Source organism: Rutidosis leptorrhynchoides, chromosome 8, assembly GCF_046630445.1.
Source record: "Rutidosis leptorrhynchoides isolate AG116_Rl617_1_P2 chromosome 8, CSIRO_AGI_Rlap_v1, whole genome shotgun sequence".
Taxonomy (NCBI): domain Eukaryota; kingdom Viridiplantae; phylum Streptophyta; class Magnoliopsida; order Asterales; family Asteraceae; genus Rutidosis; species Rutidosis leptorrhynchoides.
The window spans coordinates 5304066-5375170 of NC_092340.1; the positions used below are offsets into that span (position 1 = coordinate 5304066).

Here is a 71105-nt window from a genome sequence, read left to right on the forward strand (position 1 = left end):
GCACTTCTGTGATGCCCCGTTCAAAACCATCGTGTACGAATCATCAACAACAGGATCATTACAAGGTCAAATACTATATGCGGTTTCAAAATAAGTTTGCATTCATGAATATAGGTGAGTCTTAACCAACGTCATATGTTTAATATACGAAAGTGTGCTTCTACGAATAGAAGGCATTAATAATAGTACGTGACCCAAAGGTCGTTACAATTTATTGTTTCAAAAGTAATAAAGTTTATGAATGCAAGATAAACGTTTCATGCGAAGACATCTCTAATAAGCGCAGCGGGAGTCTACAAAGCATGGCAACTACAGCGGAAGCAATCAAACCTTAAGCACCTGAGAAAAACATACTTAAAAACGTCAACACAAAGATTGGTGAGCTATAGTTTAAGTATAACAGTAATGTAAGGTAGGCCACGAGATTTCGTATTTTAAAACAGTATGAAAAGTATATGTATAACCGTGGGCACTTGGTAACTAACTTAACGTAAATAACACCCCCTAAAAGTACACTTGGTGAGTGCGTAAGTTTACAAAGTATTAAACACCCGTTAAATGCTAGCGCTACTAGCCCGAGTGGGGATGTCAAACCCTACGGATCCATATCTAAGATTCGCGTTCACCGGTTCAAAGACCAATGACTAAACGTTACCGAGCTAAGGGGAAAGTTTATGCCGTTGTATAACCCACACATATAATAAGTTTAAGTACTCGTGCCTAGTATGTAAAACGTAAAATGCGCATGTATTCTCAGTTCCCAAAATAGTTAAAGTAAAAAAGGAATGCTATAACTCACAGTGAAAAATAGTAAAAGTCGATACGCGGGAATAGTAAGCAAGTGGTTGGTCCGGAAGGTCCTCAACCTAAGTCAAAAGTTACTAAGTCAGTAATTCGTTCCTAAAGGTTTAAAAGTATGTAAATTAGGTCTTAAGTATCATCATCATTCATCATTTATCAAAAAGGGTAAAGTAAGTTTTATTCAAGAATAGAGTTTAAAATAAAGGCTGACTTCGTTCAGTCGCCACGACCTCTATACAAACTGAAATGAGGTGATACCAGTTGCCATGGCTCCGTATATGAGTCCTCTAGGTACTGACCAATTTCCAGAACCAAACTCATCTTCGTTTGACCGTGGTGACGGTTTAAGTGCGAGTAGGTCATAAATTTCATCACAACGTTAATAGGGTGTAGTGACTTTCGGGATGCCATAGATCCTAAACCATAACCCGGATTAAGACGAGGTCTAAACAGAAAATCATCTACTCAAACCGAAATAACTGAAAATCAACTTTTCATTAGCCCAGGTGTTCCAATCAGTTCCAGAAAATAGTAAGAAATGTGTTCCGGTGGGTTCTTGGTGCTTGATGCTCATCACGGTTCTCATCCTTGATGCGTATAGCTTCAAGGTTTGACCATCATAACACTAGTGTAATTCTAAGATATGTAGCATAATTCACTTAAGAGTTGTATGTAGTTTGATGAACCAAAGTTACATCAAGATCTTAGATCCGGCACATACATGAGTTGTACTAGTAATATTAAGCTACAAACTTGAAAATAAACTAAATAAACAAGATCTTAAGTTGTAGAACTTAGATCTTAGCTAGATCTTAAAGATCCTAGACTAGAAAGTCTAGATCTAGTGTTCTTAAGTTAGATCCTAAGTTATAAGACTTGGATCTTTACTTTAATGAAACCATAAGTTATGAAACTTAGATTTTCATCTTGTAAAATGTATATAAGCTTATAAGCATTTATTTACAACAAAATTAGAAGACCATAAGCTATAGAAACTTAGATCCAACACAAGTGTATGAAGTTGTAACTAGAAAGTTAAACCTCCATGTTCTTGAACTTACAAAGTTAACTTTTAGTTTCAAAAAATATGAGATCAAGATTAACTAGTAATACTTGACCAAATTAACCACATCATAACTTTAAAGTACTTACAAAAGAAAGAATTAAACTAAAGTACAAGTATTATGTTCATGTTTGTTTCATACTTAGGAAGATTCAAATCAAAGTTTGGATCTTAGGATTTAAGTCTACAAAACATGAACACAAGTATGATTATGAAACTTATGAACTTTAAATCTTGAAAACATTTAAATGTAGAACCATAAACTAACAAGTTTAGGTTCTTGTTCTTGGTTCTTCATCAAACAAAAGATTGAAGAAAGCAAGATTCATGGGGATGCAAACTAGGAAGTTTGATCTTTAACAACAACAAACAACAAGTGACTACAAACTAGTAATTGATGATGATGAAGATTTCGGTTTTAATGGAAGAAAAGAAGAAGAACTAAAGCTTGTTACTTACAAGTTTGAGAGAGAATATTGAGATAAAAGAAGTGTAAAGTGAAGTGTGTGTAAATGTGAAAGAATACAAGTAAATAAGTAACCAAAAAAAAAAGTTTGAACTCTCCTCCATTCCCTCTTGGCCGACGGTTTAGGTAGCAAAAGAGGAAGGTCAATGGCTCACTTTCAAGCATGGGGAGATGGTGTGAGCTAGAAGTAGTAATAAAGCTAAATGGCATGGGAAAAAGGAGTGTAAGTATACTTGTAACTAGTCTCCTCATATGACTAACTAATCTAGTTTAAGCCTTAATGAAATACTTGCATAATAATGGGCTAACTAGTCCATTAAGAAAGTAGGGTGGGCTTCCAAGTTTAAGTCCATTAATAAAAGGCCCAAGTCCATGTAAGTAACAAATTAAATAAGTATAGCCCAAGTAATTAACTAGTAACATTAGTTAATTAAAAATGAGTAATAATAATTAATCATGAATGTAAATAATATTCGAAATATTATTTGTGTAAAGTACGTGTGTCACAAAGACAAATCGAGCCATGAAAAGTTAAATACGGTAACAAGTAACACGTATAAGAACACGTTTATTAAAACACAAGCATTAATAATAAATTATTAAAAATTAAACGTTGGAAAATCCAGGGTCGTTACAACTTCAGATGATGGGACTGCTTTGGTTAGTGAGGCAGTGGTAGCAAAAGAAGGCAGAAAGACATATGTTGATGTCTGGTTATTTGACTCAGGAGCTACTTTTCACATGACCCCTAGAAGAGAATGGTTCAAACAATATGAACGTATCTCAAGAGGATCTGTATACAGTTGTAATGATCATGAACTAAAGATCATTGGAATTGGAGATATCGTTTTGAAGATGCATGATGGTACAGTTCATACTTTTCAAGGTGTGCGACACGTGGAGGGTTTGAAGAAGAACTTATTATCTTTAGGACAATTGGATGATCTTGGTTGTAAGATGGTGATACATGAGAAGATCATGATAATTAAGAAAGGCGCGGTTGTACTTATGAAAGGAGAAAAAATGGGTGCTAATTTATACATTCTGAAAGGCGAGACGGTACAGGAATCGGAAGCATCTGTTGCTTTGAATAGTTCAAGTGATAAAGTTGCTATGACATGGCATCAAAAGCTTAGACACATGTCTGAGCAAGGTATGAAGATTCTTGTTGAAAGAAATCTTATTCCTGGTCTTACAAAGGTATCGCTACCTTTCTGTGAGCATTATGTAATCAGCAAGCAGCATCGCCTGAAGTTTAACACATCAAATTCTAGAAGTAAATTGATTCTAGAATTGGTTCACTCTGATGTGTGGCAAGCACCAGTTCAATCCCTAGGAGGAGCAAAGTATTTTGTATCATTTATTGATGATTACACTTGGAGATGTTGGGTGTACCCAATCAAGAGGAAGACATATGTGTTTGAAGTTTTCAAAGTTTATAAATCGCGGGTATAACTTGAATCTGGTAAAAAGATCAAGTGTTTAAGGACTGATAATGGAGGAGAATACACTGGTGATGAATTTGATAAGTTCTGCAAACAAGAGGGTATCAAAAGGCAGTTCACGACGGCATACACTCCTCAACAAAACGGAGTGGCAGAGCGGATGAACAGAACCTTGTTAGATAGAACAATGGCGATGTTGGCAACTGCAAGCTTGGGGAAATCATTCTGGAAAGAAGCAGTAAGTACTGCCTGTTATGTGATAAATCGGTCACCATCAACTGCAATTGAGTTGAAATCACCAATGGAGACGTGGACTGAAAAACCAGTTGATTATTCTGACCTTCATGTATTTGGAAGTCCTGTGTACGCAATGTACAATTCTCAAGAAATGACAAAGTTGGATCCAAAGTCCAGAAAGTGTTTGTTCTTGGGATATGCTGATGGAGTTAAGGGGTATCATTTGTAGGACCCCACTGCCCACAAAGTAGTCATCAGCAGAGATGTTGTCTTTACGGAAGACAAAGATCTTAAAGATGTTAGCACTTCAATAGAAACTACACCGATACAGGTTGGAAATGAATTTCATAAAGATTCTTCTGAAGCAGTACCAGAGCACGATGAAAATCAAGTAGTCGTTGATGAAGCTCCAGCGATTCGTATTTCTAATCGGGAACGAAAACGTCCAGGGTGGCACTCGGATTATATTAAGGAAAGCAATGTTGCATATTGTCTTCTAACAGAGAAAGGAGAGCCAACAACTCTTTGCAAGGCACTGAATCATTCAGATGCATCTCAGTGAATGACGGCTATGCAGGAAGAAATTGAAGCTCTTCATAAAAATAAAACATGGGAACTTGTGCCATTGCCAAAAGGTAGAAAACCTATTGGAAATAAATGGGTGTATAAGATCAAGCGAAATGGCGATGATCAAGTGGAGCGGTATCGTGCAAGACTGGTGGTTAAAGGATATGCTCAGAAAGAAGGTACGGACTTTAATGAAATATTTTCTCCTATGGTTCGACTTACAATAATTCGAGTAGTTCTAGCGATGTGTGCTATATTTAATTTGCATCTAGAGCAGCTAGATGTGAAAACTGCATTTCTTCATGGAAATCTTGAAGAAGAAATTTATATGCTTCAACCAGAAGGTTTTGAACTACAAGGAAAAAAGAACTTGGTTTGCAGGTTAAAAAAATCTCTGTATGGTCTCAAACAGGCACCGAGATGTTGGTACAAGAGATTTGATTCTTTCATAATGAGCCTTGAATATAACATACTTTATGCAGACCCTTGTGCATATTTCAAGAGGTTTGGGGACAATGATTTTGTCATTTTGCTATTATATGTAGATGACATGTTGGTTGCAGGCCCCAACAAAGATCGTATTAATAAGCTGAAGGCTCAATTGGCTAGGGAGTTTGAAATGAAAGACTTGGGTGCCGCAAACAAGATTCTAGGGATGCAAATTCACCGAGACATAGATAATAGGAAGATTTGGTTTTCTCAAAAGAATTATTTGAGGAAAATCTTAGAGCGTTTCAATATGCAAGATAGTAAGCCAATCTCAACCCCACTTCCTATTAATCTCAAGTTATCCTCCGTTATGTGTCCTAGCAGTGAAGACGAGAGGAAAGAGATGTCTCGAGTACCGTATGCATCAGCAGTGGGAAGTTTAATGTTCGCAATGATATGTACAAGACCAGACATTGCACATGCAGTGGGAGTAGTTAGTCGGTACACGGCGAATTCTGGTAAAGAGCATTGGAATGAAGTAAAGAGGATCCTTAAATACATTAAGGGAACCTTAGATGTTGCATTATGTTATGGGGAACCGGAATTTATTGTCAAAGGGTATGTTGATTCAGATTATGCAGGCAATATCGATAAAAGTAAATCTACCACTGCATATGTTTTCACACTTTGTGGTGGAATAGTAAGTTGGATTTCAAAACTGCAGTCAGTTGTAACCACGTCAACAACAGAGGCAGAATATGTAGCAGCTACTCAAGCTACTAAAGAGGCAGTATGGTTGAAGATGTTGTTGGAGGAACTCGGGCACAAACAAAAGAATATCACTCTATTTTGTGACAACCAGAGTGCCTTGCATCTTGCAAGGAATTCGGCATTTCATTCAAAGACAAAGCATATACGAGTTCAGTATCACTTCGTTCGTGAGAAAGTGGAAGAAGGAACCGTGGATATGCAGAAAATTCATACTGACGACAATGTAGCTGATTTTCTAACAAATTCAATCAACCGTGACAAGTTTGTTTGGTGCCGTTCTTCATGCGGCCTAGCAGAAACATAAGCAACATCATTGGCAAGGAAGGATTATCGTGTGAAGATTGTTTGAGCTTCAATCAAATCTTCAAGTGGGAGATTGTTGAAATAAATTGGAGTTGGTCAATGTTGCATTTGGTAAACTAGAATTCACAAATGGAGTTGGTTTCATGGTGGCTAACTTACACCATTATCTTCTAAACCAATTCACTTCTACATCTAGTATAAATAGAGATCATTAGAAACACATTCAAATCATCTCAACACACTCTTCCTTCTTATGTTCTAGTAGTCTAATAGAGAATTAGTAAGTGATAAATCTCCTAATTACAAGAGATATATAACTTGGTACTTATCCTTGTAATTAGAAGAGAAGTGTAATTCCTATTATTCATATTAGTGAAACGTTTCTTTCCTTGCCCGTGGTTTTTACCCTATTGGGATTTTCCACGTTAAATCTTGATGTTCCTTTATTGTCATTATTTCAAGTATTACTAGCGGTTTGCTATAATTCGGTGTCACTTTTCTCAACAAAATCACCATTTTAAGTGACATATGCTAAAAGAACTTCAAGATAATATAGCTATGCACGAATTATTTGAAGATATATTCCAAATATACAAAAAGGGTAGAGTTGCTTTGGTGGTTTCAACTTCTTTATCTTGAACAAATGATCAAGGGTTCAAACATCTCCCTCCCACTCCTTTTAATTTTTTGTTTTACACGCTTTCAAATTTTCACTTTTCGTTTTCTCTCCATACAACTATTTTTCTTTATATTTCTTCCAAAATTCATAATTGTAATTTTTATTCTTTCTCTTTATTTACTCCGTATCTCTTTCTTTCTCTTTTTTCCTTCCCTCAACTTTTACTCTTTAATTTTACTATTTTAATTTAACTGTTTAATATTTTTCCTACTTTATACATATTGTAATTATTGTGATTACAAGTTAACCGAACATTATAAAAGCACATATCAAAATCTAAGATCAATTTGAACTTCCAAACTAGTTGAAACCAAATATACATAAAGAAACAATTCGTAATAAGAAACAATTCGTAATAAGAAACAATTACTAGCGATCAACAACAAGCATTGAAAACGCAAAAAATTAAAAAAAAATAATAGATAGAAGTAGCGGCAACGCGCGGTTGCCAACACATCTTACTATCAAATATGATTTTAAATAAATTACAAGTTTATTAGATGTAGCGTATGCCACAGAGAATACGTTAGTAAAACCTTTTACTGTATATGTACTATACATTTTGTTCGTTAAAATTAGCCTGTGACTGGATTCCCTTCTCTAATTTTGCCCCAAAATCAAAAAAAAATAATAATTCGGATACACGGTTTTGTTCTCATAGATACAAAAATTAGTAGCATAGTATCAACTAGGTCATGAGTTTGCTTTAACGAGTGCACGAGCAGAAGCAGAGACAGAGTTGTTCTCCGAAAAGGACACGAGGTTGATCCGTCCGAATTCTATCTATATCAACTAAATCAATGATCATACGCGCGCTTATGTAAATTTCGCACAATATATGCTCAATAACTTTGCGCTTATTAAAATCGAGATAACAACATAAATATAAGGCGCAATATGTCAACTTGGGAATACCATAAATATAATTGTATGAACCTTATTTAGAGGTTAGATTTTGTTACGAGTTAAAGACTTCATACATTAATGGTATTGTTGGAGTGTAATCGGTTATAAAAGGATAAAGTCATCCCACATCGGAAGTATGAAAGAAATAATGTTAGTATATAAACCTATAAGAACCTCCCTCTATCATCAATTGGTTTTACAGTACTAAATGACTCATGAGCTTATATGTTGTACATGTTGGTGAACCAGAAACGATCTTTCACGTGATATCATATGTTAGTATATAAGTAGGGATGGCATCAGGTCGGGTTTAGGTAATCCCGAATCCGGACCCGATTAAGAAACCTCGCCCCAAACCCGGCCCGAAACCCGTCGGGTCCCCATTTACTTACATACTATCGGGTTTCGGGTTTCCCCACGGGTAAACGAGTATACCCGATTAGTCATTCTGTATTTATTTTTCAACAAGTTACCAAATTAAAATATCGAAAAATAACTTAACTACTTCATGTTTAAAGTATTATAAAATATCACATACAAAAAGTTAATTGAAAAGTTTCTAAAATAATCAAATACACAAAGTATATAAAATATCACATCTCGAAAACTTGTTGTATATGATTATATTGAATAAAATTATACTCGTTTTCAGAACAAATAAGAGAAATCTTTCATACATTAACAATATTTCACAAATACTAAGATTATACATAAAAATTATTATTAAAATTCCTCGGGCCGGGTATACGGGTATGCGTGTCGGGTATACGGGTTTATATCCAAAACCATACCCGAACCCGAACCCGGAATTTTTTTTGTAACCATCCCCATACCCGGTCCATGACCCGACGGACTCGTGTCAGACCCGGCCCAATTATAACGGGTTTCGGATTTTTCCATCGGGTACGGGTCATTTTGCCATCCCTAATATAAGCCTATAAGAAATTATCTTTATCACCAATTGGTTTTAAAGTAATAAGAGACTCATGAGCTTATATGTTGTACATGTTTGTAAACTTGAAATGAAAAAAACATTCAATGTTTGCCAATATGTATATATTTTGTTTTTTTAATAATAATATTTCTTGACAGAGTGTATTACATATACACTTCTTTACTCATAACTTCCATCCATACTAGTGTTACAAATTGGTAGAGGAGGGTAATAAATGGTCACAACTACACACATAAAGTTCATAAATGCAAATGCAACCGCACGCAAATGTATTATAAGTATCTCATTCAAACCCATTTTCTACACACAACTTTTTTAATAAAAATAAAAACCTTGTCCTGTTTTCCATACTATTTGCCAACCAATTAACCTTATGGCAACCCAAGTCACTACAAAAGAAAAACATTTGAAGGTAGAAATCATAAACAAAACCTATGTGAAACCTCAAAAACCACTAGGAAGAAAAGAGTATCAATTGGTCACATTTGATCTTCCTTATATAGCCTTTTATTACAACCAAAAGTTGATCATTTATAAAGGCGGTGTCGAAGAGTTTGAGGAAACCGTGGAGAAATTGATTGATGGGTTGAAGGTAGTTTTGGTTGAGTTTCATCAATTGGCTGGAAAGTTAGACAAAGATGATGACGGGGTGTTTAAGGTTGTGTACGATGATGACATGGATGGGGTGGAGGTGTTTTCAGCGGTCGCAGTTGATACTGCGAGTGCAGATTTAATGGACGAGGAAGGAACAATTAAACTCAAAGAATTGGTCCCTTATAATGGTGTTTTGAACATGGAGGGACTTCATCGTCCACTTTTATCGATTCAGGTATTATTTCTTATCTATCGATGTTTTTAAGATTTATTGTGTAATTGCGTGATTTTAAAATTGATGATTTAATTATGAAATAAAATAACTTTGTTTCTTAACTTGGGGTATCAATTTTTTGCCATTAGTTATTGATACTCATTTTGACACCCGTTACACAAAAATTCAGTAATTTTTGTGGATGTTAGGTGCGACGGTAATTGCATATTAAATGCATATCAGATTATCATCAAATATCAATTGGTTCATAACGACTAGACGTACTTATATGGACATAATAATATTGTTGTAAAATTTATATTTATTATTTTATTACTCACATATTTAAATTATGTTGCAAGAACTATAAAAGCGGATTAGTAACCTGGACTTTAATCTATTTTTTTTAAAGCAAAAACATATTAATTCAAATAGGAATATGAGTTCGGAGTTTATATATGAATGTACTTTATGGACATAATAATATTTGCATAATTACGCAAGTAGAAATGTCAGAAAACATTCTACTGACATGTAATTTAGAATTATACAAGCTAAGAAACAAGTAGTCCATTATAATGTTTTTTTCTCATTGATGCATTCGTAAAACAGCCATATAAAATGTAAAATAATGTGTTTGAAGACTTTAGACTAACCGAAAATGCATTGATTTTATAATGTGTTATTCACATTAAATTCCTGCTTTTCTAATTTTTTGTTTTCATAAAATCCATCAAAAAAGACTCAATTTCATTTCTAATAATACTTTTATTTGTGAATTTGCTCAAAAGACCATAATTCATGTCTCATAAAGTAAATATCGAGATATATACGAGTAATTTCAACTCTATTTTATATTAATTGCAGTAAATTTTGTTCCTACTTGTATAGAACAACAGCGATGAAATATAATTATTTAATTTAATTTGTTATTATTACTACAATAAAATAATAAATAAATAATACCTCTCAAAGAAAACATTGATTGCAAATTGCAATAAGTAAAAATAATTCTCATAGAAAACATTGATTGCTTTAAGTTATCTATTATACCAGCAACTTAAAATGCTGAGTAGGTTAATTAATAAATTATTAATGACCTTCTTATTTTTTTTTTTTAAAAGGTGGCAATTTATTTCCCAATGCATTACCACGCCTTTTACATAAAAAAAAATCTCAAAATACACAATTTTAACTTGTAATGTTATTGTGTTATTGTTCTAGAACCTGAAGACAAATGGATATTTATATTTTATATTTAAATTGTGATAATTTAATATATTTTGAATATATTAATAAAAGAAGGTAAAATGGATAAACATGAAAGAGACAATTAATTTGTTTGCAAACACTCGGCATTCGTCAAACTATGCACATGATATGTTTTAAACTTTTATCATGTTGAGCTTTTGTACAGATAACAAAACTAAAAGATGGGCTTGTACTGGGCTGCGCGTTCAACCATGCCATTTTGGATGGTACATCCACCTGGCACTTCATGAGCTCGTGGGCCCAAACTTGCTCCGGATCCAAGTCCATCTCAGCAGTGCCTTTCCTTGACCGTACCCAAGCGCGTAACACGCGCGTGAAACTCGATCTCACACCTCCCGCCCAAACTAACGGTCATTCAAACGGCGACACTAACGGTGATGCAAACGCCACGCAGCCACCAGCACCGGCTCCGTTAAGAGAAAAAATCTTCAAATTCTCAGAGTCGGCAATCGACAAAGTTAAAGAAAAAGTCAACGCGAATCCACCTGAAGGATCAACCAAGCCATTTTCCACATTTCAATCCCTCTCAACGCACATATGGCACGCAGTCACACGCGCTCGCAATCTCAAACCGGAAGACTACACCGTCTTCACTGTTTTCGCCGATTGCCGGAAACGTGTCGATCCTCCGATGCCTGATAGATATTTCGGAAACCTAATCCAAGCGATTTTCACCGTTACCGCTGCAGGATTGTTGCAAGCGAATCGGCCGGAATTCGCAGCGTCGATGATTCAAAAAGCGATTGATATGCACGATGCAAAAGCAATTGAAGCGCGTAACAAAGAATGGGAAAGTAATCCGATTATATTCCAATACAAAGACGCCGGAGTTAATTGCGTCGCGGTTGGGAGTTCGCCTAGATTTAAAGTTTATGATGTGGATTTCGGGTTCGGTAAACCCGAAAGTGTTCGGAGCGGGGCAAATAACCGGTTTGATGGTATGGTTTATTTGTATCAGGGAAAAAGTGGCGGAAAGAGTATTGACGTTGAGATTAGTTTGGATGCAAGTGCAATGGAAAACCTTGAAAAGGATAAGGAATTTGTTATCCAGGAATAAACCAATTCCAGGTTTAGAATCGCAATCGAGTATGATTTCAGGAATAAATTCTGAAGGTGAGATTGAAATCGTAACTAGTTTGGTTAACTTGTTGAATGGAAGTGGTTTGGATGTGGTATTTATGTAGTGTGAACATGTTAAGTGGGTATGTTGAATATTTTAGTTTCCAGATGTGGTTAAATTTGTAATGATAGTTGTATTTTCTATTGTCTCAATGTTAAGCTCTTTTGTTCGTGTTGTTTGAAGTGAAATATTCGTTGTGGTTTTTGATTTTAAATGAATGTTGTAGCTTTTTTTAGTTTGTTATAAGATTCATCTATTCATCTACTACGGAGTACTAGTATGTTACAGTACAAAATGAGCTACAATTTTCATAACCATAATACCCAAAACAATCTAAAACAAAACAATTTACTTGTTTTTGGGCAAAATCTTTATCAAAAAGATGAGACAGAAGACCCAGCTTTAAATCAGGTACCCTGACTTATAACAATGTGAAGAAATAAAAAACAGTCTTGGTTGGGGTATGTAATAAAAATGAACCTAAAAACTACTATTCGGATTCGTTCAACTGCTACCTCCTAGTTAACGTCCCTTTGTTTTCGAATGTACTTTGTCTTGATGCTCTTCTCGGGCTTTGTTCTGTACTTTGTCCCTGCCCTTGAACCACCATCACATACAACTACGTGTTGTTGAGCCGACTCAGTTGCTGCTTGATGGTCAGCTTGGACGTCTGGTGGTTCCGGTGCGGATGTTAGAACCAAATCAACATGGTCCTCTGATATTGCCTCTTTCCATCCTGCACACATAAAACCAAAGGTACCAGCTAGGCATAATCGAAAAAATGCACCTCACCAATATTTCACTCAGACGAGTTGTACGTGACGGGTAATTCAAACACCAAAAAAAGTAAAATGAATTTAAAAAAAACATTAGGGTAGAAATGGCATACTCTGGGAAAGAAAAGCTTTTGCTGCATCAATAGAAAAGGGAATTGTTTCCTGCTTATCTTCCGCTTGCACATTAAAGCTATTTGTATCTTCACTATCGGTCAACCGAACTCTAGTGTCATGTTGGGGCCCGCACACACTGTCATTATCTTGAAACTTGGCTAGACCGTTGACCTGATTCTGAGCTGTAGAGTTTCTCAAAGTCACAGATATTGAACCAATCATTAACTGACAGTTGTTCTCACTGGTTTGATTAATTGCATCATCATGAACTCTGGATTTTACATCATTATCAAATTTAGTCTTCTTGGTCCAAATTTTACCATATCCAACCCTTTGTTCCTTGTGTTTGTGCGCATGCTCCCGTTTAATCATTTTTTTACCATTCTGATTACTACGAAAACCATTACGACTACCTCTTTGAGATTTCGGCACCTGCCATCGACCAACGAAACGATGCCAACCACTCCCGAGCGTCTTCTGTTTTTCATCAGGTAAAATATCTGAGTGATCGATATCAATGACATCATCATTTCCAGAGAACTGATCGTTGTTGAGAGGTGCGTCAAAATTTTCATCTGAGATTAGATTAACGGCCTCCGAAGAGATCTGAGAGCTGGACGTGTCTTCTGATACAATGCTCGCAGATACATTGGGAGTGTATAAGTCAACTTTTAAGCCATTAGATCGATCCCGTGCCCTCTCTTCCTTTTTTCTGATCTTTCTTTGTCTTTTTCTTTCGACTATCTTAGCTTGCCTGTGTCCACACCATAACAATGGGTATCAGTTTGACAATATAACATTGAGCGAAAAACTTTATTCGTTAAAGGGTTAAAAAAGAAGTGTATGACTAGTAAAAATAAGTCCAATGACAAAACGATAAACTCCTATAAATACATGTATATATCAATATTTAATATAAGGTGCCACACACCTCCTTTGAGCAGCTTCTTCTTCCTCTACAAGCAGTTTTTGGCATCTCAATGCTTCTGCGTCTTTATCTGCAAGCCATGCCTTCACCTATCCAAATTTAAGTTTGTATGCTTATTAAAAAAAAGCTTCATGATTAAGATTATAGTTTTTGATCTACATATTATATCCTCATAGATAACTACACTTATACAAGTAGACCCTTGTTTATACTTTAATTCGCTTTCAGTGGAAAATCACAAGTTTCGAAATGTCTAAAGATATATTTTGGACCATATCTTCTAAATAATATGCGTTCAGTAACTAATAAATGGGCTCGGAAGGAAATATACCAATTTTTGTTCAAGAAGAAAACTTGTGCAGGCAATTAAATTCTTCGTCTCAAGCCCAATTTTCATAGCTTCACTATCAAATACATATTTCATCACAGATTCGGCTGTTCCAGAACATAGAAATGTTCCCTCACTAGCATCATCAAGAACATTGAATAATTCCTCAGAGGAAAGTGGCAACCTGGAAAGTCTACCGTGAACAATATCCTGCAAATTAGCATTCCCAAATCCTAAATATACCTCAGATATTAAAAATGTTAATAACTGAACAAATAAAATAACAATGAAAACAAAATATGAGATTGAAACGGTGCAGGAGGCCAAAGAAATAAAGAATGTCTTACTACAAGTGATGAGCCAGCCTTCACATATACTTGAGGAAGAGATAAAAATGTTGTTTTCCGTAAATTAACTGCAATATTCTTTACTATAGAAGAGCCTGGAACTTCCTAAATTGAAACGACAATTAGAAACAATAGTTTAAAATTTGGCCCAGTAGACCAATAAAGTTTGAGGGACCCATTCAAAGCAGAAGGCCCATAATAACAACGGCGTTAAAGTTAGACAGCCTAAAGACAACTCCAGAGTCTCAAAGCAACCGAAAGCAAAAATGGGCAGGGAAAGAGAACCAGGCATACCTCAAGATTAACGTCTTCGAAAGAGGTGATCTCTTTACTTTCACTGTAAGAGAGCTGCAAAAGACACAAACGGTGAGCATAATAAAGCGGAACAAAGTCCTCCACTAATGTATACTAGCTAAAAGTTACCTTATCCCAAAATGCTCCTAGTAAATCCCTGTACTGTTGGGGCTCCTAAACAATAAATGATAACAAAACCATATTAATAAAGATAAGTTCACAAATGTGACAAATTAAATATGACAATAATCAGTTAGCTCTGAATAAAGAGAACCTTATGAAACTTGATAGTACGACGATGTTTTCTTATATGTCTCCTGTAGTTGATAGTTGAACAGAACTCACGGGCACACTTGTCACATTTCTGCATTTGAACCCTAACAGGAGCTAGCAAAGGCCAACCAGTGACATCTGCACATTAAAAAGTTATGCTTTTTACTAACTCATATTCATAACAACATTCAAAGTTTCAAACACACATGAAACTATCCTAATTGTTAAGTATATATGCAATATATCCACTTTTAGATGACAGAATAATATATTCACCTTGCTGATCAAAGTTATGAAGTAACTGAATCCACTGTGTAGGGTTGTTGTCCCCTGTTCTTGAGAATGAAAATAGAGGCTCTTTCCCAACAGCTTGTCTGATGAAAGTATCCAAGGAATCAATCCCCTCCTGTGGACTCATTGCATCTGGCTCACCGGCAGTCAAAAGTTTCACAACAGGCATCTACGCTCAAAAAAAAAAAAAAAAAAAACTCTTCTTCAAGCCGAGACTGCATAGAAAGGAACATTGTCGCAAAATGATTAACCTAATCCTATGACAATGTGACAGCAAATGCACTTGAACACGATTTCAATAACTTTGTAGTTTCATTGATGTATTCAAGTAATTGATAAGGAAACTTAGACCTACATAAGTGGAATGAACTTCTCTTTTGAAATAATAAAATTCTTCTGTTGAGCTCTTATATAATATACTAAAAGCCAAATGCAAAATCTATACATTTACAATTTTTTCAATACAAGAGAATGCAGATGGAATTTATCAATATGCCAAATCGGTTTCTACAGCTATAGAATCATTTGTTTACCTAAAACATAAGCACAGCACTTTGAGGCATAATCAATTTCACATGTTTATGTATAATCCGATATATACAATCCTCATTAGCACAATACTAACGACATTCTACAAGCCCTACGCACAAAAAAAATTACAAAAACTGAATGAATTTGCATCATATGTACCTAGAGTTAAAGCTAATATATAAATATCTAGAACAATCACAACAGAGATTAATCATACAGTATATACTTACATACACAGGGAGATAGAAAAAAAATGCAAAAGCATTTATCAGATCATTACAAAACAAAACAATTAAAGTATAATTTAAATTTAAATATTGTCAAATACAGATCAAACTATAATAAGAAACACGTGCTAGGGTTAGAATCAAGTGATCTGTGATAAGCACTGATTGACGTACCAGTGGTGTGAGGTGCTGAGAGATCGCCGACGAGATTCGACTAAGTCGGAAGGCGGCGAAAGGATCGAGAGAAGAAATTAGCGAAAACTGTATGTATATATGTATCTATATGTATATGTTTCTTGTAGATAGCTTATGACGACGAATGAGAGACGCAGTCGGCCAAATCTTGGAGACAGAGAGAATAGAGACGAGGTGGTACGCCAAAAAAAAAAAAAAAAAAAAGCTTATTCTTGATTTTAATTTGAATTTTAAATTATTTTTTGGTTTTTTTTTTTTTAAATTATTTGTGCTTTGTGATTATTACTTTATTATTTATTATTTATGACTATTGTTGAATTGAAGACAAAACTATAAGATATAAGATCGATATACATATAAATATAAATAGTATGGATTAATCTACGTAAACTAAAACTAAATTATTGATCTCCAAGCGTAGAAATTTTGGGTTTCCATTTTTCAATAAAACACCTTAATGCTCATATTGTTTTAATTAACACTTTACTTTTTGTGCAAGATATTTCCATGGTCCATGGATATATATAATAATATTTTTTTATTTAAATTATATTTTACCTTAATCATAATATCAATTTTTCAGTCACTATAAATAACTGTCTTTGTTGATGTTGTTAACGTGCATAAAAAGTTGTGCAATTCAATAACCGCCAAGTCAATTTGTTACCGTCATGTACAATCTTTTTATGTACATTAAGGACTGTTGTTAGCAAAATTCTATTATATGTGTAAACTACATACTCCATATCCGGATTTGTTGAAAAATCATTCCTCATTACAACAAATAGAAATGGATTTGTGCGAAGTTCAAATTTCAAATGCTACACCTCTAAACCCACACGCGTAAGTCTAATAAATACCCCCGTACAAGTCTAAAAAATCGTGTATATACACACAACTTAAAGAGATGAAATAATAATATCTTAGATTTTTTTTTTTTTTAATCAACTTGTGATGAAGAAATTCATTGATGATGATTTAGAGCGAGGTATTCGTTAAAGATTTCATCACAAACAGAATCATCGGGATTCTTTTATGTACAAGTTTAGTCCTTGTTCAGAGTCTCTTTCATGATTTGCTCAATTCATTTTTCAGTATCAAAATCTTTAAGCTTTTTCAATACTCCATTCTTTATCATCAATAGTCACAAAATTAAATAAAATTTACAAACTGATTTGTCACTATAATAAAATTTTTACCAATTCTATGTCACATGTTCATGTTTGAGAAAACTTTATCAACCAAGCATGAGATAACACAACCACAAAGCATGCCTTATTACTATTACATTAACCAAATTTTAAAAAATCAGTGACAAGGTGCAGATAGTGCACCTATTACTATGATTTTACAAAGGTTATCATTTATGTTTAAACTACAACGCAAATTGAAACCAGACCAGGTCAAATATATCAACAGTAGATGTTATATTCTGTTGTAATTTGAGCTAACTAAAAAGATCCCCAGCAAGATTTTTCATCATGCTCTTGACCTATACAACAAAATAAAGCAAAGCAACAAGTCAAATACTTGAATCATAATTTATTTCTTTACTATGCTGATTTTTTAGGATGATGCAAATATTTGTAATTGTACCTTTGTATTTCACTTAAACAAACCTCACGTCTACAAGATATTGTTTGGTGTGCATATACTTTTCCTATCTATCTTAACCGTTAACAATTAAAACAATACATACAATAAGTAAGAGTAAATACCTGCTTTGCCGAAAGACCAATATCCTGAAGATCATCAAGCTACAAAAATAATAAGAGTACATAATTAGCCAAAACTGAATCTAACGATAATGAAATCGAAAGGAACAATGCTCATTCACGGTTGCAAATTATATAGTTCAATTAATGGTTCTTACGCTTTTAAAAGGTTCTGGAGACTCTTCACGAAGTTCAAGGATGTATTCAGCTCTCTTATCTCCAATACCCTGCAAAAACTTAACGTCTTAGGACTTAAATGTAGAAAACGAACACAAAATCTTTATATATCATAACATACCCGTATGCGTTTCAACTCATCCCTGTTAACAAAAAAAAAAAAAAAAAAAAAAAAAAAAAAAAACCCAATTATACTGGGAATATTATTATTTGTAATTAATAATAATGAATAACTGAAAAAAAATACTGACTTGCTAGCTGAATTAAGAAAGTGCAAATAGTCTTGAACAAGTGATTGCTACAAACACAAATAAACTAAAATTAGCAACTAGGACATACTTTATAAAGTTAATTAGCTCATAATTATAGTCACAAACCTTCATCCCCGAGCTACGTTTGCTGAAAGTTCCTGACAGACAATGTGATGAATCCGATTTATAAGTAACTAAGGGAGTTTTTGGTTCCAAAGTATCAACAGGGTTCTCATCCTCAGTAATAGCATATTGCAGCCCAGAAGCCAATGTTTGCGAGTGATTATTCACCTCTAAAGATTTTAAACGATCGAGTATCTTTTTCAACCCCAAACTTGGTGGTGATTGGCCATTAAAGGTCAAACTGTTGTTTTCCTTCTCTACGTTATCACCTGTGATATAAATAAATGAAGTATTATAAACTTTATTTATTTGTCTCAGCTGAAATTTATTTTCATAAGAGACTTACCATTAACAAGAGGAATAGATTCTGTAAAGTTGATTGGCATTGTTACGGAAGCATCCTACAATAGAGATGTGGTTTAAATTAAGGGAACTGGTGATAGTCATAACGAAATTACATAACATAAAGAACATAACAATTACCTCTTCATTCATAGCAATTGACTCTATTTCTTGGGTACCACCCGATTCATTAATTTCCTGCAATAACAATAACAGCTCCTTATTAACTCATATCTTAATCTTAATCTTAATAATTTTAAAATGATAATTCTATAAAGAACTTGTGTGATCCATTACTCTACCTCTTTAGGTGAAACGAGCACAATAGCCGAGGAAACGTCTACAACATTTGGGTTGAATATAACACCATCTGATGAGCATGACTCCTACAATCAAAATGCAAAGTTAATTAACAATCTAATACTTCGCTAAAAAAAAAAAAATGCAACACTGGCTTCATGGTATAATGTGGCAATATTTTTCCCTCAATATTATATTGCTTATAATGTTTATAGTTTAGATGTTCATTCCTAGATAAGGTACAAAAGGGTAATCAAACTTTATTAAAATATCAAACCTCCTTCTCGTGAGGTACCAACAGCGGGATCACCATTGAGAATATCTGACTTTACTATATTTGAAGAAATTTTTTCATGTGTCTATGTTGTAAAAATTTAGCATATTGTAACTTTAATAGGCCAATTTTTAAATCCAAATCATACATATCATATACATAATATATTATATATGTATAAAAAAACTAGCAAGATATTGGTTTCCACATGCAAAAGTAGTAGAGTATGTGGACTGTAGATTGTAGAATGCTATAAGATTAACAGATTAACAGAAGTATACCGTGTTCAATATCTGCTCCTTGATGCCATTTGCTTCCTCTGTACCAGCAGATACATCCCTTCAAGTCCAATGAAAACAACTTAATAAACTAAAAACAATTTCAATCTCAATCTGAATCTTTAAAAAAAGAAATTCATTTTACCTTCCTTTGTCATTTTTGGTTTTCATTGCAGACAAAGCCAATCTGGACTTGGTTCGTTTTGTAATTGTAGAGAATACAGCAGAAGACACGCCAGAAGTGGCTTTATTTGCAGATAAATGTACACGGGATGTGGAAGTTTTCTTTGCAGAAAAGGATGTATTCACACCAGATTTGGCTTTATTTGCAGATGAGTATACACACGAGGTTGAAGTTTTCTTTGTAGAAAGGGAAAATGCTACAGGTTCGATATCTTTCAGCCTGGAAGCTAAGGCTACTGCATAAACAGTATCCGGGCAAAACAACGGGTTCTGCATTTAAAAAGAGATTGGTTTACTCAAACGAAATAATATATTTGATTGATTGCATATATTAAAACAATGCATTAGACAAGTTACCACACAAACGAGTAGGGATATATGATTGTCTCCGCCTAAAGAATCCTGTAGCATTCGAGCAACTTTGCTTTCTCGATAAGGGATACGAATCTCGTAGGCATTGACAGCATGGATAACCTTTAGCAATGCGTTCAAAGACTTGTTGATCTGTATACCCTCAATAAAGTTGGTTGCATTAATGCTATTTCTTCGGGGATTCTCATAGCCTAAAAAAACATAATATTATTTATTACACATAGAAACTTAGAATACTAATGTCATCAAGTAGAATCATTGTTTGTACCTGCTAAATCAACAAAGTTCATCTTGCCAATACATTTTTGGTTGGTCCCTTCAGCAGAAGCTAAAATATGTACCATTAAAGCTTTATGGCTTCTTCGTGGGACCTCTAGTGTTATCTTTTGTGTTTGTTTGCTCAAACTATTCCCGCCACAATATAACTTTTGAAACTCTAACATCGATTTTACAGGTAACTGTAACAAATTCAGATGTGGAAATTGTAAACATTAGTATCAAACTAACACTTGCAAAAGTTTTACTCGTGTCACAAACTAATCATTATAGCAATTTACTTGCCTCGGAAAGACCTTTAAACTTTATATTTCCTTGTGCATCTTCTAGTACATGTACTTCAGGATTCTTGGAGTCTAATAAATCATAAACATGATTCTGAAAAACTTCATAGATTGATACTGCAACTGAATGTTTTTCTCCTAGACTTTTGAGAATTTCGTCCATTACCATCATTCCTAATCCATGATTTTCTTCAGAACCCTTCAAACAAAACAAAAAATAGACTTAAGATTAGTATTTGATAGTAACCACCTACTAGTAGTACCTTACCATTAGTATATTTGATTATAACATCAAATTTTCATACAATAAGAACCAAGAATTTATAAATGAAATAAAAGACAGTTCACCTGCATTAAGTAGGTCTTTCCACTACCTCTGGCTCCAAAAGCAATAAACGTTGAGCTTTCACCATCAAAAGCCTTTGCAATATGAGGTTTTATTTCCTTTGAGAATATTAGAGTTGTATCTTCGTTCTGCCCATAGCAATGATCCACCTCATACTCATTTTTACGGCTAGAAGAACAAGACACAAAGAACTTAAGTATAAATAATGCATAACTTAAAATGCAGATCAAAACTAAGTAAAATTTTTAGCTCTGATCTACCCAAAAAAATATACGGAGTAATAAAAGTACCTAGATGTTTGATCATCAAAAGACAGTATAACTTTCTCAGATCGCTCACTATCACCAGACTTACGAACAGAGATTATTGATGAAGAGCGAGCAGTATCCGATGCCAATTCCTGATCCCTAAAACCTCTAACCCTTGCAACAATTCGGACTTTTCCGCTAAATTTCGAGCAATGTTTGAATTGAGTTGTTGCAGACGAAGCCATAGACACTGAAAATTCTCACACAAATTTCAATTTCAATAACAATACAACTACAACCTACTTATTTCAATTGAATTGAAAGACTAGAAAACCTAGTTATACCAATTTCTCGAATCATATCAGGATTTCATACTAAATTTCCACATTACTTAACATAATTTAACAAAATCGTCGTGCAATTTCTTTCATATAACAAAACTATAATAATATAATCGTATATTGCAAACGCACAAACTTACACAGCCTCGAGAAACAGATCAAATTAGTAAACTAGGGCTAGAATCGCGTAATAAACATATGAAATTAATCGTAGAATTAAACATACCAGTGTGAAATTAACAGATTTGAGCTGCTTGTGATGAATTGAAGGAGTGCGAGGAAGAAGCGTGTGGAAGAAATTTGAGTAACCGTTGGGGTGAAAGGATTTGAATTACGCTCTACGCTCTCTGCCTCTATGTCTGAAGTACTTTTTGGTGAGGCCAAATATGACTTATAGGCCTAAAAGTTAGTTGGGCTTATAGAAACTTTATTTATCCAATAATTGTTGTTGACTGGGCTGAACCAATTATTATCCAAAATATGGATTAAAAGTTGTACGGTATAAATTCTTAAATAATGTGTGTGATGAATTTATCAAAATTCAAGGTGAATTTATCATTGCCAATTATTTTTTTAAAGATGTATATGGCTTTTTTTCCCGAAAAATCGATAAAACAAATAAACGAAACTAAAAATCAAAAAATACAACAAAAACGGAATTACTAACCTAGTCAACATATATAACTATCAAGTTTATTCAGTTTAACGATAAAGATTTCAGTTGTTAATCTATTCTATTCTATACATTATAAAACAATGTTTGTTTTGCTTACATGACGAAATCATATAAATTTTGCTTACGTGACACCATCGTAATAATATAAAAATAAATTATTATTAAAACTAAATAAATAAAAAACTATAGATTATATTAGTAGTTTTTTTATTATTATGTTATCAAAAAATGATCTAAATTAAATAAGGAAACCATGTACATGTATATTATTATTATTATTATTATTATTATTATTATTATTATTATTATTATTATTATTATTATTATTATTATTATTATTCTTCTTCTTCAGTACTTTATAAATATTAAAGAATGTGTCTTTTAAGACATACATGACCATATACTTTCTAACTTGATTATGTTATTTTTTTTAACGTAATAAAATAAGATTTTTTAGGTTGTGTGTCAACATTTAGCTAAATTATAATTAACGAAAACTTATACGTAATTATTTAATAAATATGGTTGATATGTTAATATAATATCACACATTAATTATGATATAATATGCACTTAATATATAATAATAAATGAACTTTATAAATCAACGGGAAGTAAAACAGAATAGTTATGGTGTCAAATATGACTCTATTACATAAATATTTATTATTAGTTAAGTGTATAATTTTATTTTATTATACCAATATATATGTTATAAGAGGCTATTATACGCTTGATAGTAAATCAGTTATTAAAATACAAATATCACGCGTGTTATGAAATCATTTATGTACATATCTATATTTCTATTAAAATTCTATAATGATGATTTTATTATTAAGTTAATTCACTTGTTAAGAAAAAATTAAAAAGAAAAAGAAAAAAATCTAAGCCCTTAAGGTGATGTCATTAATTTAATTAATAACTAATTAATTAAAACTACTTATTTATTTATTTCATGTTTTCGAGAAAAAAATTCACTCTCATTAACCATTAATTATTAATTATTATTATATTATTAATCAAATTCACATATGAGTTCTCTTTACGAGTTTAATTACGTTATATATGTATGCGAAATACATGTCTCAATAAAAGGTTCTATCTAGGCTTTTATGACAAGAAAAATAGTAATTGTGATGAAAATTGGAAGATGATGGTGACAGAATATATGTAGTTCGTTTATTCCGATCAAGTTAAGTACATCAATGTGTCTGTAAAATCAACGAGAAGTTTCTTAGTCGGAATCTGACGGGTCATTAAACTAAATGACTTTAGCGTTTAAATTCACTTAATACCTAAAATATATCATTAAACTGTTTCATTAAAACAAAATCCGTGATTCCACGGGTCATTTCACTAGTTAATTACAATATAATTGGTGGTATAACCTTATTAGTATACTAATACAAATAAAAATATTTATAGTCAATTAATAAATAAATACTTTAAAAGTCAAGTGTATAAGGTTCGGAGGAAAAAAAAAGTCATTTACAAGAAAAATAAAATATCAAATTAATGATATCTTATCCAAAAAAAACCATTAGTAACGGCGTCTACAATACTCTTTTAGCAAATTACAAGTAATATTAAAAATAATTTTTGAAAGGCTAAAAACCTAGAGTTAAATATTTCTCAAGTAACTTTTATATTAAAAAAATATATATATATAATTCTAATGAAAAGATAAGGGCTAATTCGATTTTTATAGTTATACGGGATCAATAAAAGATTTAGATTTATATTTAGGATTTTACTAAATCCATACCGGATTTTTTAGCGTGCAGAAAACATTTGTACGTGGTAGTTAGTCTTAACTTTTTAATAATAGTTATGAAATTGTACAATTATTTTCTACACGCTTACAACAACTTAAGGCAACTTAAGAGTTGTTGTTAAGAGTTGTTGTTAGCAAAATTATTATAATTATATTTTATTAAAATTATACGGAGTATATATACTCCATATTTAACATATTTAATTTAATTTGTATCACAATTCTACAAGTTGGTAAATAATATTCATATAAGCTACGCTAAACTCGTATGGATCAAATTGATACTCTATTTTTAGAACTTTGTGTGAGATAAAATACGGAGTATTGCATTTCTCGTTCAGTTTGTCAAATTCTAAAAAAAAACTCGTAACAAATTAATCACCATCCCTTATTTATTCTTTTGCATTTATTATTTTCCTTAAAAACTCAAAAATACCAAAGGATTTAAATCAAAATCAAACGTTCACTCACATTACGGCCGGTTAAGGATAATAACCGCTGTAACGGTATGATTAATTAGACAATATCACCCGTTTATAGTTAATACTGGGATTTGATTTCTGACCCTCTTCATTATATATTTTTGGCTTTGATTTAGAAAATATCTCTGTTTGATTCATTATAAAAATAATAAAATATCAACACTTCGATAACACGTACACTCTACAAAATATTATGTAAAATATAAACGTAAATTATGCATCTAAATAAGTATAAGATTACATGCAATATTTCAAGTTTATAACATATTTGATTAACTAACCATGCATTTTCTATATAAACTCAAACCTTCTTCAGCCGTCTTCATTCTTCTTCTTCACTTCACAAAAATTTAATTTTATTGATATTCACGATGTTTATACCAGAAAAGCGCTTTACTATTTTGTTGTTTCCATGGTTAGGCCATGGCCACATTTCTCCTTTTCTTGAACTCGCCAAAAAGCTTAGTAACGCCAAAAAAGAAAACAACAAAAACCACTTCGAAATCTACCTTTGTTCGACTCCTGCTAACCTCGAATCGATCAGAAAAACGTTACCGAAAAATATTACGCTCATTAATCTTCACCTTCCTACATTGCCCGATCTCCCACCTCACCTTCATACCACCAATGGTCTCCCGCTTCATCTTATGCCTACTCTCAAACAAGCTTTCGACGATGCACGCCCTGAGTTTACTAAAATTTTGAAAATGCTTAAGCCCGATTTGCTCATTTATGACACGATTCAATGTTGGGCTCCATTGGCTGCTGCTTCTTTTGGAATACCTTCTGTTGTCTTTATTGCCACTAGTACTACAATGGCAGCAAATATGTTTCATCTTTACTTGAATCACTCAAAAGGCGTTCCTTTTCCTTTTCCGAAAATCTTTTATCGTGCATATGAACATAAGAATGTGTCTGAAATTCTTCAAAGTTCTGCTAATAACCTTAAAGATAAAGATCGTGTCATGGGTTGTGTTCTTGATTCAACAAGTATTGTTCTTGTTAAATCCTTTAGAGAGATCGAAGGCAAGTACGCTGATTATCTCTCAAAATTGACACAAAAAAGGATTGTACCGGTGGGCCCACTTGTTGCGGATCCTAAAAGTTCGAAACAAAACAGTGACGAGGTGATCAAGTGGCTTGACACAAAAGCCGTAGGCTCAACTGTTTTTGTGTCTTTTGGGAGTGAATATTATCTTTCTAAAGCTGATTTGGAAGAAATAGCATATGGTTTAGAACTTAGTAATGTGAACTTCATTTGGGTTTTAAGGTTTCCAAAAAGTGAAACGCAAATCAATGCTTCAGAAGCTTTGCCAAAAGGGTTTGTCGAAAGGGTGAAAGATAGAGGTTTATTGGTCGACGGGTGGGCTCCACAAACAAAGATACTAGGACACAAAAATTTAGGTGGATTTGTGAGCCATTGTGGTTGGAACTCGGTGATGGAAACTATGAAATTTGGTGTTCCAATAATAGCCATGCCTATGCATCTTGACCAACCGGTTAACGCTCGGTTGGTGGCTGAGGTCGGGGTTGGTGTAGAGGTGTTGAGGGATGGAAACGGGCGGCTCAAACGGGAGAACGTAGCGAAAGTTGTGCAACGTGTAGTGGTTAGTGAGGCTGGTGAAGTTGTAAGGGAAAATGCTAAGAAAATGAGTGTTGATTTGAAGGTGAAAGGGGAAAAGGAGATTGATGTGGTTGTGGATGAGCTACTTGATTTATGTAAAATTGGGGCCAGATTACGTGGTATCGAGAGGATTGGAATTAGGAAGACTAAAAGCGAAGCTTTTGCGTTGAATATGTGTTGTACCGTTGAAGGTGAAGTTTGACATATCTCTTATGATCGGTTACAACAAGTTAACATACCGAAGAGTGACATATGTTCTTCAGAGTATTAATTAGTTTATGGTTTAATTTGGGTTAAGCTTTACTTCAAGGGTCTGTCTTTTTTGGTACTTGTTTCTTTAGTATGTTGTCCGATAGGAAAAGGCTATCTTCTTTTGTGTTATTAGCCAAACTATCAGTAATAAAATAAATGAGCTATACTACTAAAGTTCATAATTCTCATCTTATTTTGTAATTTTACATGTTTAATATGTTGATTTCTTTCATTTCTTTATCCAATCATAGGCATTCATCTATATTATCAGTTGTCCTGCTTAACGAAAACTAACATCTAATTTGCAAATTACTTTCATCTTTTTTTCTGCTGGAGTGTGTTTCTAATATAATCTAGATGCAAAACCATATTAAAGTTAATACAAGATAACAAGATTAGTGCATAGTGATAGATCCCAAGTTATTAGCAAGAGCATGCTCACAATCATTTGCGAATTAAAAAAGTGCTATTAATAAAAAAATCGAATGCGGATGACGATTACAAAGACGTTTAATTTTTACACAACCACCCTAAACCCTATGTCTTTGTGTAGTTACTTTAACTGGTGACAGTATCAGCATACATTACAGCTCTTCCTACACGTTCCGTAGTAATCATCAGTACCCACCATGAATATCGGGTTCCTCTCACACTCACCAACCGCAGCCCACTGTGGGCACTTGTCATCTTCATCTGCGCATAAATCATCATCTCTGGTTTCTGATGTTACAGAATTCAGTCGGGTCACAGATTTAACTACAAAAATCTTTGTGGCCCACCACATATCGCCTTCGGTTATTGGGCACCTAGCGTGCGAGCTACTAAGGTCTAAGCTAGTATTCGGATAGAGATTGAAGAACAATATTGCATTGCCTTTACTAGGTTTTGTTATTTGACTATTATTTGCACAATCTGCCCATAAACTGTTCTTTGGTGTCGAGCTTCCAGACTGCAATTGAAATGAGCCATTAATGATTACAACAATAACAACAACGATGATAACCTATTTGGATCATAATTTGTATTACCTCTGCTCGAGGAAAGAGGATCTGACCACCTTGCGTGACGTTTGAAAGATACATTACAACCGTTGCCAGTGTAGTTTGACCAGACTGCATGGATAAGTTACCCAAGTAGGTGTGGTTCTCTTTAGCATCTTCAGGTCCAGAATGTAGAACGTGAAGTGGCTTTCCATTCCCTGTGTATAACCATATCATCAGAAAACTGCTAAACTAGGTAATTATTACAAAAAGAAGAAGGATATTATTGGAAGAATACCTTTGGGAAGAAAAGTCCATGCCGAAATCCGTTCCTGAATCCTTGCAGTTATTTCATCCTAAAATAGATGAAACATCAACATGTGGTCGGGCCATTAGGGATATATCTCTCAAAGTTTTTTTTGGATCTCGTGAACTGATAATATGTTATACGAGTATTTGATTAGAAGTTTGGAGGTTATAAACACTTGCATAAACTTCTTACATGTTGTTCCACATCTCCACCCCTTTCATTTTTAGTTATTTTGGAAAGAAAAAAATGCTACATGTTTGACCCATTAATCAATGAAGTATATTCCGAGCGGTACAAGAAATTGGCCCCTTCCAGCCTAGGGAATCAAATTGTGATTGTGGGGTGTCATAAAGGGAGCCCAACTTTTTTATGGAGCAGATAATACTAGCACACATGTACAGAATGGGATTTGAACCCATAACCTATGGTTGGTATGGCACCATTGGTACTGCTAAGCAAAAGATCGGTGGGTAGGAAGCAAAACTTTTGTAACAGAAAGTGGGATATCTTGGGTCATACCAATTGTGACCAATCCTAATATGCTAAACAAGGACTTAGTTGCTTGACCACTTATTGAGGCCCAAAGTTGAAAATAAAAGTATAATGAACTTACTTCACTTTCTAAAGAAATATCTAAACTTGGAGTCCCTTCCACAACTTCGGTCGTATTGTTGCCGCTAAATTTGTCTTCATTGCCTGTTCCCTATAACCAAAAAAGTATACTCTGTAACACTAGCAAGTGGTACATTAATATGAGTCCCAAGACAAATATATGAATCAATAGTTATACCAAAGATATCAGGTGGTCACACTCTTCATTAGATAGAAAGCCATTGTACATAAATACCCTATCGAAAGAAACACATATCAATAGCATATTCAAAAACAAAATCTTCACATATAAAGGTACACCTGCTCTCTGAAACAAATGGAATTTGATAAATGATATACAGTATCAGGTACTCGCTACTTTCATATGGTAGATAATAGAACTATAAACAAGTTGTAAATATCATCCTCTTCATTCGTAGATTTTAAAGTACCTGACCTTGGTTGCCAGGAGAGCTCAACAACTTGTGAAGGATCAATTGTGTTAGAAGGACGAGCACGAATCAACTGTATAACATTCTCTTGGTTCAAGCCTTTATTAGTTCGTAGTTCCTTTCGGCTAAAAACAAAGATTGATTTAGACATTATTTATTTATTGGTGATCAGAAAAAGCGGCCACCAAATTATAATCATCATCATATAAGTAGAAGTAAACTCGTATCATAGACTCAAAACAATAGCTAGCATCACGTTTCATAGGTATATCAGTCGAGTCACACTTTTTGTAGACATGATTGTAGATACATACATTGGCGCAAGTAATAAATATTCTCATGTTCCCCCAATTACACACAATTAGGGCTCAAAAGCAATTTAGCCATTTACACACATAACAAATTGAATGCAAAAAATACACTGGAGCTAATAAAGGCTGGAACATACACAACCTGCGATCTACGAGTATAAATTTCAAAGTAATTAGGGAAGTAATAAAATAGGTTAAATCGCATTTATTTACCTTTCTGCAAGATAGCTGAAAATACAGAGCGTAAATGCTAAAACGACGGGAAAAACTGAAAGATCTTTCGCCATGGAAAGACAGATGTTGGTGTTAAAGATTTTGAAAAAACTGTAAATCTGTACTAGTGTTAATTCTTTAAGCAATCCGCAATTTTCGTTGATATCGTTATTTACATGAACCGATCGCCGGAGTGTGGTCGGAATATAGAGTGGTTTAGAAAAGGGAAATTGGTAGTGTAACAAAAAAAAATTACTAACTAGCAACCGATAAAACTATGTGGTTTGTTTGGCGCAAGAGCTTAGTAGAGTTTGAGATTATGATTTTAATAACTTTCAAGTAATAAGTTTTGTTTGTTAAACATAAAAAATGGAGCTTATGAAAATCATAAGCTTTAGAAAAATAAGCTACTTCTAGTAGCTTATGAAAAAAAGTAGAACTTATGAACTGAAAAATAAGCTTCAGCTAGTTTACCAAACACTTATAAAAAAATAATAAGCTCCAGTTACCAGTTTTAAAAATAAACTCCATCTCCAGCACTAGTCCATAAGCTCCAGCTAATTTCATTCAAACACACCCATATGCAGACAATCCTAATAAAAACAAGTGATTTCTTCACCTCAAAAGTAAAAAAATTCATCCATGTCTCTATTCGACAAATAAAGAGATTGCTTTCGAGTGAACCTCCGGCCAATAAGTAGGAAAATTATTTAAAAAATATTAAAACAAAATTAAAAATAAAATTATAACGCCATGAAAATGGTAGAATCAAATTTCCGTGGATTTTAAATCCTCAATGGAATTCAATTTAGGCTCTAAACGGCAGTCAAGACGCTAATAAATCAACGCTTGCTGTTGATTCAAAAATAGAGTCGATCACCTTCTATTGTAAATCTCTAATTATGCTCAAGAGTACATTGTCAAGGATTGAACCCGAGACCGATAATTTCGCTAGAAGTCTTGGTGACCACTTGAGCGGTGCTAATATGACTTTAAAAAATTATACTTGCAAAAAATGTGCCATGAAAACGCACCACGCACCATGCTTATGCATGTTACCGAAACATTCACCGAGAGAATCATTTTCCTTTGCAAACACGCACTACACACTAAGCATATTTTTTTGATAATTTCACCGAGAGAATCATTTTCTTTTTATCGGTCTCTGGGTCACCATAATACCACCCCAAATCGTATCTTTGACGTAACTCCAATTTAGTCACCGTTTATTTTTATTTATTTTTTTCGGAAATTTGGTGACTAAATCGAGTCAAAAATACACATTTAAAAAAAAAGTTGAATACATCGGAGATACGAATCAAAAGATACGATCATTCACACATCTGGCACAACGAGAACCACACACCGTGTGTGGTGCTTGATGCGTGTTTGCGGGGAAAAATGATTGTCTCGGTAAATATCTCGGTCACGCATCAGGCACCAAACACTAAGCATGGTTTGTGGTGCGTTTTTAAAGGGCATTTTTACAATTACGATTTTTTCAAGTGTATATTCTCTAACACTCTCAAGATCTCAAGAGGTCATTTTGTTCAATTTCCCTTTAGGAAAAACTAAGGTCAATACACATAGTGTTTGAGCTTGGACTTGGGTTTGTGTTTGGGGTGGTATTATGGTGACCCAGAGACCGATCTTAGACCCATATATTGTCATCACTATCTTTCTCTTCGTTTCTATGCATATTACATCCATACTAAATTTAGATGTAAGTAACTAAGTATACGACTGTACGTAACTTTGCTTTTAATATTATGATTATGATTATGATTATTGAGCAAGCCCATTGACTCAATTTACTAGGAGAATTTCATCGACAATACTTGGCGAGTATCAGTAGTTAAAATGGAGCTACAAAACACACCAAGAAAACGTACGTACTTAGGTGGAGATTGAAAGGAACCGTTAATTGTTAAGTCTCACTAGGTTAAATTAATGATGCACATTTTATCACTTTTAACATAATTGTAAGGAGGAGGTATCAAGGACTATAAATACCTCCTCTCACCCTCATTATTACTGTATTATACTTGGTAATTTTACCTTTACACGTTCAAGATAAATCTATCACTTTGTAATCACTTACACAATCAATATAATTTAGCTCTCTCATCCAATCTCTGTTGTTTATATCTCGATCTAGACATGAATTAAGGAACTACATTAATGATTACAATATTACTCAGCATGCTCTAAACCCCTATTTAAGTTAATTCACAAAAAAGTTAAATTTAAAAAGAGGCAGATATAATAACAATGGTAAAAACTCCAATAACCAACAATGAAGATAATGTTGAAAAATGAAAATATCACTACCTTCATAAACAAAAAGGGAGAACCAATGAATGAATAATTGAATAATACAACACCACAAACATTTAACATCAAATTGTTTCATGGCACATGAATGTTACATAAATTTTATACAATAGAATGTGACTTTTTCAGCAGCATGTGGCCTGATTCTCCCTTGTCAAATAAACGCTCGATTAAATCATCCCAACTTTCTTCAGGCCTTTGTTTTCTGCTTGAAGATCCCCCTTCCTCGATGTCTTGAAATGTACCATACGCCGAAGGTAAACTAGCATGGGGCACCGACAAGCTAACCGCTCTCTGTAGTGCCGCTTTGTATTCATTACTATGTTCTTTGGCCAAAGTTTGCTGTCTTTCCATCTTTTGTTTTGCAGGAATCTCCATTATTGGATCTTCCTCTAACATAATCTTGTTTAATTTTGGAAAAATAAAAATTCAGACTTTTTTGCACATAGAGATAGGTTTTATTATTAATAATTAATAATAATAATATAATAATAATAATAATGATAATAATAAAGTAAAGAATACTCACATTTAACGCCCTTTTGGCTTCCCTCTCTATCCAAATGAGGGCATGGTCAGAAGTAGCATTGCAAGAAAGAACAATGTGCTCAAATCTTCCATCAACAGGCACCGCTGTTTTTACAACAGGTGGAAACCTGCCACATCTGCAATCATATTAAGCCAAATATGATTTCGGTCACTTACAAGTTTTTTTTTTTTTTTTTTTTTTTTTTTAATAAATATAATAATAATACCTGAAAAGTTTTCTCTCAACAATGTGGTAGAGGCGACCAGGTGCATATAGCCTTCTTGGATCTTTGATTTTCCTGTCCTCGGATGTGCATGTGTCTGTTACACATCTTAAGCACAACAAACATGGTAAACTGTTCAAACAGAGAATCATGATCATTATTATTATATCACTAACGAGTAGTTTTTATAACATAAACGTTATGGTTCTGTGGATGTTGGTGGAATAACTTGACCAGACCTGAATTTAAAATAACTTGCTTTAACTGCTTACCCAACCCACCCATTTTGCTACCTCTGGTTTTCATCATACAATGTTACCGGTCATAACAAAATAACAATAAATCATCAATGTGCGCTTAACATACAATGTTACCATTCATAACAAGTATCTCTTACCAGAAAACAGATTTAAAAATGTCTTCCAACGGTGTGGCTGTTCTTGGCAAGAAATCATCCTATTTCAAGAATGAAAAAAAAAGATTAAAATTTTCATATATCCACAAATCATGAGAATAAGTTCCACACAAAAGCTCTTAATTGTCTCAATTTATATCTCTAATTGCATAAAAGGTAAGAAAAACTTGCCTGCAGAACGACAGAATTGATGACATCAGCATATCTCACAGCCAAGTTTAGTGACATACATCTGGCGGGTGCAATAGAAAAGCATCGAACCCTCTTCCTATCAATGTTCCCCAACTTATCTCGGTTTGTGACCACAACCATGGCCAACAATGCAGCCACACCTGACCCAAGTGAGTGACCTGTTAAAGTCAACGTATAACTCGGGTAACTTTCTAACAACTTTTTCAAAGTGTCACTTTCGGCATCCAATACAACTCCGGCAGCTTTTAACAACCCGTTATGAACATACCCACCATCAAATTTCCTTCGACCCAATTTATTATCCAACAAAACCGCATAATCTGTATGGATAGCCAAGTTAAGGCCTCTAATAGCAAGAACTATATCACAATGAGCATGATCTAAATACAACAAATACGGTGGGGCCCGGCCTAGAGTATCATTATAAGTTCTCTTCAAGATTATATTATTCGGATCGATTCCATATCCACCTGGCGGTTCCCAAATAGGGTAGTTAAGATCATCTTCATAAACTGCAAGAATATAACGACAAAGCCTAGGGACGGGTTCGAATTCTTCGGCGGTGGCAACACCCCATGACTCACTATCGTGGCCTGCGGTGTAAAGGCATCGTTTCCAAGCCCACCGAGCACAAGCTATACAATAAACGCACTCGAGAAGAGGGACACCACATATGATTGACATTGTGGCTACAAAAGTACAACTATGTCAGCAAGAAAGATAAACTTTTTTAAAATTCATGGAGCTCAACACATAGAAACATATAGCAATTAACTTTTACTTCAATCCTAATTTGGTAAAGTTAAAAAAAAAAAAAAAAATTACATAATAAAGGTCTTCTAAAGTTGGGATTTTTTTTTATGTTTCTGTTCCAAAACCGGATGAATTTGTAGCTGTTTTCAAAGTTACTAGCACCCATTTATTAAATTGGATAACCAAATTAAAATTGATTAACTATTAATTGCAAATTTCAGTTACACATAAGCTGAAAGATGGATGTGATCTCATCATATACGTGTTATCAAAATCAAGACATTTCATCAAATAGGTACAGGGTCAAAACTCAGAAGTCAACTGGGTACTCAAGATTTGAATTAAGCAGCTTGCAGCTACAAACTCAAGCTAAAAAGTTCGATTTAAAAACAAAAATCAAGATTATACCTATTTATGTTCAAGAAACAATGATCAAGATCAAATATGAAGTACCAAGTTTAGAGTTTAATTGAATAATCATAACCCATATCAGTAATCAGTAAATCAATAAAATAATAGAACACAAAGGAAAGGAAGATTCAAATTAAGGTATTAGAACCAATAATCCAAAAGGTGTATCATTAATCATTAACTTTAAAATTCAAAGATAATAAACTAAAGAATATAACTTTGGAAAATTACCTTTGAAACTGAGTCAACTGCTTCGGCAAGCATTGAGCTTTCTGCCTCTCACGACAGAATATACATATACATATACATATACATATACATATACATATACATATACATAATAATAATAATAATTGTCATTATATATGCAAAAATATTATATTATCATAGTGATCAAAAAGTATAATTCCGCAACTTCAAACACAACAAACACATGTAAAAAAGATTATTTTATATTTTATATTTTATATTTCTAAAAAAGAAAGTGAAAGCCTTTCAAAAAAAAAAAAAGTGAAAAAAATAGCGGATATTCCTCATTTATACAGGTCAGCGTTTGCACATGTTTTGGACCTCATGATCATTAACTATTTGGGCCCAATTTTCGCCTGTAGTCCAATGGACTCTGTCTAAAGTTTGGACCACGAAATTAAATTTACATATATACCCTCACTCTTACCCCTAAACTCCATCACAGTCCCCAACTTAAAACCCTAATCTTCTTGTCAAATCATTCTTTGTTCATCTCGCACAAGAAAAAGAAAACAAAAGGTAAGCGGCGCCCCCATTGTAAATTTTGCATATTTTTTTGATTTTAGTATTTTAGTTACATGTAATTCATATGTATTAGTATTATAAAAACCTTGTTTTGTTCGTTGCATTTGATATATGCTTCTTTTTCTAAATTTCAATTTAACATGTTTGATATTGTAATACTTAAAGACTTTGTTGCAATGCTACATTTAGTTCATCTGCGTATGATAAAAAATTAAAAATCATAACTTTTTATTAAATTTTGATTGTACGTTTTCTTCCTAAAATGTTTGTATTTTTTAGCTTAATTAACAACCTTGTTTTGAAGTTATATTAGTGATTTCAAGATAAATGATGAAATGGATATAAGTAATTAGGGAAATAAATGAATCAATGAAATTGATTAACTGAAATGGCGTGAATGTTTTTTTTTAAAGCAGGTGATGGCTCCGAAACAGCCGAATTCAGGCCTATTTGTAGGATTAAACAAAGGACATGTTGTAACCAAGAAGGAGTTAGCTCCTCGTCCTTCTGATAGGAAAGGCGTAAGTTCTCGCTTATTTATTGTGCTCCTTATTATGCAAATTTGACAAATAAGGAATGTTTAGACCCGACAGTTTAAAAAGTATAATGCAATTAGATGATGAAATTTGTATTAGAAATTGGCATGTGAAATAAAGTCTTGATGTGCTTCTGCAACTTGAGTTGTTTCAATCACTTTTTTACAGTTTAGGTTGTTTGTTACTTTGTTTATTCAGACTGTTTACGGAATTAATAGATGAAACGGGGGTAATTTTTGGATATATTAGTAGTTTTTATGCTTTCTTTGATAGCAACAATATGCAGAAATTTACCGGTACTAAAAGTTTGCAACTGAATATTACATATTTTATTAAAAAAGGATATTCAGTTGTCCTCTTGGTTTCAGTCCTTCTGTTTATTGAGATTTTGAAATCTATAGAATGTAAGGTAGTAGATATTAATGATTGGAAATGGTGTTGTTTTTAATTAACAGAAAACAAGCAAAAGGACCCATTTTGTTAGGAACTTAATAAGGGAAGTAGCTGGATTTGCACCTTACGAGAAAAGGATAACTGAGTTGCTAAAAGTTGGAAAGGATAAGCGAGCGTTAAAGGTAGCCAAACGAAAGTTGGGTACTCACAAGAGGGCAAAGAAGAAGAGAGAGGAGATGTCTAGCGTCCTTCGCAAGATGAGGTAACCTTTTATTTTAGTTTAGTTGATATGCTTAAATAAAAAATTAAACAATTCCTTTTAAAAAAAAAATTATACATGTTAAAGTTAAAAACAAAGTTAAGCAAAAGAAGACAAAAAATCAGCCATATAGAATTACTAGGACTGAGGAGGTGATTGTATGTGGATTCGTAAATGTTGTAATCTTGACTTGAAGTATCAGAATTAGATGAGCTGTATAAACATATAGTCAGCTGTCAGCTTATTAAAGTTAAACATGGATTCAAGATTGTATATTGTTTTAAATTACATTAATAATTAATATTTAATAATGTGTATGTGATATCGTTTACAGGTCTGGTGGGGGCACAGAGAAAAAGAAGTAAAGCTCTTCCGGCTCTCATAATTAAAAAATCATTAAGGAATCTTATTATAATGTACTCCCCGACCATTTATGAATTTAGTGACCTGGTTTTCTTGATGGTTATTGCTTTTAATTGCTAAAAAATCCAGTTTATTTTCCCTTAGATACATGTTTTGTTTTATCTTAAATCTTGTTGGCTTATTGGGTAGTAGATGCATGCTCTGTGAAAATAAATTATGAAACCTTCAGGCTTTTACTAAGCGAAGATGAATCCGCAAGTTACATATTAAGCTTTTCTTTATTTTTTCCCCTTTTTTGACTCAAAAGGTGAAATAAACTAAATAAACACATCTACATGTCTGCAAAATTTGCATCAAAATACATGAGCCGAAAACATAATCAATCATGTCTTGAACATCTGTGCAACTTTCTAAAATGCCTTTATTGTGCACTCTCTTTTAATGAGATATATCAATATCAATTACTCGTATTTTTCTGTGTTTTTCCTTTATGTTTGTGATCATTATCAATCAAATATGAAGCACCATCATACAGAATTTGCATTCTTCGTAAAGATCTTGGTTGGTCGACACTGATCTTAGTACCTCGAATCTTCCAGTGACTCATGGATGATGAAATCTACACACTAGAAGTGGCAAATGGGTGGGTCGTGCAATTGGGCAATAAGTCAAAACAAACTTGAGCCAAAGTGGTTCATTGTTACATAAATACAGTTCAAAAGCGTTGTTTCTTCTTGTGGGTACACCTTTGAGCTTTTACACTAAAAATAAGATTATATCCCGTGCAATCTTTTGCTACTCACTTGAGACCTCTGCATTATTGCTCATTATACTTTTCAACAGTTGAGCTTTGACCGATTTTGAATGACCGATTTTGAATGAATTGTTACGAAATATTAAACTGCAACTCAAATTTATATGTTTCCGTACGTATGTAAATAAAAGCATAAAGATGCAATGTGAAATAAGATTAGACAACTGACTAAGCAAACTGTATAACGTTACAAATCTAAATGTACAATCAGCTCTCAGAATTAGTACAGAACATTCCCTTTCGTCAACAAGCAAGGCCTCCCAAGCCAATTACAAAGAACATGTTTTTTTTCCAACACGGTGCATGAATCCTAAATAAATTTGATATCAAAGTGAATAGAATTGTGAGTAGAGGTGATCTCGAATCTTATAATACTCCTCACATAGTGGACCTTCGATAACTATTTGTTGAATAGCAGCAGCACCACCCTACAAGACAAAATTAAAATATACAAAAAGGAATTAAATTGATTAGCTCATCATATACTATTTACTATTTCTTGATCAAAACAGACATCTTTATAAATGTTAATTGGTTATTTGGTTTACATAATAATAATAGTACCTTCTGAGTAGCATCCCCAACTTTCCTTAGTGTCACATACTCCCCACAACGTAGCGCCCCACCAGCAAATTCTGCCTGTAATCGCCATTCATACTTTTTTTTTATATATATGAACCATATATTTAAAACTATAATATGCGTCGGGAACTAGGGTGTTTGCTTGTTTTACAAAAAACAACTTTGAAACATGTACACTTAGGAATGAGTTGATTTGGGTTATGTATTATCTAAGAGGGTAAGATAGATATTTAACTAAAGAAAAAAAAGGGTAAGCAGGGAAGATGTAAACAGTTTATATTTTTAAGCATTTAGCCCACTCAACCTCCCAAACGTTATCATATTCAACACACTATATACAAGGATAAAATGTCAAAACTGACAAAAGAACATGGTTGTAATAGTCCCCCGACTAGTCCGACTAGTCTAGATTTTGAAGTAAGTTGTCAAAAGTCCAATTTATTCACTTAACGTCGGTTTTTTTTAGTTCAAAGTCTTATTTTTTAATTCAGAGTCGGATTTATTCATCCAAAGTCGAATTTATTCAGTTAAAGAAGGTTAACTACAATCAAAGTCAAAGTTGGTCAACGTCCGACTAGTCTCCGACTTGACCAATTAGTCCCCAACGAGTGACTTTTACAACCTTGCAAAAGAATGGTGGTTGTACGTACCCTCTTAATTATTTCCAACATGTACTAATAGCCCATTATGACCCAAACTCATTTTGGCCATTTACCCAACCAGAAATTCCCACCTCCTCTAATTTAATTTACACTGAAAACAAAGTAGTACCTGGATACCCTTTCCAGCAAGGAACTGTTTAAAATCCGCCATTTTTAAATCTCCAACAAGTACCGACTTGTGAGGAGGAGCCGGTTTCGAAAGGGGTAGTGATGTCATATCCCCGCTCTCCGATTTGTCTATCTCTGAATCAATCCAAGCTATTTCATAATCTCCAAGCTGTAGCAGATAAACACCAAAAGATTAAGGATAAATAAAGTGATTATCATAAACACATGATTTAAATATTTATAGATTCATTTGACTTATGAGATAACTAGTTTAAATCTATGAAAAAAGTGGATTAGGACGGTTATGTAATTAGTGAAAATGATAGACAAAGTCAAAAGGGTCACAGCAATCACCTTCTTAAACAGAACATTGCTCATCAGTTTCTCAGAGAGGCGCACCTAATTTTTACATAAATAAACAGAATAAAATGTCAGTTTAAAATATAATAATTGGTCTGAAATAACATCCGCCTAAAGTTGTTATGTACCTTATAAGCACACAAATCGGATGTGACATCAATTGTTTCTTCAATTTGGGGAGCGTATACATGAGGACAAACATGTTTCAGACAGTGTTGCTTCAGATGTTCAGTCGCCTCAGCTGATCCATGTACTAAAACCTAATCAAGAAAAAGTATTTTTCATTAACAACGCTCCTCGAAAGGATTTAGACGTACTATAGTGTTATTATTAGTGTGTTAGTTGCTAATTATATTAAATTAAAGAAGAAATTTAAAATAAAAGAACATGCATACAAGTTTCAAGGGAGCAACATGGGCAAGAATTGATTTGATTGAACGGCCATCAGAACGCCCTTCAAAATCCATGTAAACCAAAGAACATTTTACTTGGACCTGAAACACAAAGAATCTTAATATAACATAAATTATCAAAGCTGAAAACTTTATTATAAGTTCACTTTGTTCAACAAAACTATGATTATAATGATAAAATTAGGCACAAAAAAAACTTACAGTAAGTTCAGATGATACGACTTTTGATGGAGTTGTATCTAGCATCATACTAGCAGTACCTTCATCAAGTTTTCCATCAAGATCTCCACCCACCTAATAAACACAAAATCAATCAGAACCAAATAATAATTCTATATGTAACAAAAACAATTCAATATGAACATAAACATAGCATCGAACCAAATTGAACTTACGGGCATAGATCCCATATCCATATCTTCATCCTTAATTACATAATCATCTGGATTAATGATTTCCCCAAAATCATCCCATTCAGATGAGTTATCATAAAAGGGAAACATCGGAGAAATACTAGATGCCGAAACAAATCCATCGATCAGTACATCACGATACGCTTCTCCACGCACCCCAGCAGCTACAACAAACAATTAACATATGCATATCTTTACTGTTCAGTTAAAAGTATAATAATCCCAAAAATCTGAAACAAACTTCAAAGTTAACATGATAAAATACCATCTGATTGAGTATCAATGACCATTGGGTCAACTTTGGTAACATCAGATGATACGATTGATTTTGATTCTTGTTCCTTAACAAGAGTGGCTTTTAAAGCCTCCTCCTTTTTAATCTTTTCTTGTTCTTCTTCATATGCGGCTAACTCGTCCCCAACTAAAGGAACTCTTTTTGATAATGTAACTTTAACAGCTTTTGGAGGTGGATCTGACTGAAGCATGCGTGCACGTGTACCAAACTACATATTTAACAAACTAGTTGAATCAATATTGTTTTCTTTAAAAGAGTGTAAAAGGCTATAGTGCAGAAATTGGATAAAACATTTGATGATTCATTTAAGGAAAATGCTAATGACAGCCTTAAGGATTGTCATTAACAAATTTGTGTATGCATATTGTGATTGTACATTCTAATTCTAATAACTACTTATTTTTTATGAAAAAAACTACCTTTTAACTTATAAATGTACAACTATTTTTGCATTGAAGCATTTCCCTTCATTTAATTCAACAATCAATAATCAACAATTATTATAATAAGAGTATGCCATGATCGTCAGCACATACCTGACCCCTTTCGGTAAAAAGTACAAGATTTCTTGAATCGGCAGCCCATTCGACGAATATATCGTGTGAAAATCCCACTTCTAGACTGGCCATAGAAGCAAGAACAATCTATAAAAAAAAGTAGAGTCAGTGACATCATAAATATAATTTAATCATACGAATTGCAGTTTCAAATAACCTTTGGGCCTTCTGGAGCATTTTCTAGTTCACTCTTACTAATCAGAAGATTCACATGCCTGCAAACAACATATTTGTAATTAAATTCCGAGTAAGTTGGCAATAAAAGAACAAAAAATTACATATTTAATGAAATGTTGTTACTTCAAAAGGAAGGCGTTATCACGATTATGCTCAAAAGATTTCGCGATTGAGTCACTCATCCACTCAAGAAAAGCCTTGACATAATCAACCGTGCTTGATGATACATATGTAAGGAAGAATATGGGATATGTCAAATGATTTTGTTCCCAACACTGTAACATCAACAGAGATTGTTATAAAATTATAATATCAAACTTATTAACCTTCCGCAAACAGAATAAAAACAGTTAAAACAAAGAATAACCTGTTCGAGTATCAAAAGTAGCTCCAAAACTCTACCAGTAGTATCCACCGGCAACAAGACATTCCCATTGGCCCTTAAAGTGTTTAGTATCGCATCTGAAATTTTCATTAAAAGCATATGATCATTATAATTAACTTGCATAATTCTATGTAGAGATGGCATTTATGTACAAAGTACACCTATGCCTCTATTTAACATAAATTTATTTATATAAGTTACCCAAAAAATCTTGGTCCCTTTGACGTCTAGAAGGCTGGTTACTTAAAGCATTATAGGCATCTGTTATAAGAACAGCAGGCCGAACAAAAGACTCTAAATTTGTTCCATTTAAATGCCTGAAAAAATTACAGTAGCAATTATGTAAGAACTAAGAACATTGAATTTAAAAATATTATATGAATACGTAGATGCAGTTTTTAAGGGGATGACCTCTCTTTACGATGATTGTAGTCAACAGCATAAATAACATCTTCTCCATCTTTAGTTATTTTCCACACAGTACCTCCTAATAGATGACCACCAACATGAGGTGCAATCACTATACCCTCCCCTTTTCCTGATATTATTAATTAATAAAACAAATAGATAATAAAAGAACATTAACTTACCAATTCATTATAGGAAAAAAAAAAATACTATTTTCTAAAGTTAGAATATAGGATGGAGGTACGCACCGGACAAATGACAATTCTGAAAGTAAGTTAATCTTGTCACATTTTGGAAAGCAGAATCAATATCATCCAGTGTGAACAAATCAAAATCTGATACTTGCTGCAGAAGGATAAAAAGTGCCGTCAAGAAAATGAGGTAAAACCATAAAAGAAAAAGGACTAATAATGATAATATAATATAATATCATACTGCAAAAAGATCCAGGGGCTGATGTTTTACCTTGCGAGACAGATAATGATCATACATAGTTAATAGCCCTAATCTGAATACAGGTTCGGTTGCATAAATTGGAGCATTAAGTCCAAATTTTTTCATGGCATATGGTAAAGCACCAAGATGTAGTGTATCTGAATATGACAACAACACAGCATCTATCGTCGAAGCAACCCTGTGACAGATCATAACAATATTTCGTTTAAACAACATATCACATCATAATTAAGGTATATGAAAAAGAGATTAAGGATGCTATAGTTGACAATTAAAAGAGTTTTCAAAGGATTCTTATGGTGCCAAGAACATCTTAAAAAGGGCAAGGCTAAAGTTGCTTGGAAGATAATTTGTAAAACAAAAGGCCAGAGAGTGTTAGGGAATACTTCAAAAAGGAATGATGTGTTGGTGGTTATACAGTTTCGGTAGATTATAGCTCAAAAAGAACCCTTATGGGTCAAATGGGTTAATGTTGTTAAGCTAAAATAGTATACAAGATTTCCAATGCTTCAAACGGTTAAAGTACCAGAGCTAGGTGTTACAAGGAAAGATGAGGTGGTTTAGGTTTCAAAAAATGGAAAAAAATGGAAAACTGTACAAACGAAGTGTGAAAGGATCTTAAGGATAAAGGCATTAAAGTTAGGTGGTATCATATTTCCTTATGGTAATCCAAAGCATAATTTTATTTTATGATTATACAGGATTACAAGGTAAATTGTTAACTTTACAAAGACTGTATGTTTCGCAACCTAATGGAAGATTTGAATATGCTTTGTGTGAAAAATGTGCTGACACTTGTAGTCATCTTTTTTTTAATGTGAATATTCAAATAAAGTTTGGAAAGGAATTAAGAACTAACTAGTATTCAAAGGATTGTAAGATAGGCTACTGGTCATAGATAAAACACATGCAGACTACCCATTCAGAAATAAAATTTGGAGTGTAATCAATAAATATATTCTAGCTGTTGTGGTGTATTATATGTGACAAAAGGTCAAACTAGTGAGCTTAAAGGTCAAGTGCATTAATGACTGTTGCAAAAATTTGAGGGTTCAAATGGGTGAAAGACATCTGCAGTATGCCTAACACGGTAATGAATGTATGTCGATGTGTGGGTAGCGGGTCATGAAAAATGGGACTGCTTAACACATATTGATATGTCATTCATCTATCATGGAATGAATTGTTGTAGGTATCAAATAAATTCTCTTGTTTATTAGATGATTCATTTGAATCTACGTTTATATGTTGGAAGAGACGTTTCATTTACCGTCTCTTTGGTTGTTTTCTGAATTCTAATATATCATTTAACCCTTAAAAAATATTTTAGGGAATCCTATGCAACTGTCAATAAACCCTAGACCCTAAAAAAGAACAATGTAGGAGGTGAACTGTTAATAAACCCTAGTATCATATGTGCAGCAGTTACTAAAACCCTAATGCATCAACATTCAATACTGTAGTTGTTAATTATCAAAATAATTAAAACAGAAAGTGATGAAAGAGAAACCTGGAAAGAGGTTGAAGACGAGAGGGATCGAAATGATCCATCGATGGAGAAATCCATCGATATTTTTGAAGGGAGGGAGAAGATTGACACAAGACAATCCTATTTCACCATACTTATTCACAATTGTTAAAAAGGTGTTGAATCTGCTTATGATTGCTAGTATTCAAGAAAATCAAGGCTTTGAATATCAGTAAGGATGCAAAAACCTTGGAATGTCACAGTTGTGCTTTGCAGATGACCTATTAATGTTGTGTCATGGTAATATTGATTCTATGGCAGTCATTAAAAAGACTTTAGATGACTTTAGTGTTGTTTCTGGATTGTACCCAAATATAAAGAAAAGTACCATTTTTCTTAGGAAGTGTGCCTGAATCTGAGAAGCAAAGAATCCTACAAATTATGCCTGTTACTGATGGTAACCTACCTGTGAGATTTTTGGGTGTCTCTCTGCTAGACAAGCGTCTCAGATTCAGGAATTGTAAATTTCTTATACCTGAAGTTATAAATAAGGTTAACTGCTAGAGAAACATGAGTTTACCTTTTCAAAAAGACCTCAATTAATTGCTTCTGTGTTGACATCAATGCAGGTGTAATGGGTATCAGTATACAGCCTACCAATTGTTGCTTATAACAGATATTGAAAGAGTTTTCAAAGGATTCTTATGGTGCCAAGGACATCTTGAAAATGGCAGGGCTAGAGTTGCTTGGAAGATGATTTGTAAACGAAAAGGCCAGATAGGGTTAGAAAATCCTTCAAAAAGAAATGAAGTGTTGCAGGACATACGGTTTCGGTAGATTATAGCTCTAAAAGAATCCTTATGGAGTTGGAAGAATCTTAAGGATAAGGATAAACGATGTGTGGAAGAACGATGTGTGTACAAACGATGGTTAGCAACCTAATGGGAGAACGATGGTCTGTACAAATGATGGTCCTTCTAACCAATGGTCTATACAAACGATGTGTGGAAGAATCTTAAGGATAAAGGCATTAAAGTGATGTGGTATCATATTTCATTATAGTAATCCAAGGCATACATTCATTTTATGGTTAGAAATACAGGGTGAATTGTTAAGTTAAGATAGACTGCGTGTTTAGCAACCTAGTGTAAGATATGAGTGTGCTTTGTGTAAAAAAGGGTACTGACACTCGTAGTCATCTATTTTCTTTTTTATTTTTTGAATGTGAATATACAAATAAAGTTTGGAAAGGAATGAAGAATAAACTAGTATTCAAACAATTGTAAGATAGGCTACTGGCCATAGTTAACACACGTGCAGACTACCCATAGTATTCAAATGATATGCAGTATGTCATTCACTTATTATGAAACTGGAAATAAACCCTAGACCCTAGAAAAGGACAATGTTAGTGGTGAATTGTTAATAAACCCTAATTTCATATGTGCAGCGGTTACTTAAACCCTAATACATCAATATTCAATGCTGTAAGTTGTTAATTGTCGAAATAATTAAAAACATAAAGTGATTAAAGAGGAACCTGGAAAGAGGTTGAAGAAGAGAGGGATCGAAGTGATCGTTCCAACCACAATCGATGAGGAGATTGAAGCCGTCGATGGAGACTAAATACGACAACGGATTTTCATTGTATACACCACACAGTGGCGTCACCTGCACCGACGTTCCCATCTTTCAAACCCTACCGGAGACGTGTGTTTCTTCTAATTTCACTCGGCGGCCGGTGCCAGAATAAGCAACGTTCGAATGGTGTTTGGGAAAAAATTGAGGGTTTTAGAACCAGGGGTTATTTCGTCCACTTGCGTAATTATGAAAAAAAGTAATCCATCATCGGAGTATTTCTTTTCACCAAGATTAAATTTTTTAAATTTAAATTTTTTTAATGGGGTTAGTTGTTGGATCAACCACAAAACGCACGGTATATTTTTTTTTTTTTTGACAAGTGATCCTTATTTAACCACTCACGTAATTATCTCTCGCAGTCGATATAGTCGCCCTCAACTGCGTGTTCAGAGAAAATCTGCATCAATCACATACGGGACATGATCGTAAAACCTCTCATCCCCTTTAACTCCCAACGCGATGTGATAAAAGTATCATGGGTGGTACTTCATGACAAGAATGAAATTGTGGGTTGCGGGTCAAACTTCTGACCTCCCCTAAAGGATGCAGACCACCAACTGCTGGAACACGTAAAATGCACGGTATTAATCGATCATTTGTCACGCACACACGTACTTTAGAAAGGAAGCTCGAATCACATTTCAGGAACTTGATCCTTAAACCATTCCGAGAGACATACAAAACGGAATTGAATTCTGAATATATCTGAACGACAAATCTAAGCATCATATTTTTGGCAGATTAATTAAGAGGCTCAACCTCACAACTTCAATAATTAATAATAATTCATTCATTTCTAATAGGATTTATAAATCTATAAATTATATTACATTTTGATATTTAATTTGTCCCTATTTTTTAACTATTAAATGTGATTTTATGCATTATTGAGATTAAGATTAAGATAAATATTATATTGATTGAATTAACAAATATAACAATAGCAACATACACTCTCATGTGCGAATAAATCAATAATTCAAATAAATGCTAATAATATCACTATCACTTTTCATGAACAACACATTAAAAAAATTTCTTTGATTAATATAAATTTTTATATTCTAGATTGCTTGGAACTTAAAGAGGAGAAAAATCTAATATTATTAATTTACGAGTGGTATAAAAGATAAGAAAAACTCGTTGATTTGAAACGTCTGATGTAATTATCTTCGGCTTAAATAACTGTTATATTTGAGTTTCATGAGCTTTGAGTATTGTGGAACTAATGAGCTTATATCGTGTACATGTTCGTGTACATAAAACGATCCTACAACGCGTATATTCGTTGATTTCGATTTCCCCTCTTTTTTGAAATTTTCGTTTTACACTGTTTCAACTTTTCTTATTTTGTAGTTCTTCCTCTCAATTTTTATTTTTCCATTTATTTGCCAAATTTTTAATTTCCATTTTAACTCTCTCTTGTTAATTACTCCTTATGTTTCTTTTTCCAATTTTATTCTTTGATGTTACTATTAAATTTATCTTATTTAATAGTTATTTATATTGAAGAGACCCGTAAAATCACGAGTTTGTAAAGGAACACTAAATTAATGAAATGCATATAAAGAAGCTTCACCATAACCTATAAATCCAGTAAGAAACATAATGATCTGCATATGCAAGATTGAAACAATAATTGAATATCTACAGGATTTATTAATATCAATAACAACAACCCATTTATGCAAGACAATATACATCGTCAAACATCCGAATAAATATATATAAAGTTGAAAACAATGAAGATGAAGTTACAGAGAATGAATATGAAGTTAACTCAATTACACATCAAACTTTAGATTAAGTCGCGTTTTCCCAAAATTGAACGTAAACTAAAGCATGGTACTATTGAAGCATTGATCTCAACTTTTACATTGATGAAGATTTAAAAAGTATACTAACCTTAGCAAGGTACTCTTGATAGACTTTTACACTAATAGAGATTTAAAAGTAAACTAAAGCAAAATGGGTCATACGCTAACCTTAGCAAGGTACTCTTGAAACATTCATCTCAATAATAACACTAATCTATAACTAAATCAACCATTCAAACACAATTAGATCTTTTACGATATTCCTTTATATATGTAGCTAAATGATTGATATCTCTAACATATGAATCTTAAATCACCATCATTAAAATTTAACTCAAGCAGTTAATCAAACACATCAAATAGTTTAGATGTAAAATAATTACTGTATAATGTTATCAATGATATAACAATTAAATAAAAGACATTAAATGGGTCGACATTGCTATAAAAATCTATATTGATTTTACTTCAAGTAAAGCTACTCATCAAGTAATCACCTGATCAAAGTACTCATCAAGATGTCCCAGGCATATCCTTGCTCTTAGGAAGAACATAATTGGCTGCAAGAAGAAAATAGCAGAATCAAACATTAATGAACTATCGTTTTGCTACAAAATTACCTGATTGTAGATAATGTTCTTGTGACCCGTTCGAAAATACGTTTGAGTCAGGTTCCATGTATATCAACGCGCATTCTGAAGATATAAATGCTGGCAAACTCATCGGTAAAAAACGACTCAAGTGTTCCAAACAATCATTAATACAAATGAAATGGAAATGAAAAAACAAAATACTACAATTTCATTTTATAAGAACTCTAAGCTTGACTTCAGGTTACATTTTCTTTTTGCAAAATCTCAAACATGTACATATATCTAGTGGCCGTATAATATCCCTAATTTTACGTATCTACAAATAATATTAAAGACATTATCAATTCAAAGCAATGTAACGTCTCACACCTATCAAATTTGGCATCTAAACATAGAGGTTTGTCATTTTAAACATTTGAAAATATACCTACAAACATAGATATGTCAAACAAATTCAGCTAGACATTTAATCAAACGGTTCATGTGCAGTTTACAAACATAGACTACCAAAAAGTTCTAAAATCTTAAAGAGAAGCAAGCAAAAACCACAATTCAAAGTTTGAACTGTAAATCCAAGTGTCATAAATCCAAGACTCATTGATTTAATTAACCAAGTCTCATAGTCGACTAACAAAAACCAAATTCATCTTAGTCATCTATTGGACACCTGGTGTGCTTCTAAAAGGATCAACACAAGATCTGAAGTCCACACAAAATTTCCATACTCTAAAACACATAACAGTTGTCAGAACTATAAAGATACAATGAATTAAGAGTGGATACATAACGTTTAATGGTGAAGACATTAAGGTTTAACTTATTACTTCAGGTTAGACCAACTGTAGATCAGCATTAATCTTTTGAGATTAACTACCAATAAAAAATCAGTTCTGCATTATGACATAAATAACAATACAAATCAATGTCACCTCACAGTTCAAGTAATAAAAACTAATATAAAAGTTTAAACACAAACCCGTTAAACCATTAATATACTACAAATATGATTTCAATAGCAACTTGAATCAAAATCACCATACACCATCCACAAATCAATTTCACACACTAATAGACTTCTAATGCACCATAAACTGATCGATAACATCAATCAAATATATGCATAAACTGACATTTATGTAGTGACCCGAACTTTTCCATGTTTATATATATTCAATGAAATTGTAATTTACATGATTAAGTGTTTCCAACATGTTAAGCAATCAAACTTGTTAAGACTTGATTAATTGAAATAGGTTTTATATAGACAATTGACCACCCAAGTTGACCGGTGATTCACGAACGTTAAAACTTGTAAAAACTATATGATGTCATATATATGGATATATATATATATAGTTAACATGGTATTATGATAAGTAAACATGTCATTAAGTGTATTAACAATGAACTACATATGTAAAAACAAGACTACTAACTTAATGATTTCGAAACGAGACATATATGTAACGATTATCGTTGTAACAACATTTAACTGTATATATATATCATACTAAGATATATTAATATATCATAATATCATGATAATGTAATAATTTAACATCTCTTTAGATTTAATAAACAATGGGTTAACAACATTTAACAAGATCGTTAACCTAAAGGTTTCAAAACAACATTTACATGTAACGACTAACGATGACTTAACAACTCAGTTAAAATGTATATACATGTAGTGTTTTAATATGTATTCATACACTTTTGAAAGACTTCAAGAAACTTATCAAAATACTTCTACTTAACAAAAATGCTTACAATTACATCCTCGTTCAGTTTCATCAACAATTCTACTGGTATGCACCCGTATTCGTACTCGTACAATACACAGCTTTTAGATGTATGTACTATTGGTATATACACTCCAATGATCAGCTCTTAGCAGCCCATGTGAGTCACCTAACACATGTAAGAACCATCATTTGGCAACTAGCATGAAATATCTCATAAAATTACAAAAATATTAGTAATCATTCATGACTTATTTACAAGTAAACAAAATTACACATCCTTTATATCTAATCCATATACCAACGACCAAAAACACCTACAAACACTTTCATTCTTCAATTTTCTTCATCTAATTGATCTCTCTCAAGTTCTATCTTCAAGTTCTAAGTGTTTTTCATAAATTCTATAAGTTCTAGTTTCATAAAATCAAGAATACTTCCAAGTTTGCTAGCTTACTTCCAATCTTGTAAAGTGATCATCCAACCTCAATAAATCTTTCTTATTTACAGTAAGATATATTTCTAATACAAGGTAATACTCATATTCAAACTTTGATTCAATTTCTATAACTATAACAATCTTATTTCGAGTGGAAATCTTACTTGAACTTGTTTTCGTGTCATGATTCTGCTTCAAGAACTTTCAAGCCATCCAAGGATCCTTTGAAGCTAGATCTATTTTTATAATTTCCAGTAGGTTTACCTACTAAAATTAAGGTAGTAATGATGTTCATAACATCATTCGATTCATACATATAAAACTATCTTATTCGAAGATTTAAACTTGTAATCACTAGAACATAGTTTAGTTAATTCTAAACTTGTTCGTAAATAAAGTTAATCCTTCTAACTTGACTTTTAAAATCAACTAAACACATGTTCTATATCTTTATGATATGCTAACTTAATGATTTAAAACCTGAAAACACGAAAAACACCGTAAAACCGGACATACGCCATAGTATTAACACCGCGGGCTGTTTTGGGTTTGATAATTAAAAACTATGATAAACTTTGATTTAAAAGTTGTTCTACTGGGAAAATGATTTTTCTTATGAACATGAAACTATATCCAAAAATCATGGTTAAACTCAAAGTGGAAGTATGTTTTTCAAAATGGTCATCAAGACGTCGTTCTTTCGACTGAAATGACTACCTCTTACAAAAATGACTTGTAACTTATATTTCTGACTATAAACCTATACTTTTTCTGTTTAGATTCATAAAATATAGTTCAATATGAAACCATAGCAATTTGATTCACTCAAAACGGATTTAAAACGAAGAAGTTATGGGTAAAACAAGATTGGATATTTTTTGATTGTTGTAGCTACGGGAAATATTGTAACAATTCTATACAAATCATATCCTAGCTAACTTATATTATATTATACATGTATTCTAATATATTATGTAATCTTGGGATACCATAGACACGTATGCAAATGTTTTGACATATCATATCGACCCATCTATATATATTATTTGGAACAACCATAGACACTCTATATGCAGTAATGTTGGAGTTAGCTATATAGGGTTGAGGTTGATTTCAAAAATATATATACTTTGAGTTGTGATCTAGCCTGAGACGTGTAAACACTGGGTCGTGGATTGATTCAAGATAATATATATATATATATATCGATTTATTTCTGTACATCTAATTGTGGACAACTAGTTGTAGATTACTAACGAGGACAACTGACTTAATAAACTTAAAACATTAAAACGTATTAAAAATGTTGTAATTATATTTTGAACTTACTTATATATATATGTACATATTTGTTATAGGTTTGTGAATCGACCAGTGGCCAAATCTTACTTCCCGACGAAGTAAAAATATGTGAAAGTGAGTTATAGTCTCACTTTTAAAATCTAATATTTTGGGATGAGAATACATGCAGTTTTATAAATGTTTTACGAAATAGACACAAGTAAATGAAACTACATTATATGGGTGAATGATCGAAGCCGAATATGCCCCTTTTGCTTGGTAACCTAAGAATTAGTAAACCGATCTACTAATTGACGCGAATCTTAAAGATAGATCTATTGGACCTAACAAACCCCATCCAAAGTACCAGATTGCTACAAGGTTTTTAGATTGCTACGAGGCTGTTGGGCATTACGAAACCCTCGTCCTTTTGACGACATTACAACATGCTGCCTAGTCAATGGCCATAATGGTTACTTTCCACAAGACCAAGGATAGGAAGTCTTCTTAGTAAAACCAGAATGCATGACTTGTTTTTGGACTTATGAATTGCGTGCCTTTATTTCTTTTGCTGAACAAATTGCGTATTAACTAGAGATGCCTTTATAGCTGCTTAGTAGCAAAGATATTATGTGCTATATTTCATCCTATATGTATAATAGTGGTATTGTTGATAAGGCTAAAAAGGAACATATATTTCATAACAATATCCCTCCTAAATAATAGGTTTTCATATGTAATTGTATTATATTTTCATTGTAATTGTTTAAATAAATAAGTGCGAAGACAAAAGGCAAAAACGAAGATTTGAAGACAAAAACGTCCAAAAAGCTCAAATGTACAAGATACAATTCAAGTGGTTCAATTTAATGATGAGAAACGTCTAAAAATTACAAGAGTACAAGTTACAAAACGCAAAGTACACGATATAAAATAGTACGCAAGGACGTTCGAAAATTCAGAACCAGGACATGAGTCAACTCTCAACGCGCGACGCAACGGTGCAAAAATTACAAGTCAACTATGCACATAAATAAAATATAATATATAAATAATTCTTAAAAATTATATATATATATATATATATATATATATATATATATATATATATATATATATATATATATATATATATTATATTATTATTTAATAACGTCGACAAGCAAAGATCCAAAATTGTGTGAGCTGGATTTTCAAACTCCACGACTCGCGGAGTTTGCAGGCTTAAAACTCCACGACTCGTGGAGCTGCAAAAATCAGAAATGCCTATAAAAGGCCATGCATTCTGCCGAGTTTAAATATATAAATAATAATAATAATACTCTGTAATAAATAATAAATAAATATATATATATATATAATATATATATATATATATATATATATATATATATATATATATATATATATATATATATATATATATATATATATAGTATAGGTTAGTTTTATATTAGATTAGTTTGGGTTAATGTAAAGGTTATTTTACGGGTTTTAAAGTTAGAGCTTTGTCCGTGTAACACTACGCGATAAATAATCAATGTAAGCTATGTTCTCCTTTTTAAATTAATGTCCCGTACTTAAGTTATTATTATACTTATTTAAGACGAAGTAATCATGATGTTGGGCTAAAAATATTAAAATTGGGTAATTGGACTTTGTACCATAATTGGGGTTTGGACAAAAGAACGACACTTGTGGAAATTAGACTATGGGCTATTAATGGGCTTTATATTTGTTTAACTAAATGATAGTTTGTTAATTTTAATATAAAGATTTACAATTGAACGTACCTATAAATAACCATATACACTCGATCGGACACGATGGGCGGGATATTTATATGTACGAATAATCGTTCATTTAACCGGACACGGGAATGGATTAATAGTCTATGGAATTATTAAAACAGGGGTGAAATTATGTACAAGGACACTTGGCATAATTGATAACAAAGTATTAAAACCTTGGGTTACACGCAGTCGATATCCTGGTGTAATTATTAAACAAAGTATTAAAACCTTGTTACAGTTTAAGTCCCCAATTAGTTGGAATATTTAACTTCGGGTATAAGGATAATTTGACGAGGACACTCGCACTTTATATTTATGACTGATGGACTGTTATGGACAAAAACCAGACGGACATATTAAATAATCCAGGACAAAGGACAATTAACCCATGGGCATAAAACTTAAAATTAACACGTCAAACATCATGGTTACGGAAGCTTAAATAAGCATAATATATTTTATTTCATATTTCCTCGTACTTTTATTTATTGTCATTTTAATTATTGTTATTTATTTTATATTGTTATTTAAATATCGTCATTTACTATACGCTTCGCTTAAAATATAAATCGACAAACCGGTCATTAAACGGTAAACCCCCTTTTATATATTATTATATATAATTATATATATTTTGTACAAATATAGTTGTTTAAAAATATAGTGTGCAATAAGCCCGCTCCCTGTGGAACGAACCGGACTTACTAAAAACTATACTACTCTACGATTAGGTACACTGCCTATAGTGTTGTAGCAAGGTTTAGGTATATCGACTCGATAAATAAATAAATAACTTGTGTAAAATTGTAGCATATTTAATAGTTTTTCCTAGTAAAATATACACTATTTCGTACCCCCACGCTACGACATCAAGTTTTTGGCGCTGCTGCCGGGGAATCGGCGAAACGCTATATTTTTAATTTATTTTTGTATAAATATATTTATATATATTTTTAGAAAAATAATATAAAATAAAAAAAAAAAAACGTTTTTCAACCTCCGCGACTCGCGGAGATTTTCTGGAACGGGACATCGCGACTCGCGGAGCCACCCTGTCAGGCCACAAAGAAACCCTAAAAAGCATTAATTACGAGGTATTATTAATTATTATTATTATTTAACCCTAATTACTTTATTATTATTATTATTTAGTTTAAGTTTTTAAATTAATTAGTTATAATTAATTATATTTAGTTTTAATATATAAAAAATTAATACTTTTATAAAATATAAAAATAAAAATATAAAAATAATATTTTTTTATAAAAATAAGTAATTTTATCACTCTTTATAATTTGTATCCTTTTATTTAGTGTAATCGTAATATTTTGTATATTTTTCGTTCGCAATTAGTTTTAAAATTAGTTTTTCCGTAGTTATTTTATATGTATAGATTCTTAGGCTTTGCCGTAAAATCCCTTAAGTGCTTTTTCTTTAGATTAAGATTTAGGCGCTTTGGAATTTTGCGACGCCGTTTTTCGCTTTAGTTTTAAATAGATTTTAGTGCCTTTAAGTAATTGCCGTTTTCTGAATAAAATTGCATTTACCTTTAGACCTTTAGGCGCAACTTTTTAGATATAATTTTTAGACTTTTAAGTTTTGACGTTTTTCTTTCTTATTTTTATTTTTCGACGTTTTTTGATGCGTATTCTTTTTCTTTCTTATTTCTCGACGATCTAGTTTTTAGGACTTAGAATTTTCTCTATTTCTTCTCTATAATTTCTTTAAAATTTCAACGAAAAATTATTTTAAGCGGTTAAATTGATAGACATCCAAATTTTATGCTTCGTAGTAATAGTTGGATTTGTTAGTGGCTGAGTTGTGAGCTTCCGATTTAAAGGGTTCTGGCTCCCTGCTGCATCTATTGGCTATTCGAAACGTGGGCAAAAGCAGAAAAGTCTATTAATTTGATAACTTATATAATTTTTTTTATTTTATTTTATAACTAATAGGATAATTAGTAAATGCACCACATTGTAGCTAAAATTTGGTAATAAACGCATTATGGAAAATCTCGAAAATATTTTGGAAACTCTTTATGACATCCGAAATCAATTTAATCAATACTCTCAAACGGGTATTGATGACAATTCGTTCGGTCAATCTTGGATCACGAATGACGAAACAATAACTGGTTGTGAAATCTGTGGAGATTATCACTCAACATGGGAATGTTATTATTATGTTCCTATGGAAAATTACGCACCCATGGAACCTGAATGGAATGATTATGAGGAATACAATTCAAATTGGGATTATTCCCAAGAATATTTCCAAACTTCACAACCAGAAGATGAGAAAAATTATGTGTCTGAAAATTCTTTAGATTATATGAAAATCAAACTCGAAGAACTTGATGCTCAAAATGAACAAATGAGAGAGTTTGTAAATAGGCAAGCTGAAACTCTATCAGACTACACACCTGTTGATCTGAGGAGTCATGTACAAGAAAATCTCATATCATCGAATTTTGATGAATTCGAGAGCTCCGAAATCACCAACTATCCCGATGATACTTTTTATTCAGTCTTACCAATTTCACAACATAATGACACATTAGCCTCTACCGACGAAATCATCAATCCATCAATGGATGATGAAGAAGAAGTAAGGGTGACAAATTGGTACTCTTGAGAAAACGATAACGTTGAAAATTTTACCCCCGAGGCCAAACCGAACTTCACCATTACACAACCTTCCAACCCAATATTCTCAATAGACGAGTCATCTACCGAAGATGAACTACGAGCTGTAATAGATAATGACACCTCGGATTTCACCCAATCGGGTAATAGAGGTGAAAACTTTGATCACGAGAATAAAAGGAAGGAAATATTAGGAATTGTCCACCCTATAGAAATAAGTATGTCGGTGTATATCGATCCATTTGACCAAGAACCAGAAAAGAGACATATCCATTTAATAAAAGCTACACTTAAAAAAGAATTAGGTAGTGACGATCGGGTGGGTCTAAACTTTAAACCCATTGATATAATATATACCACCCGAGATGTAAATAACTGGCTCACTATTTTAATTCGTGGAACTTATTCTACCGATTTCACATGTCGTCAGCTAAGTGTGGGGAAGTCTAACCCCACTTAACGTTAAATTAGGGGTTTGGGTTAGTGCATAACTCGTTAATAAAAATGCATGATTAGGGTAAAAGACGCTTTTTCAAATATTAGTAAACAGTTCAGAAAAGCAGCCGTTTTTGAAAAAAAAGCATGTGTGATAAAACAAGAAGGAATGAACGATGAGGCGCGCCATCTATCATTCGACGAGCTTTGTAATTACAAACTGGGTATTTTCAATCACTTTTCTACACTAATCACCCTCATGAATTTATAATTAGAGTCTGATTTCATGCAAATGAGGGCATTGCATGATCTTAAGTGTGGGGAAGGGTTAATAATTCTCTCGGGTTTACACTTGGTTTTATTTGCCAAATTTTGTGAAAATTTTAAAATTTTTTAAATAAATGAATTCAAAATCATGTTTATAATATTTATGAACGATGAAAATTAGGTGTTAATACCGATATTATCGTTACCTCGGAAAGGACATAAATTGAGAAACACCCTAAAACGATTGAATTCATTTAAAATGGAATAAAGGAGAATAAAAAGGCAAAGAAAGAAACTAAGTGTGGGGAGAATGTATCAAGTTATTCAATTAAAAACTATCTATCACATGTTTCTGTAAAGTTATTGCAGGTACTTTTGTTTTGGACGATTTTAATCACTTTTACCCTATTTACTGTAATATATTTGAAAGAAAAGATGGATCTACACGATGAATCAATTCCATCATTAAAAGGAAGTAAAGTCTTCCGAAAAAGACACGCACTTCTTGATTTAGGTCATGAAGTTGTCGTCCAGACCAGCTGTAGGTTGACGAAAAATCTTGAAAAGTCATCTCTAAAAGCAGCAGGAAATCCACGGACCTCAGCATCAAACAGGGTCGCCATGTGGTCAGACTTATCCTAACCATGAGAGGATCTGTCTCGTAAAATGGGGAGGGCACCGTGCAAATTAGCTTGATAAGACTAATGAATCAGATCCCCAGAAAGGATAATCTCCTTAAAAGATCAAAAATCAGCTTTTAAGATTGATATTACTCAATCCTTGAGATTGACCTTAAAGATTGAGAATTCAAACTCATGGAATTCAATGATATCTAAACTCGAGCTTGAACGAGAAAATATTTTGATCAAAAATTACAAACCGATTTGTTTTCTAAAAAACTATTTTCAATGCGTTCATTACCATTGAACGTAAAATCCTAGGAATTCACCTGGAATTCATTAGGTCACCTGAACCAAATCGGGTGTCAACCGTAAGAACGGTGGTTGCATAGCATGGTCGAAGACAGGACCTTGTGCCAGACCGAAAAATTATAAGGGTGAGCTTTACTATTGCTCCTACAAAGGATAGTAATTGCGTCCGACACATTATAGACCATAATTAAAAGCATGTCAGGGCACATTGCCTTAACAGTTTCTTGTTCATCGCTTTCCTTTACAACCGGACGGTAGTTTACCGAAAGGTAATATACGGAGCAAGTATACTGGACGTGTTGCTTTCCTAATACAAGGTTAGCAAGTGGGTGACACAAAACCATAAGTTTTGAGCTAAAATTTTCAAATCTGAAACCCACAAAACCCACAAAAATATTTTGCAACACCGGTGAAGGGTTATTCCGGAAAACTTATCTAGGGTAAAAGCTAGATTGAATTTTCAAAGATAAAATGTTTTCATAAAGATCCAATTTCCTTAAGGATCTACATTTTTATAGTCATGTGGGACTGTAAACCGCCTTTCAAATGTGCACTTTGCTTTGGAAACCGAAAGTAAATCGGCTATTTGATTGCAAGTGTCGTTGACCTAAACCCGAGGCAACTGTGGATGACACACCCACCTTTAACCATGGTTCTATCGTTACTATCATTGTTTATACCACCATATCAAAATCACTAATGTACAAAGTGTGATGAATAAAAAAGTGATTCATGTATGTTTTTATTTCAAGTTCTGTATTGCTTGAGGACAAGCAACGCTCAAGTGTGGGGATATTTGATAAGGCTAAAAAGGAACATATATTTCATAGCAATATCCCTCCTAAATAATAGGTTTTCATATGTAATTGTATTATATTTTCATTGTAATTGTTTAAATAAATAAGTGCGAAGACAAAAGGTGAAAACGAAGATTTGAGGACAAAAACGTCCAAAAAGCTCAAATGTACAAGATACAATTCAAGTGGTTCAATTTAATGATGAGAAACGTCTAAAAATTACAAGAGTACAAGTTACAAAACGCAAAGTACACGATATAAAATAGTACGCAAGGACGTTCGAAAATTCGGAACCAGGACATGAGTCAACTCTCAACGCCCGATGCAACGGTGCAAAAATTACAAGTCAACTATGCACATAAATAAAATATAATATATAAATAATTCTTAAAAATTATATATATATTATATTATTATTTAATAACGTCGACAAGCAAAGATTCAAAATTGTGTGAGCTGGATTTTCAAACTCCACGACTCGCGGAGTTTGCAGGCTTAAAACTCCATGACTCGCGGAGCTGTGAAAATCAGAAATGCCTATAAAAGGCCATGCATTCTGCCGAGTTTAAATATATAAATAATAATAATAATACTCTGTAATAAATAATAAATAAATATATATAAATTAAAAGGCCATGGTTTAATTGTCTTTTGTCCTGGATTATTCGATATGTCCATACGGATTTGTCCATAATAGTCCATCAGTCATAATCATAAAGTGCGAGAGTCTTCGTCAAATTATTCTTATTCCCGAAGTCAAATATTCCAACTAATTGGGGATTCGAATTGTAACAAGGTCTTAATACTTTGTTTAATGAATACACCAGGTTATCGACTGCGTGTAATCTAAGGTTTTACTACTTTGTTAACAATTACACCAATTACCCTTGAATGTAATCCCCCCTATTTCAACAAGTCTATTGATTATTAATCCATCCCCGTGTCCGGTTAAATGAACAATTATTGGTATTTATAGATATCCCGCCCACCGTACCCAGTCAAGCGTATGTGGTTATATATAAATACATCAAATTATAAGTCTATATATTAAATCAACGAGGTATCATTTAGTTAATATAAAGCCCATTAATAGCCTATAGTCTAATTTCCACAAGTGTCGTTCTTTTGTCCAAACCCCAATTATGGTACAAAGCCCAATTACCCAATTTTAATATTTAGCTCAACATCATGATTACTTCGGCATTAAATAAGCATAATAATAACTTAGCTACGAGACATTAATCTAAAAAGGTTGAACATAACTTACAATGATTAATAATAGCGTAGCGTTACACGGACAGAATTCTGACTTACACCCTTACAACATTCGCTAACATACCTTTATTATTAGAATTTAAAATTAAAATTAAAATTAAAATATAATATATATATATATATATATATATATATATATATATATATATATATATATATATATACGTTGAGTGAGAGATAGATGGAAAAGATATGTAAAAATTCGTCCAAAACTAGCGAACTTTATAGGACCTGACCTGTCACTGTTCACCACGCGATCGCATGAAGTTATAGCCTTCAGGCCATGCGATCGCATGGCCCCTTTTTCCAGCTCACGAGAGTTTGTTTGCATTCTGCCGACGGTTTATATAAATATATATAATATATAAATAATTTTAAGAATTATTTAAATATTATATTATATTTATGTGCATAGTTGACTTGTAATTTTTAGTCCGTTGCGTCGAGCGTTGAGAGTTGACTTTGGTCCCGGTTCCGGATTTTCGAACGTCCTTGCGTACAATTTAATATCTTGTATTTTGCGTTTTGCGACTTGTAATCTTGTAATTTTGAGACGTTTCTCACCAATAATTTGAACCACTTTGATTGTACTTTATACTTTTGAGCTTTTTGGTCGTTTGCGTCTTCAATTCGTCGAATCTGTCTTTTATCTTCACCTTTTATTATTTAAACGAATATCACTTGTAAATAGAACAATTGCAACTAAAAGCTTGTCTTTCTTGAGGGATAATGCTATGAAATATATGTTCGTTTTTAGCATTATCAAATATTCCCACACTTAAGCGTTGCTTGTCCTCAAGCAATATAGTCTTGAAATAAAAATACTAGAATCACTTCTTTATTCTTCACACTTTGTACATCAGTGATTTCTATACGGCGGTATGAACAATGGTAGTAACGATGTGGTTTACAGTCCCATATGACTATAAAAATTTAGATCCTTAAGGAAATTGGATCTTTATGAAAATATTTGATCTTTTGAAAATTCAATCTAGCTTTTACCCTAGATAAGTTTTCCAGAATAACCCTTCACCGGTGTTTGCGAAATTGTTTTTGTGGGTTTCAGATTTGAAAATTTTAGCTCAAAACTTATGATTTTGTGTCACCCACTTGCTAACCTTGTATTAGGAAAGCAACACATCCAGTATACTTGCTCCGTATATTACCTTTCGGTAAACTACCGTCCGGTTGTAAAGGAAAGCGATGAACAAGAAACTGTTAAGGCAATGTCCCCTGACATGCTTTTAATTATGGTCTATAACGTGTCGGACGCAATTACTATCCTTTGTAGGAGCAATAGTAAAGCTCACCCTTATAATTTTTCGGTCTGGCACAAGGTCCTGTCTTCGACCATGCTATGCAACCACCGTTCTTACGGTTGACACCCGATTTGGTTCAGGTGACCTAATGAATTCCAGGTGAATTCCTAGGATTTTACGTTCAATGGTAATGAACGCATTGAAAATAGGTTTTCAGAAAACAAATCGGTTTGTATTTTGATCAAAATATTTTCTCGTTCAAGCTCGAGTTTAGATATCATTGAATTCCATGAGTTTGTAATTCTCAATCTTTAAGGTCAATCTCAAGGATTGAGTAATATCAGGCTTAAAGGCTGATTTTTAATCTTTAAGGAGATTATCCTTTCTGGGGGTCTGATTCATTAGTCTTATCAAGCTAATTTGCACGGTGCCCTCCCTATTTTACGAGACAGATCCTCTCATGGTTAGGATAAGTCTGACCACTTGTTGACCCTGTTTGATGCTGAGGTCCGTGGATTTTCTGCTGATTTTCGTGATGACTTTTCTAGATTTTTCGTCAACCTACAGCTGGTCTGGACGACAACTTCCTGACCTAAATCAAGAAGGGCGTGTCTTTTTCGGAAGACTTTACTTCCTTTTAATGATGGAATTGATTCATCGTGTAGATCCATCTTTCTTTCAAATATATTACAGTAAATTTGGTAAAACTGATTAGTTTAGTCTAAAGCAAAAGTATCTTTAATTATTTGTTACAAAAATATGTGATATATGTTTTAAATAACTTGGTAAATTTTTCTCACACTTGGCTTTTATTTTCCTTTCTTTGCCTTTTTATTGTCCTCTATTCCATTTTAAATGAATTCTAACATTTTGGGTTGTTTCTCAATTTATGTCCTTTCCGAGGTAACAATAATTTCGGTGTTAACACCTAGTTTTATCGTCATAAATATGTATAAACATGATTTTGAATTCATTGAATTGAAAACTTTGAAAATTTTTACTAGAATTGAGTAGTCAGTATATAAGACTAGAGCTGTTCTTTATTATCAGAGAGCACTAGATTCTAATACAACTACTGCTTTACTAGTATTTTTAATGGTAACCAAGTGTTTAAATTTAAAATTTTAAAAATCCGAAAGAATTTAACCCCTTCCCACACTTAAGATCTTGCAATGCCCTCATTTGCAAGAAATCAGTAACAATTTAAATTATTGAGGGTGATTAGCGTAGAAACATGATTAAATTTTATCAAAGTTTCCAAACATATTGGCATTTGTTTGCTGAATGATAAATGGTGCACATAATTTGTTCATTCTGTCTTGTTGTTACATCACATTTGTTTTTCGTTTTGTCGTCAAAAGTACTAGCTTTTGCTGAACTTAATGCCAGTCTTTGAAAATGCGCTGTTTTACCCTGTTGTGTACAATTGACAATATACATACATACAAATAATAACATGCATGGTAATTTGAAATGGGACTTAAAATCCCACTTTCAAATCAAATATGAAATATTAGTACAACATAATAGAAATATTAAACTTACATAAAAGTATCAAAATATAATGTGTTTAAACATAAATAAATAGAAATAATAAAAAGATAAAAATCATAGAAATCACCCAACAGGAACTATATCAATCTGGATAGGGGTTCCAGTTTATGTCGTCGTCCGGGTTCCATGGTTGGTGATAGGTGTACTGGTATGCCTGCTTAGGGTCGTAGAGAGTATATGGTGGTCTCATCTCGGGCTGGTGTGGAGGATAGTAAGCGGGTCGGGTCAGGAAGTAGTGATCCTGAGGTGACAGCCGGCTCATAATCTGACGCTGATGATGAAATGTCCCGTTCTTATTGATTAAAAACGTTCCATATTAATTGATTTCGTTGCGAGGTTTTGACCTCTATATGAGACGTTTTTCAAAGACTGCATTTCCTTTTTAAAACAAACCATAACCTTTATTTCATAAATAAAGGTTTAAAAAGCTTTACGTAGATTATCAAATAATGATAATCTAAAATATCCTGTTTACACACGACCATTACATAATGGTTTACAATACAAATATGTTACATCGAAATCAGTTTCTTGAATGCAGTTTTTACACAATATCATACAAACATGGACTCCAAATCTTGTCCTTATTTTAGTATGCAACAGCGGAAGCTCTTAATATTCACCTGAGAATAAACATGCTTTAAACGTCAACAAAAATGTTGGTGAGTTATAGGTTTAACCTATATATATCAAATCGTAACAATAGACCACAAGATTTCATATTTCAATACACATCCCATACATAGAGATAAAAATCATTCATATGGTGAACACCTGGTAACCGACAATAACAAGATGCATATATAAGAATATCCCCATCATTCCGGGACACCCTTCGGATATGATATAAATTTCGAAGTACTAAAGCATCCGGTACTTTGGATGGGGTTTGTTAGGCCCAATAGATCTATCTTTAGGATTCGCGTCAATTAAGGTGTCTGTTCCCTAATTCTTAGATTACCAGACTTAATAAAAAGGGGCATATTCGATTTCGATAATTCAACCATAGAATGTAGTTTCACGTACTTGTGTCTATTTTGTAAATCATTTATAAAACCTACATGTATTCTCATCCCAAAAATATTAGATTTTAAAAGTGGGACTATAACTCACTTTCACAGATTTTTACTTCGTCGGGAAGTAAGACTTGGCCACTGTTGATTCACGAACCTATAACAATATATACATATATATTAAAGTATGTTCAAAATATATTTACAACACTTTTAATATATTTTGATGTTTTAAGTTTATTAAGTCAGCTGTCCTCGTTAGTAACCTATAACTAGTTGTCCACAGTTAGATGTACAGAAATAAATCGATAAATATTATCTTGAATCAATCCACGACCCAGTGTATACGTATCTCAGTATTGATCACAACTCAAACTATATATATTTTGGAATCAACCTCAACCCTGTATAGCTAACTCCAACATTCACATATAGAGTGTCTATGGTTGTTCCGAAATATATATAGATGTGTCGACATGATAGGTCAAAACATTGTATACGTGTCTATGGTATCTCAAGATTACATAATATACAATACAAGTTGATTAAGTTATGGTTGGAATAGATTTGTTACCAATTTTCACGTAGCTAAAATGAGAAAAATTATCCAATTTTGTTTTACCCATAACTTCTTCATTTTAAATCCGTTTTGAGTGAATAAAATTGCTATGGTTTCATATTGAACTCTATTTTATGAATCTAAACAGAAAAAGTATAGGTTTATAGTCGGAAAAATAAGTTACAAGTCGTTTTTGTAAAGGTAGTCATTTCAGTCGAAAGAACGACGTCTAGATGACTATTTTAGAAAACATACTTCCACTTTGAGTTTAACCATAATTTTTGGATATAGTTTCATGTTCATAATAAAAATCATTTTCTCAGAATAACAATTTTTAAATCAAAGTTTATCATAGTTTTTAATTAACTAACCCAAAACAGCCCGCGGTGTTACTACGACGGCGTAAATCCGGTTTTACGGTGTTTTTCGTGTTTCCAGGTTTTAAATCATTAAGTTAGCATATCATATAGATATAGAACATGTGTTTAGTTGATTTTAAAAGTCAAGTTAGAAGGATTAACTTTTGTTTGCGAACAAGTTTAGAATTAACTAAACTATGTTCTAGTGATTACAAGTTTAAACCTTCGAATAAGATAGCTTTATATGTATGAATCGAATGATGTTATGAACATCATTACTACCTTAATTTCCTTGGATAAACCTACTGGAAAAGAGAAAAATGGATCTAGCTTCAATGGATCCTTGGATGGCTCGAAGTTCTTGAAGCAGAATCATGACACGAAAACAAGTTCAAGTAAGATCATCACTTGAAATAAGATTGTTATAGTTATAGAAATTGAACCAAAGTTTGAATATGATTATTACCTTGTATTAGAATGATAACCTACTGTAAGAAACAAAGATTTCTTGAGGTTGGATGATCACCTTACAAGATTGGAAGTGAGCTAGCAAACTTGAAAGTATTCTTGATTTTATGAAACTAGAACTTTTGGAATTTATGAAGAACACTTAGAACTTGAAGATAGAACTTGAGAGAGATCAATTAGATGAAGAAAATTGAAGAATGAAAGTGTTTGTAGGTGTTTTTGGTCGTTGGTGTATGGATTAGATATAAAGGATATGTAATTTTGTTTTCATGTAAATAAGTCATGAATGATTACTCATATTTTTGTAATTTTATGAGATATTTCATGCTAGTTGCCAAATGATGGTTCCCACATGTGTTAGGTGACTCACATGGGCTGCTAATAGCTGATCATTGGAGTGTATATACCAATAGTACATACATCTAAAAGATGTGTATTGTACGAGTACGAATACGGGTGCATACGAGTAGAATTGTTGATGAAACTGAACGAGGATGTAATTGTAAGCATTTTTGTTAAGTAGAAGTATTTTGATAAGTGTATTGAAGTCTTTCAAAAGTGTATAAATACATATTAAAACACTACATGTATATACATTTTAACTGAGTCGTTAAGTCATCGTTAGTCGTTACATGTAAGTGTTGTTTTGAAACCTTTAGGTTAACGATCTTGTTAAATGTTGTTAACCCAATGTTTATAATATCAAATGAGATTTTAAATTATTATATTATCATGATATTATCATGTATGAATATCTCTTAATATGATATATATACATTAAATGTCTTTACAACGATAATCGTTACATATATGTCTCGTTTAAAAATCATTAAGTTAGTAGTCTTGTTTTTACATATGTAGTTCATTGTTAATATACTTTATGATATGTTTTCTTATCATAGTATCATGTTAACTATATATATATATATATCCATATATATGTCATCATATAGTTTTTACAAGTTTTAACGTTCGTGAATCACCGATCAACTTGGGTGGTCAATTGTCTATATGAAACATATTTCAATTAATCAAGTCTTAACAAGTTTGATTGCTTAACATGTTGGAAACATTTAATCATGTAAATATCAATCTCAATTAATATATATAAACATGGAAAAGTTCGGGTCACTACAGTACCTACCCGTTAAATAAATTTCGTCCCGAAATTTTAAGCTGTTGAAGGTGTTGACGAATCTTCTGGAAATAGATGCGGGTATTTCTTCTTCATCTGATCTTCACGCTCCCAGGTGAACTCGGGTCCTCTACGAGCATTCCATCGAACCTTAACAATTGGTATCTTGTTTTGCTTAAGTCTTTTAACCTCACGATCCATTATTTCGACGGGTTCTTCGATGAATTGAAGTTTTTCGTTGATTTGGATTTCATCTAACGGAATAGTGAGATCTTCTTTAGCAAAACATTTCTTTAAATTCGAGACGTGGAAAGTGTTATGTACAGCCGCGAGTTGTTGAGGTAACTCTAGTCGGTAAGCTACTGGTCCGACACGATCAATAATCTTGAATGGTCCAATATACCTTGGATTTAATTTCCCTCGTTTACCAAATCGAACAACGCCTTTCCAAGGTGCAACTTTAAGCATGACCATCTCTCCAATTTCAAATTCTATATCTTTTCTTTTAATGTCACCGTAGCTCTTTTGTCGACTTTGGGCGGTTTTCAACCGTTGTTGAATTTGGATGATCTTCTCGGTAGTTTCTTGTATAATCTCCGGACCCGTAATCTGTCTATCCCCCACTTCACTCCAACAAATCGGAGACCTGCACTTTCTACCATAAAGTGCTTCAAACGGCGCCATCTCAATGCTTGAATGGTAGCTGTTGTTGTAGGAAAATTCTGCTAACGGTAGATGTCGATCCCAACTGTTTCCAAAATCAATAACACATGCTCGTAGCATGTCTTCAAGCGTTTGTATCGTCCTTTCGCTCTGCCCATCAGTTTGTGGATGATAGGCAGTACTCATGTCTAGACGAGTTCCTAATGCTTGCTGTAATGTCTGCCAGAATCTTGAAATAAATCTGCCATCCCTATCAGAGATAATAGAGATTGGTATTCCATGTCTGGAGACGACTTCCTTCAAATACAGTCGTGCTAACTTCTCCATCTTGTCATCTTCTCTTATTGGTAGGAAATGTGCTGATTTGGTGAGACGATCAAATATTACCCAAATAGTATCAAAACCACTTGCAGTCCTTGGCAATTTAGTGATGAAATCCATGGTAATGTTTTCCCATTTCCATTCCGGGATTTCGGGTTGTTGAAGTAGACCTGATGGTTTCTGATGCTCAGCTTTGACCTTAGAACACGTCAAACATTCTCCTACGTATTTAGCAACATCGGCTTTCATACCCGGCCACCAAAAATATTTCTTGATATCCTTGTACATCTTCCCCGTTCCAGGATGTATTGAGTATCTGGTTTTATGAGCTTCTCTAAGTACCATTTCTCTCATATCTCCAAATTTTGGTACCCAAATCCTTTCAGCCCTATACCGGGTTCCGTCTTCCCGAATATTAAGATGCTTCTCCGATCCTTTGGGTATTTCATCCTTTAAATTTCCCTCTTTTAAAACTCCTTGTTGCGCCTCCTTTATTTGAGTAGTAATGTTATTATGAATCATTATATTCATAGATTTTACTCGAATGGGTTCTCTGTCCTTCCTGCTCAAGGCATCGGCTACCACATTTGCCTTCCCCGGGTGGTAACGAATCTCAAAGTCGTAATCATTCAATAATTCAATCCACCTACGCTGCCTCATATTCAGTTGTTTCTGATTAAATATGTGTTGAAGACTTTTGTGGTCGGTATATATAATACTTTTGACCCCATATAAGTAGTGCCTCCAAGTCTTTAATGCAAAAACAACCGCGCCTAATTCCAAATCATGCGTCGTATAATTTTGTTCGTGAATCTTCAATTGTCTAGACGCATAAGCAATCACCTTCGTTCGTTGCATTAATACACAACCGAGACCTTGCTTTGATGCGTCACAATAAATCACAAAATCATCATTCCCTTCAGGCAATGACAATATAGGTGCCGTAGTTAGCTTTTTCTTCAATAACTGAAACGCTTTCTCTTGTTCATCATTCCATTCAAATTTCTTCCCTTTATGCGTTAATGCAGTCAAGGGTTTTGCTATTCTGGAAAAGTCTTGGATGAACCTTCTGTAGTAACCAGCTAGTCCTAAAAACTGGCGTATGTGTTTCGGAGTTTTCGGGGTTTCCCAATTTTCAACAGTTTCTATCTTTGCCGGATCCACCTTAATACCTTCTTTGTTCACTATGTGACCGAGGAATTGAACTTCTTCCAACCAAAATGCACACTTTGAAAACTTAGCGTACAATTCTTCCTTCCTCAATACTTCTAACACCTTTCTCAAATGTTCACCGTGTTCTTGGTCATTCTTTGAGTAAATAAGTATGTCATCAATGAAAACAATGACAAACTTGTCAAGGTATGGTCCACACACTCGGTTCATAAGGTCCATGAACACAGCTGGTGCATTAGTTAAACCAAACGGCATGACCATAAACTCGTAATGACCGTAACGTGTTCTGAAAGCAGTCTTTGGAATATCATCTTCTTTCACCCGCATTTGATGATACCCGGAACGTAAGACAATCTTTGAATAAACAGACGAGCCTTGTAGTTGATCAAATAAGTCGTCGATTCTCGGTAGTGGGTAGCGGTTCTTGATGGTAAGTTTGTTCAACTCTCGGTAGTCGATACACAACCTGAATGTACCATCTTTCTTCTTGACAAACAAAACAGGAGCTCCCCACGGTGATGTGCTTGGTCGAATGAAACCACGCTCTAAAAGTTCTTGTAATTGGCTTTGCAGTTCTTTCATCTCGCTGGGTGCGAGTCTGTAAGGAGCACGAGCTATTGGTGCAGCTCCTGGTACAAGATCTATTTGAAATTCAACGGATCGATGTGGGGGTAATCCCGGTAATTCTTTCGGAAATACATCGGGAAATTCTTTTGCAATGGGAACATCATTGATGTTCTTTTCTTCAGTTTGTACTTTCTCGACGTGTGCTAGAACAGCATAGCAACCTTTTCTTATTAGTTTTTGTGCCTTCAAATTACTAATAAGATGTAGCTTCGTGTTGCCCTTTTCTCCGTACACCATTAAGGGTTTTCCTTTTTCTCGTATAATGCGAATTGCATTTTTGTAACAAACGATCTCCGCTTTCACTTCTTTCAACCAGTCCATACCGATTATCACATCAAAACTCCCTAACTCTACTGGTATCAAATCAATCTTAAATGTTTCGCTAACCAGTTTAATTTCTCGATTCCGACATATATTATCTGCTGAAATTAATTTACCATTTGCTAATTCGAGTAAAAATTTACTATCCAAAGGCGTCAATGGACAACTTAATTTAGCACAAAAATCTCTACTCATATAGCTTCTATCCGCACCCGAATCAAATAAAACGTAAGCAGATTTATTGTCAATAAGAAACGTACCCGTAACAAGCTCCGGGTCTTCCTGTGCCTCTACCGCATTAATATTGAAAACTCTTCCACGGCCTTGTCCATTCGTGTTCTCCTGGTTCGGGCAATTTCTAATAATGTGGCCTGGTTTTCCACATTTATAACAAACTACATTGGCATAACTTGCTCCGACACTACTTGCTCCGCCATTACTCGTTCCGACACCATTTATTCCTTTCGTTCTATTAACCCCTGGTCCGTAGACCTCACACTTCGCCGCGCTATGACCATTTCTTTTACACTTGTTGCAAAATTTGGTGCAGAACCCCGAGTGATTCTTTTCACACCTTTGGCATAGCTGCTTCTGATTGTTGTTGTTGTTGCGGTTATTATTGTTGTTGGGATGATTGTTGTAGTTGCTGTTGTTGTTGTTGTTGTTGTTGTTGTTGTTGTTGTTGTTGTTGGGCCGTTTGCTGTAGTTGCGATTGATGTTGCGATTGTTGGGATAATTGTTGCGATTATTGTTGTAATTGCTGTTGTTGTTGTATTGGTGATTCTTATCACCGTTTTCCTCCCACTTTCTTTTGACTTGCTTCACATTGGTCTCTTCAGCAGTCTGTTCTTTAATTCTTTCTTCAATCTGGTTCACTAGTTTGTGAGCCATTCTACATGCCTGTTGTATGGAGGCGGGCTCGTGTGAACTTATATCTTCTTGGATTCTTTCCGGTAATCCTTTCACAAACGCGTTGATCTTTTCTTCCTCATCTTCGAACGCTCCCGGACACAATAGGCATAATTCTGTGAATCGTCTTTCGTACATGGTAATATAAAATCCTTGGGTTCGTAACCCTCTAAGTTCTGTCTTGAGCTTATTGACCTCGGTTCTGGGACGGTACTTCTCGTTCATCAAGTGCTTGAATGCTGACCACGGTAGTGCGTACGCATCATCTTGTCCCACTTGCTCTAGATAGGTATTCCACCATGTTAACGCAGAACCTGTGAAGGTATGCGTAGCGTACTTCACTTTGTCCTCTTCAGTACACTTACTTATGGCAAACACCGATTCAACCTTCTCGGTCCACCGTTTCAATCCGATCGGTCCTTCGGTTCCATCAAATTCCAAAGGTTTGCAGGTAGTGAATTCTTTGTAGGTGCATCCTACACGATTTCCTGTACTGCTAGATCCAAGGTTATTGTTGGTATGTAGCGCAGCCTGTACTGCGGCTATGTTTGAAGCTAGAAAAGTACGGAATTCCTCTTCATTCATATTCACGGTGTGTCGAGTAGTCGGTGCCATTTCCTTCAAAATAGTTAAATGGAACAAGTTAATCATACAGAATATTAAGAGTAGTTAATAGTATTTCGTAGCATAATATGAACTCATTTATAAAAGCTTTTTCTTCATATTAGCGTTTTATAAGTTTAAATTCGGGTAGTACCTACCCGTTAAGTTCATACTTAGTAGCTAATATACAATTCAACTACTACAATTCTATATGAAAAACTGATTGTAATAATATTTCGCGTTCAAACTTTTATACAATATTTTACAAACTTACAATACCGCTTATTTTACATAAAGCATGAAATATAGCACACAATAACTTTGATACAAGATAGTTGTGAAGACAATTCTAGCTAGTACACAAGTCGTTCGGCAAAGGCAATAAAGACACGTAATTCATACGTCCAGAAACAAGTCATGCATTCTGGTTTTACTAGGACTACTTCCCATCCTTGGTCTTGTGCAACATAACCGTTATGGCCGTTGATAAGACAGCGTGTTGTAATGTCATCAAAGGGACGAGGGTTACGTAATGTCCAACAGTCCCGTAACAATCTAAAAACCTCATTTCTTACCCCAATTACCGACTCCGTCACTTGTGGGAACGTTTTGTTTAATAGTTGTAGCCCGATGTTCTTGTTCTCACTTTGGTGAGAAGCGAACATTACTAATCCGTAAGCATAACATGCTTCTTTATGTTGCATGTTAGCCGCTTTTTCTAAATCACGAAGTCCAATATTCGGATATATTGAGTCAAAATAATTTCTTAACCCGTTGCGTAAAATAGCATTTGGGTTCCCCGCAATATATGCGTCAAAGTAAACACATCGTAACTTATGGGTTTCCCAATGTGATATCCCCCATCTTTCAAACGAAAGTCTCTTATAAACCAAGACATTC

General features: G+C 33.3%; 8 protein-coding genes across 11 annotated transcripts; 3 read left to right on the plus strand and 5 right to left on the minus strand.

The window, feature by feature from the left end:
* The first annotated feature begins 8945 nt into the window (after window positions 1-8945).
* Window positions 8946-12004, plus strand: LOC139861723 (BAHD acyltransferase DCR). Its single transcript, XM_071850219.1, has 2 exons — window positions 8946-9451; window positions 10848-12004. Exons 1-2 carry the CDS (start codon window positions 8996-8998, stop codon window positions 11757-11759), a joined length of 1368 nt encoding a protein of 455 aa, XP_071706320.1. The 5' UTR covers window positions 8946-8995; the 3' UTR covers window positions 11760-12004.
* A 181-nt stretch (window positions 12005-12185) lies between these two features.
* On the minus strand, window positions 12186-15342 carry LOC139862802 (uncharacterized). Its single transcript, XM_071851432.1, has 9 exons — window positions 15159-15342; window positions 14884-15020; window positions 14739-14783; window positions 14610-14663; window positions 14316-14420; window positions 13972-14178; window positions 13644-13729; window positions 12712-13466; window positions 12186-12558 (listed from the first exon to the last, which is right to left on the minus strand). Exons 1-9 carry the CDS (start codon window positions 15340-15342, stop codon window positions 12341-12343), a joined length of 1791 nt encoding a protein of 596 aa, XP_071707533.1. The 3' UTR covers window positions 12186-12340.
* A 2185-nt stretch (window positions 15343-17527) lies between these two features.
* Window positions 17528-21982, minus strand: LOC139862123 (kinesin-like protein KIN-10C). Its single transcript, XM_071850676.1, has 17 exons — window positions 21863-21982; window positions 21338-21545; window positions 21050-21215; window positions 20703-20900; window positions 20410-20599; window positions 20127-20332; window positions 19732-20039; window positions 19590-19647; window positions 19037-19120; window positions 18876-18932; window positions 18739-18793; window positions 18396-18661; window positions 18270-18316; window positions 18140-18161; window positions 18000-18068; window positions 17845-17883; window positions 17528-17618 (listed from the first exon to the last, which is right to left on the minus strand). Exons 2-17 carry the CDS (start codon window positions 21538-21540, stop codon window positions 17574-17576), a joined length of 2013 nt encoding a protein of 670 aa, XP_071706777.1. The 5' UTR covers window positions 21541-21545; window positions 21863-21982; the 3' UTR covers window positions 17528-17573.
* Window positions 21983-24942: 2960 nt separating this feature from the next.
* Window positions 24943-26397, plus strand: LOC139862125 (UDP-glucosyltransferase 29-like). The gene has a single exon (XM_071850677.1). The coding sequence runs from the start codon at window positions 24943-24945 to the stop codon at window positions 26395-26397; it is 1455 nt and encodes a 484-aa protein (XP_071706778.1).
* A 463-nt stretch (window positions 26398-26860) lies between these two features.
* Window positions 26861-29534, minus strand: LOC139862545 (probable prolyl 4-hydroxylase 12). Of its 2 annotated transcripts, XM_071851160.1 has the most exons (7): window positions 29305-29534; window positions 28786-28905; window positions 28528-28585; window positions 28351-28440; window positions 27726-27783; window positions 27476-27645; window positions 26861-27396 (listed from the first exon to the last, which is right to left on the minus strand). In XM_071851160.1, exons 1-7 carry the CDS (start codon window positions 29376-29378, stop codon window positions 27022-27024), a joined length of 945 nt encoding a protein of 314 aa, XP_071707261.1. In that variant the 5' UTR covers window positions 29379-29534; the 3' UTR covers window positions 26861-27021. The 2 variants fall into 2 exon arrangements, with proteins under 2 accessions (XP_071707261.1, XP_071707262.1); XM_071851161.1 differs by lacking the exon at window positions 28786-28905 and having other exon boundaries at window positions 29305-29532.
* A 2102-nt stretch (window positions 29535-31636) lies between these two features.
* LOC139862691 (uncharacterized) lies at window positions 31637-34471 on the minus strand. Its single transcript, XM_071851315.1, has 6 exons — window positions 34393-34471; window positions 32977-33686; window positions 32788-32846; window positions 32394-32522; window positions 32168-32303; window positions 31637-32040 (listed from the first exon to the last, which is right to left on the minus strand). The coding sequence occupies exons 2-6, from the start codon at window positions 33679-33681 to the stop codon at window positions 31741-31743; spliced, it is 1329 nt and encodes a 442-aa protein (XP_071707416.1). The 5' UTR covers window positions 33682-33686; window positions 34393-34471; the 3' UTR covers window positions 31637-31740.
* A 413-nt stretch (window positions 34472-34884) lies between these two features.
* LOC139862431 (large ribosomal subunit protein eL36y-like) lies at window positions 34885-36674 on the plus strand. Of its 3 annotated transcripts, none has more exons than XM_071851031.1 (4): window positions 34885-34929; window positions 35352-35456; window positions 35927-36126; window positions 36458-36674. In XM_071851031.1, exons 2-4 carry the CDS (start codon window positions 35355-35357, stop codon window positions 36486-36488), a joined length of 333 nt encoding a protein of 110 aa, XP_071707132.1. In that variant the 5' UTR covers window positions 34885-34929; window positions 35352-35354; the 3' UTR covers window positions 36489-36674. The 3 variants fall into 3 exon arrangements, with proteins under 3 accessions (XP_071707132.1, XP_071707135.1, XP_071707134.1); XM_071851034.1 differs by having other exon boundaries at window positions 34907-34929; window positions 35349-35456; XM_071851033.1 differs by having other exon boundaries at window positions 34919-34926; window positions 35350-35456.
* Window positions 36675-37445: 771 nt separating this feature from the next.
* On the minus strand, window positions 37446-45387 carry LOC139861821 (cleavage and polyadenylation specificity factor subunit 2). The gene is made up of 18 exons (XM_071850344.1): window positions 45125-45387; window positions 42126-42294; window positions 41909-42005; window positions 41664-41790; window positions 41454-41569; window positions 41235-41329; window positions 40991-41142; window positions 40848-40905; window positions 40670-40777; window positions 40104-40341; window positions 39821-40002; window positions 39627-39719; window positions 39408-39506; window positions 39141-39272; window positions 39007-39051; window positions 38654-38821; window positions 37865-37939; window positions 37446-37728 (listed from the first exon to the last, which is right to left on the minus strand). Exons 1-18 carry the CDS (start codon window positions 45271-45273, stop codon window positions 37627-37629), a joined length of 2205 nt encoding a protein of 734 aa, XP_071706445.1. The 5' UTR covers window positions 45274-45387; the 3' UTR covers window positions 37446-37626.
* Between the last annotated feature and the right edge of the window lie 25718 nt (window positions 45388-71105).

What these genes read in the sequence shown, in the direction of transcription:
- LOC139862123 (XM_071850676.1), bottom strand. Translation starts at nt 21,540, where the DNA reads ATGGCTTCGTCTGCAACAACTCAATTCAAACATTGCTCGAAATTTAGC. An exon ending in GAACTTTGTTGATTTAGCAG is followed by an intron (nt 20,333 to 20,409) that starts GTACAAACAATG and finishes ATGTTTTTTTAG; the next exon opens with GCTATGAGAATCCCCGAAGA. An exon ending in AGGAGCAGATATTGAACACG is followed by an intron (nt 19,121 to 19,589) that starts GTATACTTCTGT and finishes TTTTGATTGTAG; the next exon opens with GAGTCATGCTCATCAGATGG.
- LOC139861821 (XM_071850344.1), bottom strand. Translation starts at nt 45,273, where the DNA reads ATGGGAACGTCGGTGCAGGTGACGCCACTGTGTGGTGTATACAATGAA. An exon ending in ATCATTATCTGTCTCGCAAG is followed by an intron (nt 42,006 to 42,125) that starts GTAAAACATCAG and finishes ATCCTTCTGCAG; the next exon opens with CAAGTATCAGATTTTGATTT. An exon ending in TACTTTTGATACTCGAACAG is followed by an intron (nt 41,143 to 41,234) that starts GTTATTCTTTGT and finishes TTGATGTTACAG; the next exon opens with TGTTGGGAACAAAATCATTT.
- LOC139862431 (XM_071851031.1), top strand. Translation starts at nt 35,355, where the DNA reads ATGGCTCCGAAACAGCCGAATTCAGGCCTATTTGTAGGATTAAACAAA. An exon ending in GTCCTTCTGATAGGAAAGGC is followed by an intron (nt 35,457 to 35,926) that starts GTAAGTTCTCGC and finishes TTTAATTAACAG; the next exon opens with AAAACAAGCAAAAGGACCCA. An exon ending in AGCGTCCTTCGCAAGATGAG is followed by an intron (nt 36,127 to 36,457) that starts GTAACCTTTTAT and finishes TATCGTTTACAG; the next exon opens with GTCTGGTGGGGGCACAGAGA.
- LOC139862691 (XM_071851315.1), bottom strand. Translation starts at nt 33,681, where the DNA reads ATGTCAATCATATGTGGTGTCCCTCTTCTCGAGTGCGTTTATTGTATA. An exon ending in GTTGAGAGAAAACTTTTCAG is followed by an intron (nt 32,304 to 32,393) that starts GTATTATTATTA and finishes ATATGATTGCAG; the next exon opens with ATGTGGCAGGTTTCCACCTG. An exon ending in AAGCCAAAAGGGCGTTAAAT is followed by an intron (nt 32,041 to 32,167) that starts GTGAGTATTCTT and finishes AAATTAAACAAG; the next exon opens with ATTATGTTAGAGGAAGATCC.
- LOC139861723 (XM_071850219.1), top strand. Translation starts at nt 8,996, where the DNA reads ATGGCAACCCAAGTCACTACAAAAGAAAAACATTTGAAGGTAGAAATC. An exon ending in GTCCACTTTTATCGATTCAG is followed by an intron (nt 9,452 to 10,847) that starts GTATTATTTCTT and finishes GCTTTTGTACAG; the next exon opens with ATAACAAAACTAAAAGATGG.
- LOC139862125 (XM_071850677.1), top strand. Translation starts at nt 24,943, where the DNA reads ATGTTTATACCAGAAAAGCGCTTTACTATTTTGTTGTTTCCATGGTTA.
- LOC139862802 (XM_071851432.1), bottom strand. Translation starts at nt 15,342, where the DNA reads ATGCCTGTTGTGAAACTTTTGACTGCCGGTGAGCCAGATGCAATGAGT. An exon ending in TCATAACTTTGATCAGCAAG is followed by an intron (nt 15,021 to 15,158) that starts GTGAATATATTA and finishes TTTAATGTGCAG; the next exon opens with ATGTCACTGGTTGGCCTTTG. An exon ending in TTCTTCTTGAACAAAAATTG is followed by an intron (nt 13,730 to 13,971) that starts GTATATTTCCTT and finishes AAATTTGGATAG; the next exon opens with GTGAAGGCATGGCTTGCAGA.
- LOC139862545 (XM_071851160.1), bottom strand. Translation starts at nt 29,378, where the DNA reads ATGGCGAAAGATCTTTCAGTTTTTCCCGTCGTTTTAGCATTTACGCTC. An exon ending in GTGACCACCTGATATCTTTG is followed by an intron (nt 28,441 to 28,527) that starts GTATAACTATTG and finishes TTTTGGTTATAG; the next exon opens with GGAACAGGCAATGAAGACAA. An exon ending in ATATTTCTTTAGAAAGTGAA is followed by an intron (nt 27,784 to 28,350) that starts GTAAGTTCATTA and finishes CATCTATTTTAG; the next exon opens with GATGAAATAACTGCAAGGAT.